At 41.2% G+C, this 72089-nt stretch overlaps 3 protein-coding genes and 1 pseudogene across 3 annotated transcripts in view; all 4 read left to right on the top strand.

Moving 5' to 3' along the window:
* LOC134298604 (proto-oncogene Mas-like) overlaps positions 1–2376 on the top strand; it is a 3625-nt gene extending 1249 nt beyond the window's left edge. The window contains exon 3 of the mRNA XM_062979327.1: positions 1–2376. This exon is cut by the window's left edge and continues 655 nt beyond it. Coding sequence (XP_062835397.1) covers positions 1–257 — 257 coding nt within the window. The 3' untranslated portion in view covers positions 258–2376.
* A 35969-nt stretch (positions 2377–38345) lies between these two features.
* Positions 38346–42551, top strand: LOC103278491 (proto-oncogene Mas). The gene is made up of 2 exons (XM_016993490.2): positions 38346–38845; positions 41114–42551. The coding sequence occupies exon 2, from the start codon at positions 41138–41140 to the stop codon at positions 42095–42097; it is 960 nt and encodes a 319-aa protein (XP_016848979.2). The 5' UTR covers positions 38346–38845; positions 41114–41137; the 3' UTR covers positions 42098–42551.
* An 8031-nt stretch (positions 42552–50582) lies between these two features.
* Positions 50583–55016, top strand: LOC134298771 (mas-related G-protein coupled receptor member H-like; annotated as a pseudogene).
* A 134-nt stretch (positions 55017–55150) lies between these two features.
* On the top strand, positions 55151–58206 carry LOC134298633 (mas-related G-protein coupled receptor member H-like). Its single transcript, XM_062979415.1, has one exon. The coding sequence runs from the start codon at positions 55589–55591 to the stop codon at positions 56534–56536; it is 948 nt and encodes a 315-aa protein (XP_062835485.1). The 5' UTR covers positions 55151–55588; the 3' UTR covers positions 56537–58206.
* The last annotated feature ends 13883 nt before the right edge of the window (positions 58207–72089 follow it).

The following is a 72089-nucleotide window of genomic DNA, read 5'->3' as shown; positions in this document are numbered from 1 at the left end:
TAAGAGCGATTTTGTTCACGCTTGCTTTCTTCTTGCTCTTTGCTTTTCCATTTAATGTTATTCATATTCTTGTTATTTTTCAAAAAGTTCAACGCCATTTCTTTACATATGCCTACCTTTGTGCCTCTCTAAACAGCACCATTAATCCCATGATCTATTATTTGGTGGGAAGAGATAAAAGGGGGAGATCCAGCAAAAGAATAAATATAGTATTTGAGAAACTTTTCAAAGAGGAGGAAGACTATAGGAGAGAATAGGAAAACCTCAGCTAAGGCTTGGTTAAAGGTTTCTTTAACCTGAAGTTAGTGTTTTGAAAATGTATTAGAAATACTTTTTTATACTCACCAGTTAACTCCTGACTTATTGGAGTGATTATGTGCATTTTCATTCGTACCTATGTTCACTGTATAGCTCCATCTTTCAATTCGCATTCTCTTCTAACCAGGGAAGTAGAGGCACATAAATCGAGCCCACTTTGGTACCTGCACCACCAGCCACCAGATTTGTTCACGACTGTGTGTGTCACCATATGGATCCTTGCGTTCCCAACGTTTGCTACAAATTTCACCCTCTCAGTTCATATTCAGCTTTACAGTTTCAGGATATATGCACTTTTCTTAAATGCTGTATGTTTCATGCCCATCATGTGTGTATTGTACTATGACTACGTTTGTTAATGTCTGCTTAAGACCATTACAACAGATGCAGGAGAAACTGTTAAGAGCCATTTTCCTTACACTTGCCTTCTTCCTCCTGAATGTATATGTATATGCTGGCATAAGCATAACATTAAACACCATCATTAACCCTATGATCTATTATTTGCTGGGAACGAAAACGGGGGAGGGATTCAGTAAAAGTATAAATAAAGTGCTTGACATTTTTTCAAAGTGGATGAAAGCTGTTTAGATAACCAGGAAACCCCAACCATTACTCTAAGGGCCCATTGACAAGGAAGCAAGTCTTTTAAAATGATATAGAAACAATTATACCCATCTACATTAGAAAATCATGATTTTTCTGAAAATTCTATAGATATATTCATTATGTATGCCATGCACTCACTTGTTCATTCCTGAGTATAAATGTTTGCCCTTTGCTCCATGTATCTGATAAAGTAGACTCAGTGTGCATCTACACTATAAAATTACGGCAGTTTGACAGCACTTTAACTGCCATGTCTCAATGTTATGGAATCATGGCTAAGGACTTTATCAAACGACAACAGCTCCCATGTTCCAATAGTGAACAGTAGATGCATCCATAGTCTGCAAAAGCTTATACTACAAAAAAAAATCTTTATCTCATTAGATCTCAAAGTACCACAAAACCCCTTGGCATGTGGATTCTATAGCAAATTAATAAGTAATGTATAAAAGCAGTACTTCTTTTGAAAATGCAGTGGATTATATACTCTTGTTTCAAAATCTGGTAGAAGTTTATTTCTTTAGACTGTAACACTGTACATTCAGTTAACATGCACAAATGGCGGCAGTTGTCTTCAAAGCAAGAAAGTACTCAAAAAGATTATAGTGCGTGCTGAATGTAAAGACCATTTATGGAAAGGCTCACCTATGATATTGGCATAAATACAAGCAGAGATTTTATCTCAAGGTAATATTCGCTACCTGATTGCGAAAATGGGTTACAATTGGAGATGGCTGGCTTATGATCTTTTGTATCTTGAACAAAACAGCTGGAGATTTAAATCAAGATGGATGATTGTTAAGGCAATCAAATATCTCAGTTGGCTTGCTTAAGGACCTATTTAATCAAGATAAGAAAAATGCCGCTTAGAGAATGAAGCAAATTAACTTTATTAACTGCTGTGTAAAGATGATTAAAAAGTGTATATTAATGGTTTTGAAATCAAAGACAGATTAAGAAACTGTACAAGAGAACAGGATGAGATGGACTCAACACTGGGCATACTGTGCATATGGATGTATGGGGAAAATGTGATACAAAGATGTAAAATTTACTATGTGCAATAATATAAAACAAAATCTGTATAAGATGATCTATAGAAAGTTAGTAAATTCCCCAAAAGCTGGTAAAATGTCCTGCAGTGATTAAAAGTAAGGTTGGAAATGTCATGATGAGAAGATCCCTTTTTTATTTTTATTTTTTTCATTTGTGGGGAACTTGAAAGAAAGGGAAAAAGTTTCTGGTCTAAAATGTATATGTCAGTTCTAAAAAAATGTAAAGCTAGATTTTGTAATGTTAATAAAAATATTTCTGCTGGACATTATAGATTACTTTTTTGATACATGACAACAACACAGAGACTATAATTTGCTCAAACATGGACATAAACTGAAACACTGACAATGGCGGAATGAATTGTAAAACTTGCTGAATTGGCTGAAATGGCCACATTAATGTGGCTTCTAAGGGATATGCCAGTTGGAAACTTTATGAATGCCTGGAAACTATGATTTTTTTGATGAAATGAAAACAATATCTAATGATGTAATATCAAACTGCAGTTATGATTAGTAATTATAGTAGGATAATTAATTAGATGTCTATTAGCAGAATAATATTTTTTTCTTTGTCATTTCATTACAAGTATGATTGAAGGAGATTAGAGCCATATTGCATTTATCCTTGTCTTATTTTCTCTTTTTTCTTCCCTCTCTTATTTATTTTTGAATATATATATATATATATATATATATGCTTGTTTATCCTTTTCTTATTTTCTCTTTTTTCCCTCTCTTATTTATATATATATATATATATATATATATATATATATATATATATATATATAGTGTGTGTGTGTGTGTGTGTGTGTGTGTGTGTGTATCACTTTTTGAATATATATATCACCTTCTCTGGGATCCTTTATCTTCAGTTTTTCAAGGAAACCTGGATTTATGGCAAGGGCTTAAGGAAGCATCCTTCCTGGGACCCTTTCCTATTTTCCTTTCAAGGGAGGCTGGGTTTGAAGAATGGAGTTAAGGAAGCATCCTTTCTGGGACCTTTTCCTTAGACACAGCTTACATATGACACATCACAGCATTCTTCTATTCTGATTGGCCCAACAAGCAGGTCTCCCAGGGAAACCCCATGTGAGCATCCGTGTGGTGCTGAATAGGGGAGGAGGAGCCGTGATTGGCAGCCACGTGGTCTCATAACAGACAAAAAATGTGGCAACTGAGCCCTTATCATTACGGTCATTCAGCCAAGCCGAACAAGTCAGATTGGCCAAAGGGAACCGACCACTTTAATTCCATGCACAAACCTATTTGGCATAATCTAGAAAATCGAGGTTGAATAAAGATCATGCCACTTTGTATCACAAAGGAAATCCATATGCCTTCCAGCTGATAGAGAGCTAGAATTCAGTCCTAAGCCTCATAAGTCACAGACCATCCCAGACTGACCAAAAAACCTGTTGCAGGATACTGGTAATCCACGAACTGTAATCCACATGGGCAAGAATTAACAAGGTTTCACTGGAGAAGAGGTATAACAAGGCAAGAAATACTCAGGAATCACAAGGCCCAGTCTTGGCAAGGAAGTCACGAAGCAAGGCACAGAAACAAGGCAGACATGGAGCAAGGTACTGGAACATGGATTCTTCTCCCATGAATGGCAAAGTTGACACTGCACAGAGAACAAGGAGGAAGGCATCTTTAAAGAGTTCTCAAGGCTACAGCACAGTGAGAGTTAGGACGGGCAGAACTTCACATGAGAAACTTGCTCATTAGCGCGTCTGAGAGCCAAGCTTCTTCTCACACCCTCCCTTCTACTCCTATCCCTCGCGAAGGACTCTCTCCAGTCAAAATCAACACACTCCTCTGCAACAACATCTAGCAGACTCAGCCTTGACTGGTCATCGGAATGTTCCCCAATTAACGGATCCTCTGTAACCACAACTTCGGGCATCTGCAAAGTTATCGGGCTTTGGTTCAAGTCTTGAATGGGCCCGAAATCTGATTCAAACTCTGATTCACACTCCATCTCCCACTGAGGGACAGGCTCTGATGGCTGAGCTACAACAAAACCTTTCTTACGTAGAATGCACTGTTCCCCCAGAATGAAATCAGAAGTTATGTCACAAGTGACAGATTTTATTCTAAGGGAATTTCCTACTGAGAAGCAACCAAATTCTTAGGTTCTTTAGCACAGTGGCTCTCAACCTGTGGGTCCCCAGATGTTTTGGCCCTCAACTTCTAGAAATCCTAACAGCTACTAAACTGGCTGAGATTTCTGGAAGTTGAAGGCCAAAACATCTGGGGACCCACAGGGTGAGAACCACTGAGCTAGAAGCATTGGAAGAAAAGTCTAAATCTTTTTTTCTCCCAACTTCTTTTGGGATACTTCCAGGGAACAATTTCAGGGGGTGCCTCCTTCCAGGTGTGGGGACCGAGGTTTAATTAAACAGAAGTAAGGTAAGCCAAGACCAAATTGAAGTCAAAGGCCAGAAATTCAATACAGAGGTCAGAGCCAGGAATTCAAGACATAGACAGGGTCTACAGCAGGATTGCAGGAACCCAAGTCACAGTCCAGAGCCAAGGTCCAACATCAAGGCATGATTTATCTGCTATGAATAGCTTTTCTTCTCCAGGCCCTTTTTTCATGCGGTATCAGCAGCAACCTGTTTCAGCAAGCCATCCCAAGTAATCACAGAAACCTGTGATGCTTTCCTTGAGGAGAACAACATATTAACCCTTTCCAAGCTTGCAGGAATACTGAGAAGAGTTCTCCTTTGCTGGAGACCTGTTTCTAGGAGTGTAAAGAAGTGTGTTTTTATTTTGATTTATAGATGTCATGTTTAATTTTGTTTTAAAAGTCATGTTTAACTATGTTTAAAAGGGTAAGTATTAGTTACCAGTGCGTGGGGGATGGTAGCCAGCTCAGCATTCTGAGGCAGGTTGCCATAGTAATGAGGGCGGAGCCAACCGCCGTTTGGAGGAAAAGGAGGGAATGTTTTAAAAACAGTTTAGTCTGTGATCTGAGTCACAGGGAAGACACTGGTTCCAGGTTAGGGAAACCAGGGAAGGAAACCAGGGAAGCTCAGATCTCTGGTTGTGTCATATTAAGCAAGTTAAGTGACTTGTTTGGGTTTATTTGTAGAGTCTGAGTGGTAAGGGGAAGCAATCCCAGTTAGATCCAAAGTGATCAGTTGATAGCTTTGGTTGTAAGAGAAGAAAAAGGTTTAGACTGCTCAAGGAAAGGAGAAAGTATTTTGAAAGTGGATTCATCATAGGTTATATTTGCAACTGTTGAAGAAAGTGTAACTCTGAGAAGCACCATTGTAACCACTAAGCTCTGTGCCTGAATAAACTTTTTAGGGTTCTCCAACATCCAAGCCTCTGTCACATATATTCTAAACTAAGTTACGCTACCATCTAAAGAAGAAGAAAGGATACAAAGATTCCCCTCTGCCTGAGATCTCCACAATTTGGTGACAGCATTATAAAACATCTTTAATAACTGGTGGCAGCGGATATAAAATATAACAATAATAATATAATATATAATTTAAAAACATCCTCCATCTCCACATCTCCGCAATCAGTGTCAGAGGTGGGATTTCAAAGGGTTCTGCCTGCCTGACATCGTTACAAGGAGCAACTGGGCCAGGCCAGGCCAGACCAGACAAACTGCTGGCCATGTCAAGGGGGTGTAGTTGCTGAGGGCTGCATATGTTAAGTAAATGGTTTCCTGGTTACACACCAAACTAATATATACCCACAAGTACAATGATATGCACTGTAAAGGGTTAGTAAACAGGTATAAAATATAAACTTATATTGAATGAAATACAATAAGTACAATAAGTACAGAATTTACAATTGTAATGTTAATGCTCCATATATCAAAATGAATATACAGTAGCCATTGCCACCCCCAGTTCCTTCAAGCTTGAGCCAGTCACTTCAAGGATACCATCTATCCATCTCGCCCTTGGTTGGCCTCTCTTCCTTTGTCCTTCCATTTTCCCCAGCATCATGATCTTCTCCAAGCTTTCCTGTCTCCTCGTGATGTGACCAAAATACTTCAACTTTGCCTCTAATATCCTTCCCTCCAGTGTGCAGTCGGGCATTATTTCCTGGAGGATGGACTGGTTGGACCTTTTTGCGGTCCAAGGCACTCTCAGGATTTTCCTCCAGCACCAGAGTTCAAAGGCGTCTATCTTCCTTATGGTCCCCCCAAAATCCCTGTTTCTGTTTTCCGTGATATTATTGATCTGGAAACAGAGCAGGGACGAGAGTAAAGATCTGAAGACAACTGATGATTCTTAAGCCAAGTACAGTTTGTCTAATGACTGAGACCCCAAATATTTAAGCTCCCCCCTGAATGTCCATGGAATGTGCCCTGCCTCCCTTCACATTATTTCCCAGGGGAAATTATGCTGGTAAAAGCCATAGGAACAATTTGATCATCCCGTGTAATCTTTTCATGTTTTTTTAAAAAAAGGAGCACAACATCTTTGGCTGTTGTTTAGAAACAGCAACTGTGTAAAATGGTTTGAGATGCATGTTAAAAGTGCACCCTCCCCCCCCCCCCCAGATTCCTATACTAGTTGCAGTGGTGTTTGGGTAATTTCCGTTAAGACCACAGATCCAGATCCTGGCACATTTTGCTATACCAATCAAATTGAAAGGAAACATACTGGGTTGAAGGCAGAAGGAACAGCAGTTTATTCTTTTGGCCCCAAAAGGTGGTCAGAGATCTGGCCTAACCCAATACAAAATACAGAATAATTTTATATACTTTTGACAGCTTTTCAGGATACCCATGCCAGGCTCTGATTGACTGAAAAACTGGTGCAGTCAGGATCCAGGCTCCCATTGACTGGTGATTCCCTCTGATATCATTGCTGATTGGTGATTTCCCATCGTGGGGAAAATGAACAGCTGTCATTTGATGTTTTGAAGTCTGTGTCCATTTCTGATTCATACCTCCCAGGAATGATTTCTATCTGTTCTAAGCTCTCCTGTTATGTGGCATCACTACTGAATTTGGTAATGTGTATAAATAATATTAGGTTCTCCCTCTCTTATCCCCATCCATTCATTACCATTAGTAAGATGATGATGATGATGATGATAATAATAATAATAATAATAATAATAATAATAATAATAATAATAACAACTTTATTTTTATACCCCGCCCCATCTCCCCGAAGGGACTCGGGGCTGCTTACATGGGGCCTTGATAAAATAGCTTCAGTCTCATACATTACCACTATAACTAGGAATTGGAAATGAATAAACACAACTGGAATGCTTTCCTTTTCCAGTAGATTCATGAATTTATTAAATTTACACCAGCAATCTATATTACAACAAAAGAAGGAAACAAACAAGAAAGAAAAAATGATTATTTCACCAACACATATCTAATACATAATCTCACTAAAGTTAGTAATAGCCTTAATAACCACAGCTTAATTATATCATTAGAGTTTGTTTCCCTTGCAATATTATGCATTTTTGCAGTCTTCAGAAAGTCTTCATCTGGCATACCGATATCGTTAGGAGCCACATTAATTTGCTCATTTGGGTCGACTCAGCACATGAAATAATCCATTCTTCCATCATTGGTGTTTCAGTCCATTTCCAGCAAAGCATTTCAGCAAATCATAGTCTTGGAGGTATTGTCATTTACAATCCAAATCTTTAACAATAATGCTCAGTGGAAATATCTCTAGTGACATTACAATGTTCAATTTTAAATTTTTGAATGAACAAATAAATCTTAACCAGTAATTTTTCACCTTATTGCAAGTTCATCAGATTTGAAAAAGAAATTCTCCTTATCTTGTCATTCCCCACATTGCTCCAAAACATTATAAAATTATTTTACTGCCTTTTTGGGCTTAGTTACCAACTACATATTATTTTTTGCATGTTTGTTTATATATTTTTGCACAAAGTACATTTTATCTTTGGATCATGTTATTCTCTCCTGCTGTTATGGTTGAGCCTTCGGGCTCCGATAATAGAAGAAGGGGGTATAAGACTCCTCGAGAGTCAGACTCTTTCGAGGAGCGTGAACGAAAACGGCTCCGGGATTTGTTTACAGACCCGACAGATGAGGACTCATTTGAGGGTTTTTCTGAGGGTTTGGAGGAAGAGATGGCCAGCTCGGAGGAGGATGACATGGAATGGACTCGTGTGAGGGAGGATTTGGGTGTTGGGGAAACAGGCAATGAAAGCATGGGAGGTGAGTGGCGGGTTGCAGGATCAGACCCATGGACTGGCTGGAGGGATGGAGCAGGATCCACAGCTGGGGATGCTGTGGGGCGTAGTCAAAGGTGCTTTAGCTCTGATGAGGATGATGAGTTTGGGGCGCCTGGAATTGGGATGGCAGCTGACAGCGATGATGAGCTTGAACTGGGATAAATTGGGGTTTGGGATCAATGTCTAATTGCGTTGGGCAAGGTAATCTGGACGGACGCTTGGGCTTTTGTTGGGGAACTTCCTGAAGACGGGTGTGATTCGTTGCTGGATACGTAAGTTTACCAAGGACACTGGGCATCGACGGCGGGAGGAACTGTACGGGGTTTTTCTCTGTGCAACTTGTGTTTAATCTCAATAGCTTGGACCTCCGTCGTCTTTTTGATGGGCAATACCTACTCACACTGGATTGACGCTGGACTGACTGACTTCGATTCTGGATTATCCCTTCTGCTGCTTATCGGTGAGACCTTTGGATTCCTAGACGGCTACGTTTGGCTATTGACCTCTGGACCTGCTGACTGCCGTTTCCCTGACTGCTGAGCCTGGACCTGGATATCGTTGGCTGTTGAACCTTAAATTGAATCCTGACTACGACCACGTTTTCCTTCGCTGCAGGGAGGAATAAACAAGCCTGGTTTAGTCTCCTGCTGTTTCTGAGTAGCAGAGAGGAATCTGCTACCAGTCTGTTGTTTACATTCTGACTCCTGTTGATCCTCCTTTGTTTGCATTGTTTGCCAGGCTGAAGTTAGCACTTTTGATTTAATCCGGATTATACTTCTGTTTAACCCGGTTTTTTCCCTTTGAGTTGTATAAGCTCAATCTAAGTTGTTTTTTGTTACCTATCACACTGAAGTCAAGTGTTTGCCCTGTTTTTTGTCTCCTACGGGCATTTTTAGTTTTGTAATCTCAATAAACTGAGTTTTGCTTTACTCACTGGCGTTCTGTCTCTGACACCTGCATCCATACAGACATTATGCCCAAACCTTTTGGGCTCACTGTATCCTGTGCTCTTGTACGAGTTCACCATTGGTCTCTCGTTTCAGAAGGAATTTATATACTTTTAAATTACATATTCATTATCTTTACATAACTTTGAGTTGCATTCATAATTAAATATTTTGCAGTCAGTTATGCTGCATGTTTCTTTTCTTGATTATATTTATCCACAGGTTTCAGATGAGCAAATAGGAGCACCTGGTGGTGCAATGGGTTAAACCCTTGTGATGGCAGAAGTGCTGACCAACAAATCAGCAGTTTGAATCCTGGAAGAGCGAGTGAGCTCCCTCTGTCAGCTTCAGCTCCCCATGCAAGGACACGAGAGAAGCCTCCCACAGGATGGTAAAAAATTAAACATCCAGGTGTCCTCTGGGCAACATCCTTGCAGACAGCCAATTCTCTCACACCAGAAGCGACTTGCAGTTTCTGAAGTCTCTCATGACATTAAAAAAAAAGCAAATCAATTAAGATCTTCACTTTCCTCAAGATTTGATAACTCCCTTCATTAAAGGCATCATCTACAGTGCCATATAAAATCCAGAGTATCTTTTTTACAACTGTTTTATATGAATCTCCACTTTCAGATAATCTGGGATCAGATGCTGGGATACAGGGGCAGTGTAGAAGGGGGCTGAGTCTACGTCATCAGATGCTTGTAGTGAAGATAGATCAGGCTTGAGCAAACTTCAGCCTTCCAAATGTTTAAGACTTCAGCTCCCAGAAATCCCAGCCAGTTTACTTGCTGTTAGTAATTGTGGGTGTTGCAGTCCAAAATAACTAGAGGGCTGAAATTTGCCCATGCTTGAGATAGATGTACAGAAGTGTATACCCTTGAATAAGCAGGTGAGTATATAGTATCCAAAAAGTCTCCCTGACTTTTCAGATCAGTTAGGATTTTCTAGAACATATTAATACAAAATACTTTTTTGCTAATACATTTTCAAAGCACTACTGTATTGATGAATGGATCCTTACAACCAAGCCTCAGTTGAGATTTCCTGTTCCTCTCTACACTTCTCCTTCTCTTTGAAATCTTTCTCAAGTATTATATGTATTCTCTTGCTTGTTCGCCCCCTTTTACCTCTACCAGATAATGGATCATGGGGTTAATGCTGCTGTTTAGAGAAGCACATATGTAGGCATATAGATAGACATAGATATGAAGTTGTTGAAACATTTCAAGACTGTAAATAACATTAACTGGAAAAGCAAAGAGGAGGAAAAAGACACGAGGTAGCAAAATGGCTCTTAACAGTTCCCCCCGCTTATTTTGTTGTGATCTTAAGCAGACTTTAATTACCATGGCTATAGTAAACACACACATGATGGGCATGAAAATCACAACATTAAAGAAAAACTGGAGCAGTCCTAACCAGTTATACTTAACAGTGCAAACAAGGATGAAATCTGTAGCAGAGATTAAGAAACTGAGGATCCATATAATGATACATACAGCAGCGGGGAAATGTAGTTGCTGGTGACATGGATGCCCACGTGGGAAAAAGAGGCACACACAACGCTTAATGCTGATGGATGTCTGCAGCAACTGGCTAGTGGTGAATGTGAATAGAAAAATGGTATAACGCAGTAAATGTAAGTAATTCATAAAGGAGATTTTACTGAATACATTCAAAATTAGAAATACATTGTAAATTGCTTGGGCTGTGAGCAGAACAATATCAGCAATGGAGAGATTCAAAAGGTAGGTCGTGAATGGATTCTTCTTAATGTGGAAGTGAAGAAGCCTAATGAAAATACCATTCCCTACAAGTCCAGGAAGACAGATAAGATGACTTATGGTGGCTGTTATAAATACTCTTACAAAATAACTGTTCTTGTTTGTGAAACTTTTATGACTTAGTGATTCAGTAGCATTGTTTTCCATCTCAACATTCAAAGAAGGAAACTCACTGAAATTGGTCATCATAATAACTTCTTCTGGAACAGACACTCCTACAAGACAAGAAACAGAGGACAAATCACTTTCCAGCTCTACAAGAGAGTAACAAAAGATGCACCGAGATGCTGAAATCCTTTTAATCACATATGCTTCTTTCCTGAGTTGCATCAGTACATGGATTATACTAGGAAATAATAATCAGACTTTTGAGGTCCATCCAGGAAGACTGAGCTGCATTCCTAAGTCCCTCAGTGGGCACTGTATAGGTAAAATCATCAGAAAGGGAAAAGCAGCGACATTTGTGTCCTCTTCAAGATCATGAGTAGAATGGTGAAGACTCATATTTAAGCACTTGTTAATATAGTCAGGAATTTCTATCTCTTCTTCTTAGTGATACAATAGATCAGTTAAAAGTGTATGTGCAAAATTTAAGCTAGTCTATTTATAGTCTATGCCACTTTAAAGCAATAGTTCCCAACCTTTCGTCCTCCAGATGTTTTGGACTTCAACTTCCAGAAATCCCAGCTAGCTTTTCAGCCATTAAACATTGTGGGAGTTGGAGTCCTGGAGGACCAAAGGTTGGGAACCACTGCCATAAAGAGTATCAAGTCTGCATAATAAAGCTAATATTAACCACCTTATCACATTGATAAATTTCCCCATCGTAGGACACTTCAGCCTCTTTTCAAGCATGGAGAGGCATGGAGCTTATCATATGTTCCAGGGCTGAAAAGAGGCAGTAATATCCTGTAAGGAGAGAACTCTGCGCATGGGCCAACAATCACGTTCTGAGCACCTACCTCTTATCACATTTTATTCTCATGGTTCCAACTGAAAAATAGGTGGGATGGGAACCATCAAAGTTGTCTGCCTGTTTCATTACCCAACCATCACTAGTCTCTTATATCATATGGGGTATGGGGAGAACATTATTATCCCATTGAAAGAAATGGTTTTAACCTGGAGCAATGCCTTCTGTATCATATGGGGTTTGGGGCAGAACACTTTTATCCCATGGAAAGAAGTGGTTTTAAACTCGGCTATTTTCTCACAATGATAGGCATAACTTTGTTCATGTCGATGTCTTTTCATTCTGAGAGATATTGAAACAATATAATCCCTTCATTTCTACTTTTTATTGTTTCTTTTCCCAAAGACTATAGTAATATAGTTCATTTGTGAGCTAGCACTTTGACTGTGGGCTATCACTTTAGCACGGGGAGTCCAGATAACAAATGGGGCTAATGCAATTAATCCTGCTTCCAAAGAAATCTAGACTTTTGTAGGTATGAGCCCTGTGGGGACTGCCTGCTGGGATGGTCTCCCTTTCAACCCAAAATGCATATAAATAAAAATCCTCCTTACTGGAGTGGGTGGCTGGCCTGATATCTGTGGTGCTGCTAAATTACACCAGAGACAAAAATAATTCCATGTGCCATGTGAAAAACATGTATTCTTTTTAAAAATTGAGTGTACTTTGATCTTATCACACATTGGCATTCTATAGGAGCTATTCAATCCTCAGAAATTTCTAGAGCTGCAATATGCATTCACTATACAAGCTGACCATTGCATATTCACAAAAGAGACAACAATTCAGCATCATGAAAGCAGTTAATGCACAGAAGGTCCTACCTTTTCCCAATCACCTCTCTTTGCTTTCAAGACCAAATATTCAGGACTCAGATTTTTCTCCTTGTGAATCGTAGATATTTCAGTGATAATCAGTTCTCTTGCTTCAGAGGTACTTAATCATGCAGCAGTGAGAAAACAACTCAGATTAGTTGTTTTATATTCTGTAGCAAGGGTGGGGCACCATCTTGGTATAATGATGGCACTTCCAGGATATCAATTATCAGGAGCACCAGCATCCAAGATCTGGTTCCTGTTCCTTTCACTTGATCCATCACAAATCTCCTGAGTTCCTGAAAAGTTATTTCCACACTTTAAAACACAAGGGAAATCTGTGCTTCATGCTATTAAGTCTTTCAAGGATTAGCTCAGCTTTTGATTTGGTTTTTTTAAAAAAAAAAGCCAATAGCACAGACATATATGGGGAAATCCAAGATATTGTCATGGTGCACATTTCAGATTTAATAAGCAGGATTTCAAGAAAAGTGTCTTTCAAAACCAAATCACCCATCTTCAGGCGTGGAGCATAGCCCACCGGTTCCCATCACCCAATGTTGATCTAATTTTGGTTGGGACTCCATGCCTGAATAGAGGTGAAATTGGTGTAGGAGGAAGTGGTGGCAACACGGGGAACTTCCCATGTTGCAATAATAATAATAATAATAATAATAATAATAATAATAATAATAACAGGATAAACTCAGCTGCTATCAGGACCTCAAGATTGAACTTCAAAGACTCTGGCAGAAACCAGTGCAGGTGGTCCTGGTGGTGATGGGCACACTGGGTGCCGTGCCAAAAGATCTCAGCCGGCATTTGGAAACAATAGACATTGACAAAATTATGATCTGCCAACTGCAAAAGGCCACCCTGCTGGGATCTGCGCGCATCATCCGAAAATACATCACACAGTCCTAGACACTTGGGAAGTGTTCGACTTGTGGTTTTGTGAAACGAAATCCAGCATGTCTATCTTGTTTGCTGTGTCATACAACGTCGTTGTGTCAATAATAACCTTTATTTCTATTCCACCCTATCTCCCCAAAGGGACTCAGGGCGGATTCTAACAAACAATGATATGCATGAAATGCCTTCATAAAACAGATAGATATTGGCATAAAATCCCAAAAAGTCCCCACATATGAAAACAGCATTAAAAACCTAACCGCAAATTAAACCTAATATCAGTGAATTGAACATAACATTGATAAATTAAACCAATATAGTCAGAATCAAACAAGAATTATATAGTGACATAAAATCTAAATAAATGTTCACAGTAATTTACAAAAGCTAACTGAAATTCAACACAGTTGTGTGGGTTGGATTATGCAGCCTATGGTGGTAAATGGGTATGGATGCAGATGTTGCACAAGTTTTAATGGTACAAAGGTTCTCCTGGCCAATGCTGATACCTGGGGTTCCAGGGTCAGCAATGAGTCCAGGAGCACCCCCTCGACTGTACACCTGTGTCTTCAGAGGGAGTACGACCTTATCCAACACAGGCTTCAGCCTCACACCCTAATTTGCCTTCCGACTGACCAGAAGTAGCTCTGTCTTGTCTGGATTTAATTTCAACATATTAGCCCTCATCCAGTCCATCATTGATGACAATCACTGGTTTAGGGGCAGGACAGCATCCTTGGTATTAGGTGGAAAGGAGAAATAGAGTTGGGTGTCATCAACATAAATGTGACACCAAACTCCAGAATTCTGGATGATCTCTCCCAATGGTTCCATGTAAATATTGAACAGCATAGGGGCAGAATTGAACCCTAAGGGACTTCACAGGCCAAAGGCCAGGAGTACCCCAGTTCCACCTTCTGGCGCTGACCCTCCAGGAAGGACAGTAGCCACTGTAGAACAGTGCCCCCAAGTAACATCCCGGAGAGATGGCCCAGAAAGATACCATGGTCAATGGTATTGAAAGCTGCTGAGAGGTCCAGGAGAATTAGAAGGGACACACTCCCCCTCTCTAGCTTTCTTCGTGGATCATCCATCAAGGCAATCAATGCCGTCTCTGTCCCATAGCCAGATCACAAACCCGACTGAAATGGATCCAGAAAATCGCTGTCTTCCAAGAACCTTTGGAGTTGGTCAGAGATCCCTGGTTGAACAGGATTTAAGAGTCCCCTGACCACTCAAAACAACTCAATGCCTGGCAAATCCAGGAGTAAATATGATGAGGTCCATAGTGCACATTTAATATTTAATGTGTAGTCTTGTCTATCACAGAAATAAATGAAGTGATATTCTAATTATTATTTTTATCACATTTTCTCCCAGATTTGGGGCTTACATATTATAATAATAATTTTGTTAAAACCATACATAAAGTGAACATTTATGTAGTTTTAAATTACACTAAAATAAAAAGGTGAGATTTGGAGCAGCAAGGACTGATTGATGACAAGGGCACACATTGTGGTGTATCAGGTGGGGCTCCCAGCAAGGGGTGTGGGGAACCCAGTACCCTGCATCACCTGTCTTCCTCCTCACCTCATCCCATGGGGGAAGTGTCCCCACTCGGCTTCCTCCCATTGTTTCAATGCAATGCGGGAAGCCTTCCATGCTGCCACTGCTGCCTCCTACACTGATTTTATCTCTTTTCAGTTACAGGGCCCCACTAGAAGTAGATCAATGTCATGTGATGGGAGCTGGTGGGCTCCTTGCCTGAAGAGGGGTGAAATCTGCATAGGACAAGCCATTTTCCCCTCTGATGAGGTGGAATGACAATATCTTTACAATTTTTCCAGTAATTGTGTATATAATTGGCTATTTTTTAAAAAAAAGTCCTAATGCTGTATTAGGCTTCATAATGTGCAAATTTTTCTTGAAATTCTGCTTACTGAATCTTGAATGTGCACCATAACAATATCTTGGATTTCTCCATATACGCCTGTGCTATTGGCTTTTTTTAAAAAAATAATCATAATCTAAAGCTGAGCTAATCCTTGAAAGACTTAATAGCATAAAGTGCAGATTTCCCTTGTGTTTTAAAGTGTGGAAAGAACTTTTCAGGAACACAGGAGATTTGTGATGGATCAGGTGAAAGGAATAGGAACTAGATCTTGGATGCTGGTGCTCCTGATAATGCATATCCTGGAAGTGCCACCATTATAACAAGATGGTGCCCCACCCTTGCTACACAATATAAAGCAACTAATCTGAAGTTGTTTTCGCACTGCTGCATGATTAAGTTCTTCTTAAAGAAAATAACTGATTATCACTGAGAGATCTATGATTTAAAAGGAGAAAATCTGAGGCTTGAATATTTGGTCTTGAAAGCAAAGAGAGGTGATTGGGAAAAGGTAGGACCTTCTGTGCATTAAATTCTTTCATTATGCTAAATTGTTGTCTCTTTTTATTTACCACAATATTCAGTGGTCAGCTTGTATGGTGAGTGCATACTATAGCTCTAGAAATTTCTGAGGATTGAATAGCTCGTATAGAATGCCAATGTGTGATAAGATCAAAGTACACAGGAACCTTTAAACATTTTTGGCAATCACATGGCACGTGGATTTTATGTCTCTGGTGTAATTTAGGAGCACCACAGATATCAGTCCAGCCAACCATTCCAGTAAGCAAGACTGTAATATGCATTTGGCAGGTGAACTGGAGAAAACGAAGAAAAGGCGAGATGGCTGTAGAGATGCCTTCTGGCATCACACATGATGATCACAGCAGGCAGTCCCAAAAGCCCATACATGCAGAACTATAGATTTCTTTTGGAAGCAGGGTCAATTGCATTAATCTCATATGTTATTTGAACACCCCAGGCTAATGTGATAGTCCATTGCCAAAATGTTATCTCACAAATGAACTATGGTAGTATAAGGTAAAGGTTTTCCCCTGACATGAAGTCTAGTTGTGTCCAACTCTGGGGATTGGTGCTCATCTCCATTTCTAAGCCGAAGAGACATCATTGTCCATAGATAATTCCAAGGTCATGTGGCCGGCATGACTGCAAGGAACACTGTTACCTTCCCTCCAGAGTGGTTTCTATTGATCTACTCACATTTGCATGTTTTCAAACCGCTAGGTTAACAGAAGCTGGGGCTAACAGCAAGAGCTAATCTGCTCCTCGGATTCAAACCGCTGACCTTTCAGTCAGCAAGTTCAGCATCTCAGTGGTTTAGGAAAAGAAACAATAAAAAGTAGAAATGAAGGGATCATATTGTTTCAGTATCTCTCAGACTGGAAAGGAAACAACAAAGTTGTGCCTGCCATTGTTAGAAAATAGTCCAAAACCACACAAATGTCATTTGGGGTATGTCACAATGTTTTAATCTGCATTAGTGAAAGTTGGGACTATCTCAGCAGCAGCAGCCCCCCTACCCCCATATAAATATTGATGTAGATAGCTGGACTGCCCCTAGTTTAATCCAGTCAACTGTCCATATGGGGCAGTGTTTTCATCCCCTTTCCTGAGCTTAAGTCTTGATTCTGTTTTAATAGTAACTATGGAGAACTGATACTCTTGAAGCAATGGTTCCCAACCTTTGGTCCTCCAGGACTTCTGCTCTCACAATCCCTAACAGCTGGTAAACTGGCTGGGATTTCTGGGAGTTGAAGTGCAAAACACCTGGAGGACCAAAGATTAGGAGCTACTGCTTTAAAGTAACATAGACTATAAATAGACTTTTTTATATTTGCACATGACTAAAGACTAGAGAGTGGAAATCCTAGCTATTTTCCTTGACAAGTGCATGAATATGACTCTCCACCATCCTACTCATGATCTTAAAGAGGGCACAAATGCTGTTTCTTTTCTCTTTCTGATGGTTTTACATATACAGTGACCACTCAGGGGCTTGGGAATGCAGCTCAATCTTCTCGAGCACAAATGATGGACCGCAAAAGGCTGGTTATTATTTCCTAGTATAATCCATATACTGATGTAACTAAGGAGAGCAACAATACATATGATGAAAAAGACTCCTGCATCTAGGTACATCTTTCATTACTCTGTTGTAGATCTAGAAAGTAATTTGTCCTTTGTTTCTTGTCTTGTAGGAGTATCTATTCCAGAAGAAGTTACTATGATAACCAATTTCAGCGAGTCACTGTTTCCTTCTTTGAATGTTGAGATGGAAAACAATGATACTGAATCACTAAGTCATAATAGTTTCCCAAACAACGAGAACAGCAATCTTTTAGGAACATTTATAGCAATCATGATAAGTCATCTTATCTGCCTTCTTGGACTTGTAGGGAATTGTATTTTCATTAGTGTTCTTGACTTCCACATCAAGAAGAATCCATTCACCACCTACCTTTTGAATCTCTCCATTGCTGATATTGTTCTGCTCACAGCCCAAGCAATTTATAGTGTATATGTAATTTTACGTATAATCGATAAAATCTCCTCTATTAGTTACTTACCTTTACTGCGTTATACCATCTTTCTATTCACATTCACCACTAGTCAGTTGCTGCAGACATCCATCAGCATTAACCGTTGTGTGTGCCTCTTTTTCCCACGTGAGCATCCATGTCACCGGCAACCACATTTGCCCACTGCTGTTTGTATCGTGATATGGATCCTCAGTTTCTTAATCTCTGCTAAACATATTATCCTTGTTCTCACTACTAAAAATATCAGGGTAGGGCCCCTCCAGTTTTTCTTTAATGCTGTGATTTGCACGCCCATCATGTGTGTGTCCACTATAGCCATGGTAATTAAAGTCTGCTTAAGATCACAACAAAATAAGCGGGGGAAACTGTTAAGAGCCATTTTGCTACCTCATGTCTTCTTCCTCCTCTTTGCTTTTCCAGTTAATGTTATTTTCAGTCTTGAAAATTTTAAAGAACCTCATAAATATTTCTTTCTTTATGCTTACGTATGTGTTTCTCTAAGCAGCAGCATTAACCCCATGATCCATTATCTGGTAGAGGTAAAATGGGGAGAACCAGCAAGAGAATACATATAGTACTTGAGAAACATTTCAAAGAGAAGGAGAACTGGAAATAAGAACAGAAAACCGAGGCCCCTTCCATACAGCTGTATAAAATCCACATTGATCTGGATTATATGGCAGTGTGTAATTTGATAATTCAGTTCAAAGCAGATATCTTGAATTGTCTGCCTCAATATTCTAAGTTATGTGGCTATGTGGAAGGGCCCTGAGGCTTGGTTGTAAGGATGCTTTCACCAACACAGTACTACTTTGAAAATGCATTATAATAAAATCTCTCTTATATATATATACTAGTAAATCCTGGCTTATCTTAAAAGTCTTGGAGACTTATTATGAATACTATTACTTACTTGCTCATTCAAGGCTATAAATCTCTGTGCATCTATTTCAGGCATGAGCAAACTTCAGACCTCCAGTTGTTTTGGCCTTCAACTCCCACTATTCCTAACAGTTGGTAAACTAGCCGGGATTTCTGGGAGATGAAGTCTAAAACATCCGGACAGCTAAAGTTTGTTTTGCTTATATGAAACATGGACAGATTTAATCGATATAGAAAACATGTAGCATAAAAGACTGCAAAATAAGTATGTTACTCCAAGTTTTGTAAAGGTGATGAATATGTAGTTAAAATTATAAAAATTTCTTCTGAAACTAGAGACAATGATGAATTTTTACAGGAGTACAGGATACTAAGCCCCACAAAAGCAGTAAAAGCATCTTATAATGTTTCAAAGCAATGTGGGGAAGGATAAGATAAGAAGAATTTCTTTTTCAAATCTGATGAACTTGCAATAAGGTGAAAAATTACTAGTCTAAGATTTATTTGTTCATTTCAAAAATTAAAACTAGACTTTGTAATGTTACTAGAAATATTTCTTCTAAACATTATTGTTAAAGATTTGGATTATAAATGGCAACACCATCAAAACTAAGCTTTGCTGAAACTTGGAAACAAACTGAAGCACCAATGATGGAAGAATGGATTGTTCTACTTGCTGAATTGACCCAAATGGACAAATTAATGTGGCTTCTAAGGATACCAGGATGAGAGTTGAAGACTTTCTGAAGGCTGCAAAGATGCATACTATTGCAAGGGAAATAAACTTTAATTATGTAATTAAACTGTGGTTATGGCTATTAACTTTAGTAAAATTATTGTGTTGGTGGAATAATAATTTTTTTCTTGTTTTTTTTCCCTTTCCTCTCATATTTCTTTGAAGGGATATTATTTTGTTGTAATACAGATTGCTTGTGTTAAATATAATAAACAAATTAATATATTGAAAAAAGAAAGCATGCCAGTTCTGTTTATTCCTTTCCTAATCCTAGTTATAGTGTCACTGTATAATACTGAAGCTATTTTATCATTTATACCTTCTAGAGAGGCCCTATATTCTAGGATCTGATCCCAGGTTTTCTGTTTATCACAGATTATTTGGCAGTGTGGACCCATATAATCAATTTAAAGCAAAAAACCTGGGATATAGGGCCTCTCTGGAAGAGCACATAGTTATGGTAAGGAATAGATGGGGATAAGGGAGAGGAACCTAATCTATATATATAAATGAGTGATGGAATCCTGGCACCGACCAAAACAACAAAACTAAACACCCCCCAACCTCCAAACTTGATAACACAATCCATCATCCACGCCTCGAGGTTGAAACAACAAAACATCATGTCACGAACCTCCATGGGGCCTAAAAAACACGAACACCCAAAACGCGCCATGTGCGCCTGTGCAAAAACGGACTCCTTGCGCTGACAGAACAACCCACACCCCTCCCCTCTACACTTTCTCCCGCACGGTATGGTACACAGCATGGGAGCTGAACATGAGGGGGACTGGGCCCTCCTGGCAATGTTTGAGGCAAGTAAGCAAGTACAGAGGCTGGGAAGGCATGGGCATGCAGGAGAAGGCAGAGAAGAGGCCCGGACCTCACTGCCGACGCCACTCCTGGGATCCCTCCCTGAGCCCCGGCCGCCTGGACGTGGCCTCCCCGCCCTTCGACCAGAAATCCCAACCTGCTTACCAGCCGTGAGGAACTGTGGGGGCTGAGGTGGGTGTGCAATTAATCAGGCAGCTTCTCCCCTCTCTTCAGTGAGGCCCACCCATCCCTTCCTTCCTCCTGCCAGCCTGGCCATCTCTTGCCTGGATAAACATGGGCCGTTTCTTCAGTGCCGCTTCCTGCCCTGTTAATCCTTCCTTCTGCCTCCTCCTTGTGTGTGTGTGTGGGGGGGGGGTTCCTGCTGCTCCCTTGTGCTTCTCACCTGAGCAAACTGAGCGGGGCCTCGGCCAGGCAGGCTCAGGAGGCAGAGGCCTGGAGGCAGCAAGGAGGGAGACTCGGGACCCCTCCCTTTCTTTGGTGGAGGACAGAAGGAAGGAAAGAAGGAAACGGGCCGGCAGAGGCCCTGAGGCCAGCCAAGGGCTCCTTGCACCCCCTCCCCCCCTCCCCTTTTTCCCTCTTCAAAGGAGGGCCCTGCCTTCCCAGCCTCAGCTGCCTGGGCCTCTGTCTCTCTTCCATGGATTGGAAAGAGAGGCTGCCTGGCCATGGTCTCAGGCAACAAATATAATATCTTAAATTACTGTGGTGTAATAATGCAGAACAATATAATCTCTAAAATCAGGACACTAAATAAAGAGCAACACTCTGAAAATGGGAATTCCAGAAAGGAAACAAACAGGGCCAGCTAACACCTCCCAACAAAGGATTCCCCAGGCAGGAAGCAGCCAGGCTTGCAAGCAGCAAGGCCATTCAGTGCTGTTCAACCTGACCAAGCAAAATTTCCCCTAGATAGTAAACCCTCAGGTTTTCAAACCATGAGGTTACTCCGTCCCATTCAACCTGCCCAAGGAAGGATGCCCCTATGTAGAAAGCAGTCACTCTTTCAAACAGTGAGGCTCTTCAGTGCAATTCAAATTGGCTAAAAAACCATTTCCCTAGAACGCAAGTACCCACCCTTCCAAGCAGCAAGCCTATTCCATTCTATTCCAGCTCACCAAACAAGGATTCTCACGGGAAAACAGCCAGACTTTGAGGCTGCAAGGCTATTCACTGCTATTCCACCTGGTTAACAAATGATTCCCATCAGCCACAGCAATGCGTGGCCAGGCACAGCTAGTATTATATAAATATATTACCAAATCCAGTAGTGATGCCACATGACAAGAGAGCTTAAAATAGAAAAAAAACGAGGACTGTGCAAAAAAAATCATTTGTGCCATGTATGTTGTATTATTTTGTAAGATTGTACATATCAGGCAATATTAAGACACTCACGTATGACCTTTAGCTACAGTTCAGTAAGCCTTGTAAGTCTACCAAAGTAAGTTTCATTTTCAGCACAAGCAGCAAACTGTACCAGAGGTGCAAAGCCAAAGAGACCCTTCCTCGTTAAATTAAGATTGCTTGCCACCATTGGGATGGCAAGCGAGCTGGGAGAGAAATTGAGAATTTTGGAAATGTAGTTATAGGAAGGTAAGGAACCCTGCGGCAGAGAATTCCAAAGACCATGCCCTGAACTATATTTCCCAGAATTCTGCTTGTATCAGAACACCCCAGTGAGGTAGGAGACAGTAATTGCAGCAGCAGTCAGAGTTCCAACAAATTACTGAATCTGCAAAGAGGAGCGATAGTAAATCTGTTCTGGACTGGGAGGAAAATACCTAAGTTGTAGTTCTATGGTATGTGTTGTGTGTCATATAGAGGGGATAGCTCTTATAGTTTCATTTAATGTTGTTTGTAAAAACTTTAAAAATTCCCCAAAAATCAGTGGATGAATGAAATGTTCTGAAATTTGGAAGGGGGCAGGATAACTGTGGTAAAGGTGTTCTACAATTGTAGCAAGTTTCATACTGATAGATCTAACAATGAGGAAGAAAGGAGCCCCTAAAGTTTCCCCATTGGCACAATTACTTAATGAAAAAACAACAAAATTGTTATATCATTATAGTTATGATGCAGACCCCTTACTATATTTTAGAAACACTTTATAAACTGTTCACCACTACCTTAATTTAGTAATGAATATTGAAACTTTTTTAATTGATCGCACAGGCCTAATAGAACCAACAAATGACAGCTGTTTATTTTTCTAACCATGGGGAATCACTAACCAGCAATGATATCAGAGGGAATCACCAACCAATGGGAGCCTGGATCATAGCTGCACTAGTTTTTCAATCAATCAGAGCCTGGCATGGGTATCCTGAAAAGCTGTCAAAAGTGTATAAAATTGTTCTGTATTTTGTTTAGGGTTAGAACAGATCAGATTCTATTCTGACTTCCTTTTGGGCCCAAAAGAATAAACTGCTATTCCTTTTGCCTCCAACACAGTAAGTTCCCTTTCAATGTGCTTGGGGTAGCAAAGTGAGCCCAGATCCGGATCTGCGGTCTTAGCAGATACTGAAATCACGCAACACTTGATGCTCAACAGAAATTGAAAGGGAACTTACTGCGTTGGAGGCAGAGAGAATAGCATATACTGGGGGGTGCAGTTTTAGCATGCATTGCAAATTCTTTTGAATAGTTTCTGTTTTTAAACAACAGCCAAAGATGTCATGCTCCTTTTTAAAAAGGCAACAGAAGATTACACAGGGAGAGCAAATTGTTCCTATGGCTTTTTCCAGTCTAATTTGCCCTGGGAAATAATGTGGAGGGAGGCATGGCACATTCCATGGAAATTCAGGGGAGAGCAAAAATAACTGTGCCTGGATCATTAAAAGGGCCTAAATATTTGGGGTTCCAGTCATTTGAAGAACTGCATTAGGCTTCAGAATCATCAGCTGTCTTCAGATCTTTCCTCTCACTCCTGTTCCAGTTCCAGATCAATAATATTATGGAGAATAGAGACAGGGATTTTGGGGGACATGATTTATTCCAGGTGGATTGAGCCAATATATATTAAAATACCGCTAACATTGTAAAGTACATCATTAAAAGAAGAAAGAACAATATGCACAACAGGAAATTATCACCAGAATGCTAAAAAAATACAATTGGTCTTACATACAAGTAACAAAAGAAAAAATAAATAAAGAAGAGATCCATAACATAAACATGAGTAAAATGTGAAAGTGACAAGAAAGAGTAAATACGCTTTTACCCTTTCTTTTGGAGACCAAAGAAAGAAAGAAAGAGAGAGAGAGAGAGAGAGAGAGAGAGAGAGAAGGGAGGGAGGGAGGAAGGGAGGGAGGGAGGGAGGAAGGGAGGGAGGGAGGGAATAGGTAGACAGCTGGATCTGCAGATGCTACCACCAGGAACCATTTGTCTTCAGACTCTGGTCTGTTTCATGAAGATGGACTTCTGCCAAGTGATGACATGCCAAAAGCTGATAAGAATGTTTCTCTTAGGAATGTCACCAAACTAACCAAGAAAGCTTTAAAATGACTTATTAAAAGAAGAGCAATTATGATCTCTTTTAGATATTTTCCTAACCAGCAGTGAAGATCTGTTTGAATGGGTTGGAAGTGGTAAGATCCTTAGGTGGAAATAACCGTGTTCTGCTGGAGTTTCTTATAAAATCAAAAGCAGAAACTCAATGGAGGGAGAGACACATTCTAGAATTTAAGAAAGCTGATTTCAGTAAAAATAAAAGACTACTGAGCGAGATTCTGTGGTAAATAACATTAAAAGTGAAGGGGATCCATGAAGGATGGGAGTTACTTAAAAAGTGAGATACTTAAGACACACTTCTAAAGAATTCTGATGTAGGTACAGGAAAAGGGGCTTTATAAGAAATGGCAAAAGGGAGAATTCAACAAGGGGAATTTCAAACATTCACCACAACTAGGGATAATGTCAGAAAATTCTGTAAAATAAAAGAAATTCTGTAAAATACAGAATTTCCTTAAGCTTCCAAGAGTTTCGGAGAACAATTTAAGAGGACGTGATTATACCCCTCCCATGATATTTAATCATGCACTGAGTATGGCTGTAGTCCCTTTTCTGAAAAAGAAAATCACTCAACAAGCTCAAATGTTGTTTTTAAGCCCATTAGGGAATGAATTTAAGTGCATTTAAATATGCAGGAAATAGTTTCAGGGAATATCGAGAGCTGTTCTTGCTATTTCTGCACAAATCTAAGCAATTCCCAATCTTTTAGTTGTCCTGGGAAAATAAAAAGGATAGTTTTCCCTGAGAGCATTACATGGAAGTTGAACAAAGTGTAGATAATAAACTTTGTGTAAGGACTTAAAGGAATATAAGGAATTGTGTAAGGACTTAAAGGAGCAGGGATGGAGGAGAAGGCAACATGAAGCTGAGGCTGCATGTATACTGTAGTGTAGAGTCTCATTAGACAGTGTGCATCCACATAACACTCACAGACTGATGAAATTTGACACACAATATGTGTCTCCACTCCATGTTTAAAAAACACAGGGAAGGTCCAAATACTGCTCCTGAATTTGGCTTTCCCCCCATGTTGGGACAGTGATGACTAACATCTCAGATAATGAGGCGGATCCAGGATCATGTCCCCACAACCATTGTGTAGTGTCTCAGAGACCCCCGAGTCATGACCCCATCGCCATTACGGAGCAGACCGAAGAAGAGATGGGGTTTCTGCCATCTCCACTTGATTCCGTTCCTTTCCAGGTGCCCTCTGTTGACAGTTCTAGCCCACAGTTCACAAAGAAGGACCTTGGCTCTCAGCCCGGTTCTCCAGAGAATATTAGTTTTGACCGCAGATTGTTTTGGGAGGCTTCGCGCGCAGAAAAGCAGATTTCGAGAAGGAGCGCTCGTATAGCGAAGAAAGCAAGCGTTAATTAGGCTGGTTCCTTGAGAGTTTCAGGGAGGACTGCATTTGGCAAAGTTGTTGACTTTGGTCATTTTCCCTTGGGAAAGAGCTCAGACACCTGGCTGAGGAGGAGAGCAAAGTTCCATAAAAGTTCTGGGCACCAAATAGATTTTGCGGTGTTCAACGTGTCAGTTGAGGGATTCACATCGACTCTAGTTCTGCAGCGCGCTACTCTCGAGTAGACCGGCGTTGCCTCTCGTCTTCCTGTCAAGCCTGGACAGCGATTCAGCTTTATCACAACTAACTTTGCCTTGTCTTGCATCCTAGCCTCGGATTCAAGCCCTGGAACTCTTGACAGATCCTGCCTTAATCCCCACTCAAACAGCCTATAGGTTTGAGTGTGTTTCGGTTATTGGATTTTAACTTTGACCTCTAATACTGGACATCTACTTTCATATTACTGGACTATATTTGACCTTCCCTGAAAGGTCTACTGCTGGACTATATACTCTGCTTATTTTTAGTTGTCTCCTTTATTTCCTTAATAAAGATATTAGATTGTTTATTGGCCTTCGTGTCTGATTCCCAGTGCTCACGCTGCCCTGAGGTGTCACACATTGCATGCTCTCCCGGGCTCGGTTAGCCTGTGGAGGTGGGATGGCTGTCCCCTCCATGGCCCTTTAGCATCCAATTTCCACTTCCAAAAGAAATACTTTCCACCTACCAGAGTTACTTGCTTTTTTACTTTCTGATTTATAATTACTAAGCAAAGCAGCTTTGGAGAAGGGCAGGGGTCTCTTTCCTCCCAAGCTGCTCTGATCACTTAATGACAAAAAAAAGGAACTAAGAGCACAGCACTTCTGTAAGCGGAGATTTGATTTCTTTTTTGGGGGGATTGGTGTACTAGGATCAGAACCGGCCTGAGGTAATTCCAAGTAGTAGGTGAACCTACTACTTGGTGCCCCCCCCATTTTGACGCCTAACTCCCCCCACAAAACAGAGGCAAAGGCTGCGGCGGCTGCTGTGGCGGCTGCCGCGGCAGCGGTGCATGCTCTCACGCTGCCTGGAAGGCAGGCCCAGGAGAGTGTATGCCCTGCATGCCAACGCATGCTCTCCTGGGCCCGCCTTACGAGTGACGTGAGAGCGTGCACATCACCTGGAAGGCAGACCTAGGAGAGCGTGCATCGGCACACAGGCCAGGCAGGCATACGTTCTCCTGGGCATGCCTTCCGGGTAACATGCACGCTCTCATGTCACCTGGAAGGCAAGCCAAGGACAGTGTATGCCCGCCTACCCTGCGTGCCAATGCACGCTGTCCTGGGCCTGCCTTCCGGGCAATGTGCAGCCATAAAAAAATGTTAGATGGTGGCAGTGCCACAGCGGCAGCACCGTGTTTACACAGGGGCACCTTGAGACTGCCCCCTGTTGGTGTGCTCCAGCAGCAGGCGCTGACTTTGCCTCGCTGTTGGGCGGCCTCTGACTAGGATAGATGGAATGCTGCCCCATTCCCAGCCATACTGAAGCCAGTTTCAGAGCAGCCAATCTGTGGGCTCATGTCTTGCCTCCATGGTCTCTCAGCACACCTTGTCCCATCGTTTTCCAGCTCAGAACTAGTTTTTTCAAGGACAATTCTGAGTGCATATTATGCTCTTGTTGAAGAGCTCTCAATGGGCCAAAAATGCTACTTCATACCTTGATTTAAACAAACAAACAAACCTCCATTGGTTTTTATAGATCAGATCTCCTTGATTCTTTTTGTGCCCTTTTTGATCCAAATCAAAAACTAAAGAAAATATCTCTATCCAAATGCTCCAAGCATCCATGGAATCTAATTGTATCATTTTAATTAATATTATCAGTGACCCACGTAAGGTCCCATTTTGGGAGAAAGACATCAAATACAAGAAATCAATATGTTAAGTTATAATAATGCCATCCTTCTGTGCAATGTCTAGTAATACTTTTTTGTTGAGTGTTTGTGCTGTAGTGTTATGAGCAGAATGTAAAAGAAAAGTATGAGAAGCTGTTCAAGCATTGCAGTGAATATGGCATATAAGAAACAAAAGAAACAAAAAGAAAACCAAATACATGAAACAATCAATTCTCATTTTGGAAATTCTCATTTAAAGATCTTGCCTCTGCTCTGAGTCAAACATGCCCAGGAGATCTTTGTTCCCTCGCTGCTATTTGTGCAAAATAGAAAAGTTATATTTTGTACAAAACTCATGTTTCAGGAGAATACAAGTAAATTATATATTCCATGAAACTATGTGTACACACAAGGATATAATCACATGACTTGATTAGATAACATAAATTTTCATTTTGTACAAAGCAATTTGTAGAAATGTTTCCCTCAAAAAACAACCTTTAAAAAAAAAAACAACCCCGTTTTTATGAGAGTGATCTTCTGATACTACATATATTAATTTCAACTTTAGTATAGCTTTAACTGTATTGCACTTGTAATATGTATCTCACCTTGAACCCCAAATCAAATAGAAAACGTGGTACAGTAGAGTCTCACTTATCCAACACTCACTTATCCAACGTTCTGGATTATCCAACGCATTTTTGTAGACAATGTTTTCAACACATCATGATATTTTGGTACTAAATTTGTAAATACAGTAATTACTACATAGCATTACCATGAATTGAACTACTTTTTCTGTCAAATTTGTTGTCTAACATGATGTTTTGGTGCTTAATTTGTGAAATCATAACCTAGTTTGATGTTCAATAGGCTTTTCCTTAATACCTCCTTATTATCCAACATATTCGCTTATCCAACGTTCTGCCGGCCAGTTTATGTTGGATAAGTGAGACTCTACTGTAATAATAATTAGACTAGAAATATCACTTTCAGAAACTATTTAATGAACAGGAAAAAAAATTCTGTGCTAGATGAGAAATTCTTCTTATTAAATATTAAATGTGCACCATTACAATGTCTTGGAATTTCCTCCCATATGTGTCTCAACACTTGGGTTCAATTTTTAAAAAGCCAAAAAGAAATCTAAAGCTGAGCTAGGCCTTAAAAGACTTAATAGCCTAAAGTGCAGATTTTATAAAGAACATTTCCAGCACACAGGAGATTTGTGATGGGTCAGTTGAAAAGGAGCAGGACCAAGTTCTTGGATCTTGGTGTTCCTGATAATGGATATCCCAGAAGTGCCATCATCAGAACAAGCTGGTGCCCTACCCTTGCTTAGGAATATAAAGGACCTAATCTGAATTTTTTTTCTCATTCCAGATGCAGAAGTTTTCTGAAAGCAAAAAACTCATTGTCTTTGAAAAATTCACAGCCTAGAAAGCAAACATCTCAAGCCTTCCTACTGGCACTTGGAAGCAAACAGATGCTGTTGAGATAAGGTAGGATGTTTTGTGCATTAACTACTTTCAAGATGGTAAATTCTTCTTTTCTCTGTCCCCACTTCCATCTCCACTTTCATTCACATTGCTTTTTGCTTAATGATTTTGCCTGTGTATTTGGGTTAGCATTTTAATCAAAATGTACCAATTCTGCATCTTTCTTATTCTGTTCCAGTTCCTTTCTACTGCTTTTGGACACTGCCAAGTTAATCTGGTTCAGTCTTTGCCTCAAAATGGCCACTTCATTCAGCACTTTCTAATGAAATAGGTCATGGTGGGGTCACCATTTCTAGTGACTGATAATACATATGAATGGACATTTAATCGCACAGCAATGGGATTTAGTGAAACTGAACATGTGTAATTTCCTATCCCCACAGAAGTCCTACACATAATTCATCAACCTCCAGAAGGTCAAGAAATATTTGTATATCAGAAAATGTTAAAGAGAACCAAAATGGCTACCTGAGGTAATACAGTTCTGCAACCTTTTGAACTGATCTATTGCACCACCCAGGGAAGCTCTAAGTTCCTTTAACCAGTTGCTGGAACATGACTCTTCATGAGTCTACTGATGGCCTTGGTAGAGATGCAAATACAATGCCTTTCCCTCTATGATGAATCTACATATGTAGTGAACACTGCGTGACTTGGAAATGCATCTTCCTTAGCATCTACCTGGTCATCAAAAAGTTGGTTATTCTTTTCTGCAACTTTTTGAATCTGACTAGGAAGGCAGGGTAGGGTCCAGAAGCCCATTCCAACCTACATCTGTAGAGAATTCAAGATGGGGCATAGAAATACCTCATTCCATAATGTTCGAGAAAAAATCCGCATATTAGTGTGAGTAAGGAGAACAAGAACATATCTTATGAAAAGGACTCCAGACTGCAAGTACAATTTTCATTACTCTCTTGCTGAGCTGGAAAGTAATCTTTCTCTGTTTCTTCTCTTCTAGGTGTGTCTACTCCAAAAGAAGCTCCAATGATGACCAATCTCAAGGATAGATTATAATGTAATTTCGAATACAATGGAGTATTATGATTCACTAAATGATGAAAACAATAAAGGTGATCCCTTAGAATTATTTATAACACCCATCATAATTCTTCCGATATGTCTTCCTGGAATTATAGGGAATGGAATTGTCATTTGGCTTCTTGGTTTCAACATTAAGAAGAATCCTTTCACCACCTACATATTCAACCTCTCAATTGCTGACTTCTGTCTACTTACAGTGGAAGCTATTTATGAAATATGTTTGATTTCAGATTTACTTTATGAGATCTCCTTCATGGATTACCTAGATTTACTGTATGAGTCCATCTTTTTGTTCCCGTTCATGACCAGGCAGTTCCTATTGACAATCATGAGCATTGATCGGTGTGTGTGCCTCTTTTTCCCACTTTGGCATAGGTGCCACCGGCCAACACATTTGTCCACCGCTGTGTGTCTCATCATATGGCTCCTCACCTTCTTAATCTCTGCTACAGATACCATCCTCACTGCCATTCTTGAGTATGATTTCTTACGGAGAATCCATTTTTATTTAAATGCTGTGGTTTTCATGCCCATCATGTGTGCCTCCATGATAGCCATGTTAATTAAAGTGTGCATAAGATCACAACAAAAGAAGCTGAATAAGATGTTAAGAGCCATTTTGCTTACCCTGGTCTTCTTCTTTCTCTTTGATTTTCCAATTAATGTTATTTATAGTCTTGAATTATTTCAAAAAATGTACAACTATTTCTATTTTTATGCCTATTTTGCTGCCTCTCTAAACAGCACTATTAACCCCATGATCTATTATTTGGTAGGAAGAGATAAAACAGTGAGATCCAGCAGGAGAATAAATATAGCACTTGAGAAACTTTTTAGAGAGGAGGAACACTATAGGGAGGAGCAGGAAACCTTAACTGAGACTCAGGTATAAGTAACCTTTGGCCAACGATTTAAGCTTTTGAATATATAAGACAAAACTGTTTTTATTTTATTTATGTTCCTAATTATTTCGTCTACTTCTTGTGTGTTTAATATTTTAACCCCATTCCATTTGTTACGTATTGCTCGGATCATAAATTCCTTATCTTCTACCATTAAATTGTATATTTTTGCCACTGTTCCTTTACTTGTTTTTTCTCTTGCATTTAGCAATTTATCTACCTTCAGTTCTTCAGTGGACTGTGCACCCTCTTTTTTTACTTTTTCCCAGATCCCTCTTAATTTTAACCAATATTCTTTCCCCCCTTTTTCCAAAAGGTCTAGCCAGTTAATTATCCCTCCATCTTGTTTCCACATATCTTTTACCCTCCTTAATCCTTTTTCTTCTAAAGTATTTACCAACCTTTCAGGGAGTCCCATGCTCTTAATTGGGGTCTTTCCAGAAATTGTATTTGCCCATAGTTTTTGCCATTTTTGCCAACATTTAAACTCAATCTTTCTTGGACCTGTTAGTTTTTCTTTTATTTCTTTAATATCTCTAGTATATAGCCCATATTTTCCCCGCCCTTCATTTATTTCGTTGTCTACTTTTATCCATTTATCTTCTCCCTTTAAACTTATTTCTAATAAAGATCTTAGTTGGAAGGCCTCATAATAGTTTTGTAGATTTGGAAATCCCCATCCAAGTAATCTTCTTGGGGTATATTGAATCTTTTTCATTATTCTGTTTCTCTTTTTTCCATATATCCATTCTCTCAAGGTATTATCCCATTCTTTTATTTGTCTATAGTCTATTTTTATTGATAGGGTTTGGAACAGGTAAAGTAATTTGGGTATTATGCACATTTTTAGTGCTAATATTTTTCGTGGGATACTTAATTGTTTATCTCCCCAGGCTTTTAATTTTTCCTGGATTTTTTTTCCATATTGCCCCATAATTGGCTACTTTTAACTTAGTTATTTCTTTTGTAATGGTTATACCTAAATATTTTATTTTATTTCTTATTATTTTTATGTCTCCCATTTTTGTCTGCAGCTCCTTCTGCTCCTTTTTCCCCATATTGTATATCATCATTTCTGATTTGCTCATATTCACTTTCAATCCTGAATACCTTTCAAAATCTTTTAATATTATTTGTATTTCATGAATAGCTTCTGCTGGGTTTTCCATTATTAGTAAAATATCGTCCGCATAAAGATTTATCTTCACCTCTCCGTTCCTAATTTGATATCCCTTTATCCTGCCGTTGTTTCTTATTCTATCTGCTAGAGGTTCCATTGCTAATGCAAATAGGAGCGGAGACAGAGGACAACCTTGTTTTACACCTCTTTCTGTTTTGAAATATTTTGTTAAGCCTTCATTTACTCTTATTCTTGCTCTTGAATTACTATATAACTCTTTTACTATTTTAATAAATGAAATGTCAAATCCGTAATTACCCATTAGTTGTAACAGATATTTGTGGTTTAGTGAATCAAAGGCTTTATAAATGTCTAACTTTAATAGTGCAAACTTTCTTTTTTTGTTATGATTAAGGATGTTTAATACTTTTCTTATAGGGTGCGCAATATTCCTGCCTTTTATAAAACCATATTGATCTTCCTTTACTATTTTGGATATAATCTCTTCTATTCTATTTACTAATATTTTCGTGAATATTTTATAATCCTGATTTAGGAGGCTAATGGGTCTGTATGAATTGGGATCTTCTGGATCTTTCCCACTTTTTCTTACTCTTATTATCTCTGATTCTCTCCATGTGTCAGGGATTTTCCCTCCCTTCATTATGTTATTAAATAGAATCTTCAGTTCTGGAATTATTATTTCTTTCATTTCTTTGTAAAATTCTGCAGTGTATCCATCCCCTCCCAGAGATTTTCTATTTTTCAGTGTGTCGATAACCTGTTCTATTTCTTGATACGATATTTCTGTTCCTAGTTTCCTATTGTCTTCTCTATCTATTATTTTCTGTATTTTTTCGTCAAATTCTCCATGTATTTGTTTTTTATACAATTCCTGATAGAAGTCTACAAATGTCTCCCTTATTTCCTTGGTCGAGTTTACTTTTTTATTATCTTTATTTTTTAACTGAATGACTCTTCCTTTCTCTCTCATGTTCTTCAAATAATTAGCCAATTTTTTCGGTGTATTCGTATTTTGTCTTTGGAAATTATTTTTAATAAATATATCTTTTTTCCATAAATCCAAATTATCAATTTCTTCTAACTGTTTCTTTAAATTTTCCAACTTTGCTTTCACCTGCACTTGGTATTTATATTGTAGTAATTTTTGTGTTTCCTCTATTTCTCTAAACACCCTTTTCCTTTCTCTATCTTGCTGTTTCTTTACTGCCACTTCTTTTGCTATACAGTAACCCCTAATTACTGCTTTTGCTGTGTCCCAGACTATTTCTGTACTTGCTGAACCCCTATTCTCTTTGAAGTAATTTTTTATTTCTTCTGATAGTTCATTCTTAAGTTTTTCTGTCTTAATTATAAAATTTTTATATCTCCAAGTTTTTATTGCCTCCGTTTCATCAGGCTCCTCTATCCACTATAACTCCACTATAATAGGTGCATGGTCTGAAATCCAGATCGGTTGTGTTTCCATATTTAAAATTCTAGACCTATTAGTGTTTTTTATTAATATATAATCTATCCACAAAAAAGATTTATGACTTTGTGAGAAGTATGTTGGCTTTTGGTTTATGAGATTTGCTTCAAATATGTCCTCCATTTTCCATTTTTTTAAAGGGTCTTTGTTTTTTCTAAGGTCCATATTAAAATCCCCTCCAATTATTAGCTCCCCTTGATAAATTTCTTGTACTTTCCTAAACCACTTTCTAAAATATTTCTTTTGTCCTTTATTTGGGCCATATACATTTCCTATTGTATATTTCTTGCCATTTATTTTGCATATTAGTACTATGTACCTCCCTTCCTTATCTATTATTGTTTCTAATATTTCCAGTTTCAATGAGTTTTTCATTATAATCGCTACCCCTCTAGCTTTATTCGTACCTCTCGCTTCAGCTATCATGCTCCAACCTGGAATATTTATTAATTGTTTGTTATCTTTCTGATGTTTGTGGGTTTCCTGTAAACAAAGCACATTGCAATGCGATTTCTTTGCTAGTTGTATTATTCTTGACCGCTTGAGATCTGAAGCCAACCCGTTTGTATTTAAAGAACACATTTTTAACTTGTCACCCATTATCTATGTATATTTGTGGCTCCTCATCTGGAATGTTCCCTTCCCTTATTACTGTGGTTACCCCTCCCCCCTTCTCAAATGTTATTTTAAGGAAATGAATCTTTCCTTTCATTTGAGATTTCTTGCGGCACTGCGCCCCCTGTTCCCTCTCCTATTTGTTCTTTGTTATTACTATTCCAGGCCATACAGTTACTTCACTGTTTTTGCCCATTATATGCCTGCTTTCAACCCTCTACCCGCCATACATATTAGTTTTGTTGTACATAAGCTTAAACATAATGTCCATTCAATCCTGCATCCATCTTCCACAGAGATTCTAAGGTAGAGTCCCTACTTATTATGATGTTGTAGTCCTTGTTCATTTTAATGGTCTTGTTAATCCACTAATCTTCATCTTCCTCACCTTCCTCTGACTCACTTTCTTCTCCTTCTTTCTCTGTAGAGTCTTTTGTTTCTGGTGTCAGCGGAAGGCCCAATTTATCCAGCATTGAGTGAGCTTGTTCTGGTGTTCTTGCAGTATATTTTTCCTTGTCTTTGTAAACCAGAATAGCCATTGGTAACACCCAGGAAAACTTTATCCCGTGAGCGGTCAGTCTGTCTGCATACGTTTTTAAAAGAGATTTTATCTTCAGAGATTCCGGAGACAGGTCGTGTTTTGGAATTATTTTTTTCCCTTTATATGTTAAGTCTCTGTTTGCTTTAAGGAGTTTAAACACTTCATCTCGTTTACTTTCTGTGGTGAAGGCCATTATGATATCTCTTACGCCTCCCCTTTTTGCATGGTGAAAGGTTCTGTGAACTCTTTCAATTTGAGTTTGCACTATTTCCATGTTTAAACCTTGAAGCCATAATATTATTTCCACTTGTAAATTCTCTGCAGAGATTTCTTCTGGGAAACCGGACAGTCTCAAGTTTTTTCTTCTTTGTCTATCTGATAGCTCAGCCACTTTATATCTTAAAGCTGCAATTTCGTTCTGGTTTTGCTGCGTTCTTTTCTCAGTCTGTTTAAGTTTTTTTTAAATTAATTTATTATCTTGTTGTATGGTCTTCATTTGTTCCAGCAGCATGTCAACTTTTGGATTCAAGGTTTCCGATAGCTCTGTAATCATTTGTTGAATATTTTGTATTTCCCGTTTGGACGCCATTTTTGGCCGTCTTCCCGGTTTGATTCTTGCTTATCTTACTTAATAAAGTCTCTTTCCCCCAATTATTTTACTGTAGAGAAAGTTTGCAGGGGTCTCCCACGAATAATTATCCATTAACTGACTGCTAAATTAATACTTATCTCAGGCTCTGGACTTTATTTCATTTGTATCTCCGGAGAGTCAGGAACAGAGCTGCTTCCTCTTACCCAGGCATGCGCAGAGCCTCGGCACGGAGGCCAATAAACAATCTAATATCTTTATTAAAGAAATAAAGGAAGCAAACAAAAATAAGCAGAGTATATAGTCCAGCAATAGTCCTTGTAGGAAAGGTCAAATTTAGTCCAGAAATATAAAGTTAGATGTCCAGTATTAGAGTTCAAAGTTTTAAATCCAACAACCAAAACACACTCAAACTTCCAAGCAGTTTGAGTGGGGAATAAAGCCGGGTCTTTCAAGAGTTCCAGGTTCAATGTCCGAGGCTAGGATAACAAGGCAAGGCAAAGTTAGTCATGGTAGAACTGAATCGCAGTCCAGACTTGGCAGGGAGATGAGACGCAACGGCCGGTCTACTCAAGAGTAGTGTGCCACAGAAACTAGAGACGATGTGATTTCCTCAACTGACACGTTGACACCGCAAAGGTCAGTCTGCGTGCAGAACTTTTATGGGACTTCGAATCTCTCCTCAACCCAGGTGCCTGACCACTTTTTCCCAAGGGAAAGCGGACTGTAGACAACAATTTGCCAGATGCAAACCTCCCTGGAAACTCTCAAGGGAACTGGTTTAATTAGTGTTTGCTCTCTCCGCTAATCGCGCGCTTTTTCTCCTATTCTCCTTCTCAGAGCGGAATGTTTCCCAAAACAACTTCCTATCAAAAGGAGCGCTCTCCGGGGAACCAGGCTCTGTTTCAAGGGCTTTTGTAATTAGCTTTGGGCTCGAACTGTCAACAGGGAACATCTGGAAGGGAACAGAATCTTGCTGACTTGGCACAAACCCCATATCCTCGTCAGTCTGATCCATAATGGATACGGGGTCAAGACTCGAGGGTCCCTGAGACATCACATTGGGTGACCTTGAGCAAGTCACACAATCTTCACTAAGGAGAAATTAATCCAAATTACAGGATGTATAGTAGAAAAAGGATGAAAAATTAAAGAATTAGGAAATCAAATAAAACATCAAATTCACATCAAAATAATTATGTGAAAGTATGGAATGGAATTCAACAAGAATTACAAGGTCTAAATTAAAGTTTTAGCTACTAGGAAGAATTTGAACGATTAAATGATTATCCTACCAAAATGTTTTTCTTTAAAGGAATTCCAACTCTCCTTAATGAAACATTCTTTAAACACTGACAAAAGGATATATCTAAGTGGCAAGAAACAAAGTGTAAGGCTGTAAAATCATTAAGATGGTGATGGTGGTGGTCGTGGATGGTATAAACTCACTTGCTCATTTATGGGTATAAAGGTCTGTCCTAGCATCTGACTTCATTCCATGCATCCTATGTTATTGACTCAGCACTGCAGTTCCCACAATTTGTTTTTATTAATTTGACCCGGGGGGAGGGGGGGTGAAGTTCATATTCAACCTCAGGATTCAGTGGTCAGGAACACTATAAGTGAAGGGGATTCATGAAGGATGGGAGCTATTTAAACAGGGAAATATTGGAGACACAATTTCAAACAATTCTAATGAAGGTACAAAAAAAGGAACTGTACAAGAACTGTCAAAATGGAGAAATCAACAAAGAAGATTTTAAACAAATGTTCAACACGAGAAGGGATAATGTCAGAAAAGCTAAAATGCAGAATTTGCATAGGCTTCTTCAAGAGTAGGAAAACAATTTAAAGAGTGAGGCTTTTGTAATATGGCCCTATTAAAAATGGTCACTGCATTCTCCATGCAGAGAAGCTTAGGCAGCAAACCCTTATTAGAAATGGCCTTCTGCTCCACCTCAAGAGTCCATATCAATGTGTTCACCTCTGTTGTAGCTCACCCAGGGGCCAATGGGTTCACTGATGATTCAGAAGGGATTGTGGGATTTCATGGGGTTCAAAGTGGTGCAAATTCAAGCCCGGTTCAAAGTGTTGATGCAGGCAAGGTTCAAAGTGTTGAAAATTCAGGCCATAGAAATGAAACTGAGCTCCAAGGCCAGTCACAGGAGCCAGAAACAACATCATTAGATAAGGGGTCGAGTGAGGAAGAATTAATTGAAACAGAAAATTCTCAAGGGAAAGCAACTGATATTACAAAAATAAGCAAAACTCTTCATTTAAAGATTGGAGCAGAGAATCAGCTCCATAGGTTCGAGAGACTTTGTGGGAAAGAGATAGAGAAAATTGATTTCATGAGTGGTTATTAACAGGCAGTTGTTTATATTATAATTAGTTCAGGCAACTTTGGCTTTCAAGTGAGAAGCTAGGTCTGAGTTCTTGTGTCAAGTCAAATCCTGGTTTTGGATTCAAGTAACCTGGAAGTTTTCTGTATTCTTGTATGAATCTTGTTCAAGTCTTTCTAAGTATACCTTTTGTTTTTGGATTTATGTTGTACTTGTGGGTTTGGGCTATTCCTGGACTGTATTATTTTTTGGATTCTTATGAGACATTTGGATTCCTGTGTGGTTATTACCTATTGCTAAACCTTTTTTGAATTATCCCTCTCTTTTCTTTTTTCCTGCTTTTAAAAAATATTTTCTGTGTTTTTACAATGAACGGTTTGTTTATACTCTGGACCCTTGTGTGGTGCTGTGATCATAGGTGACTTCAGGCCTGGGGTGCAACAACCTCATTCATTCTTTAGGCTCTCCACATTGATGCTCAAGCTGAAGTTTTAAGAAGGTGAGAAATAAAGGCAGGTCATCAGGAGGGGGATCAATTATTTTCCTTTTTAAAAATATACATACAAATATATGGCAATTCACGGCTATTCCAGAGTGTACTGGTCTACAAAGGGTGGGTGAAAGGTACAGAACCTGATCCCACTGTGCCATATCTGGCCATTCCTTCTCCAAATATTGACCCTTTCTTTCATGATATTATTAAGTGAGCTCTTTTGCAGTTATGCCATTCTCCTTTTCACACTGCCCAGGTTTTCAAATGTCACACTTAGAAAAATACAAACTCAAGGGGAGAACTGCACATGTACTTTTTCATTGAAATATAGGTGCTCATGAACCTTGCTTGGATTACATCTAAGATAGGAAATTGTATGTGTTGCAGCTATTTATTTGAATGTTTTATCACAAGACACAGCTGGACATGCCAGATAAGGCCCAACCAAAAAAAGCCACCAGCATCAGTCAGAAGTAATCTGTAGATGCTGATCAAAGATGCTTACGCATAACAGTCAAGTGAACCCGAACGCTAAATCATGAAAACTGTAATCTATTATCATAACATCCTACTCAGAAGCATAATAAAAAAGAGCCACACTTAAGCTACTGGAGCAGCATCACAGACGGTCAACCAAGCTGAGATTGCTTTACAGCTGCTGCTATTTCTTCAGCCAGAAGCAAAAACATGCTGGTAATATTAGTTCTTGAGGTCATCTGGTTTTGATCTCATCAAAAGCAACATTTCTAGCAAGCCTCTGCAATGGAGATGCTTCAGGCCAGCAACACAGCCATGGGTTTTATGGCATTTGGACCAGGCTGGTAATACCAAAATACCAAGATCACCCTTGATATTCCTGGAAATTACAGCTGAAAAGGATGCTTCTTTTGCAAATCCAGCCATACAGCATGTGGCTTTCTCTCAGCAGTTGAAAGGTTAGTCTATTTTATTTGATTCATATAAAGTTAGTCTATTGAAGTTGGTGGGACTTAAGTAGGGATGCCATTAAATATCTGCCACAGAATCTGCTGTACCAGATTTACCCTGTCCTGAAGACAAGTTTGCATGAGAGTAACCCTTGTGAATTCTCAGTTTGGTGAACTGGCTGGGGAAACAGAAGGTAAGGACCTCTTCTTGCTTTCTGTTTAAAGAAAAACAGAGAAGCCGAGAAGATAGAAAAAGAGCTGCTCTTGCTAGGGATAAGGATTGGGCCATTGTGATTTCGAAAGGTACAGATTGGGCATCCCATATCAGAAATTTTGAAATCCAAAATCTTATTCTATATGTATATGCAAGCACAGGTTTTCCAAAATTCAAAACACAAATGGGTATAGGAAGGAGCAAAAGGGAAAATTCCCTACAGTGTATGAAAGATTAAAGATACAAAGTTTTGCAATATTTTTCCAAGAGAATAAAAAGTAATTTTAGTGATTTTCTTCCCACTGTAAGTGTGAAAACTGTGCAGTTGTTGAAACGTTTTCACAGTTCAAAACATACTGTACATGTAATAGTACTATGATATTTTTATGCCCACCCCAGTCCCCCAATCTAGTGTTAGAGATTAAGGTACATCTGGACCATCTGATCTTCTAGGCAGAATCCTATTAGGGCTTTGTGCTAGTATGAAAATGGATTGTTGGAGCAGTTGTACTTTCCATTAGGTTTCATAAAGAGACACCCAGTAGCATAGCTACAAGGAGTGTCTCCTGATGTACCCAGTACCCCCTTATGTGCACAGCTGCTGCTTAACAGCCATGGTCAAATCTGCCCCTAGCCCAAGTGGCCACTGATTGGAAATGGGATCTTTCATCCTCCATCTATGGAAGCCCAGACTCCACATAGATATGTTAGTGGATTACTGTGATTTTCTGGGCTGTATGGCCATGTTCCAGATGCATTCTCTCCTGAGGTTTCACCCACATCTATGGCAGGCATCCTCAGAGACCTCAACCTCTGATGGTGCCTGCCATAGATATGGGCAAAGGCTCAGGAGAGAATACTTCTGGAACATGGCCATACAGCCCGGAAAACTCACAGCAACCCAGTGATTCCGTCCATGAAAGCCTTTGACAGATATGTTAGAGTTACAATACACTAAGGGGTTGTATCTGAGTCCAAACTTTGTCTTTTACTGTTAAATATAATTCAACCCAGTGTATTTATCTGTATTTCAGAGACATTTTAATAGCACTATTAGACAATATTGCCTGCCAATGGTGGTTGTGCCAGTGATTTGCTTCACTTCTGCACTTTATGGGGATTTATATTGTATACAGCCACAGCTCCGGGCTGTGGCGCAGACGGGAGAGCAAGCCAACTGCAGTTAACTGCAACGAATCACTCTGACCAGGAGGTCATGAGTTCGAGGCTGCTCGGAGCCTATGTTTGTTTGTCTTTGTTCTATGTTGAAAGGCATTGAATGTTTGCCTATATGTGTAATGTGATCCGCCCTGAGTCCCCTTCGGGGTGAGAAGGGCGGAATATAAATGCTGTAAATAAATAAATAAATATCATATTATAGTATCTTTTAGATTTATAGGGGTTTTATTGCTGTTTTAATTTATTTATTTATTTACAACATTTTTACCCCGCCTTTCTCACCCGAGGGGACTCAAGGTGGCTTACAAAACCTGGCAAGATTCAATGCCAAACAATCAATAAAATTAACAACACATTTAAAATCATTAACAGTAATCGGTAAAAATACATTATACAAACATTAAAAAGCATTAAAACATATAAATTACTCAAATCCATTCTTCCAAGAACCTTGTACATAGACCTTAATTCATTAAGTATGCAGTTAGAAGCCTTTTTTGCCAAAAAAAAGAAGATGCATAGTCAGAAATCTCATTTTGCAAAATAAATACTAGTTTGCACCAAGCCACTTATTTCCCATTACTTCTCAATTTATTTCTTGGTCACACTGCCATCTAATTTTGAAAAATATATACAAAAGCAGGAACTTTTTTTGCAAATGAATAAATGCATAGTCTGAAATTTAAAAGAGTCAGGTTCCAATTAATATAATTGGATGAATGTTATTGTTATTAATTTTTATTTTTCTGTATTCTGTTGTATCTGTATATTGTTGCACTATTGAGTGCTTTCTGTGAACCATCCAGAGTCCCTTTGGGAAGATGGTGGTGGGGTATGAATAAAGCTTTATTAATATTATCATTATTTTGTGTCTTTTCTTGTAGGAACATGTTCCCCAGAATAAACCCATGATGACCAATTTCAGCCAACCACTGCTTTCTTCTTTTAATGCTTCAATGGACTATAATACAAGTGAGAATATAATGGCATATAATGATGATGGAGTCCCAGTTGATGGAAACTCTGATATAAATTACTTAGAAGTCGTAACAGGCACCATCTGTCTTCTTATCTCCCCTCCTGGCCTGCTAGGGAATGGGATTGTCATTTGGCTCCTGGGCTTCCGCGTTAAGAGGAATCCCTTTACGGTCTACATTTTCAACCTCTCTATTGCTGACTTTGGTGTGCTCACAACGCAAGCGACTTTTGGTATATTAATAATATTGCAGTATTTTCATCTTCTCCCATTTTTTTTCAACATATATATTTTTTTGCATGTCATGAATATATTCACATTCATAGCCAGTAATTTCCTCCTAATAGTAATCAGCGTTGACAGGTGTGTGTGTGTCTTCTTTCCACTTTGGCATCGATGCCACCGGCCACCCCTTTTATCCACTGCTGTTTGTGTCATGACATGGATCCTCACCTTGATCTTCACCACAGGTGCCATCCTCCTTGACCTATTGAAGTTTGTATTCCTCTTGAATACTGTGCTTTTGACACCCATTATGTGTGTTTCCACTCTAGCCATGTTAACCAAAGTCCGCTTGAGGTCACTACAGCAGAAGAGAGGAAAAATGTTAAGAGCCATTTTACTTACACTTCTCTTTTTCCTCCTCTTTGCTTTTCCAATTAACGGCATTCACAGTCTTTCCTTTTTAAAAGAACAATATCTTCATGTCTATGCATATGGGTATGTATGTTTCAGTTTAAATAGTGCCATTAACCCCTTGATCTATTATTTGGTAGGAAGAGGAAACAGAGGTAGATCCAGCAAGAGACTAAATAAAGTACTTGAGAAACTTTTCAAGGAGGAGGAAGATTGTAGAGAAAATCAGGAAACCTTAAATGAGACTCAGTTATAAGGATTCTTTGACAGGGAAGTTAGTCTTTCATAAACCCTAGGTAAACTTAGGCTATATCATAAAGTGAAACAATTCATTGGAAAAAAACAATAACACTGGGCAATGAAAAAGGCAGTAGGAAAAGGAATAAATCCTCATTAAAGGTAGATTGATTAAATGAAGGAAGCCACAGACCTGAATTTGCAAAACCTGAACTGATGACTTGTCCTTTCTGAAGTCTCTCATTCATTCAGTTGCCATAAGTTGAAGTCAACTTGATGACACATAAGGACAAAAACTGTGTGTGTGTGTGTGTGTGTGTGTGTCTCAATGACATTCAAAACTGCATATTAGAGATTATAAGTGATTTACAAAATGATACATTTACATAACAAAAAAATGTCCCTATGCTTTGTCAATTCTTGAAATACAACATGGCACCCAAAAGATTGAGAATACATTATAAAAAATATGATGTTTAATTATTGCATGTACTTTTTGTAATAGTTTGTTTTAAATACTCTTTTTATAAAATGTGTTGGGTAATATCCATTTTTCTGTTTTATTATATCCTGATGGGATCACTGAGAAGAACATTTAGTCACGAGGGGAGCAATGTAATAAGTTTAGTATTTATTTATTTTATTTATTTTTCAAACTTATATGCCGCCACTCCCCTAGGGCTCGGAGCGGCTTACAAGAACCGGCTAAAATCAACAATTTAAAAAACATTTTTAGTATGGTAGCAATCTTTACAATCTTTGTGATATGAGAGAAAGCAGTCACTACATTTTGGGGCAATTAATATTTTGAAAAATCAGCTCTACTCTGCCTTACAAGAATGCAGTATCTAAGCATTTTCTACTTAGTCAGCATCTGTTTAAAAACCTCCTGAGAAGAAGACTCCACCATACTTTGAGGCAACGTAATCCACTATCAAACAAGAAGTTGTTCTTTATGTTTAGGGAAAATCTCTTTCCCAGCCATTTGAATCCATTGTTCTTTATCCTTGAGCTGATCCAAGTGTCAAATGCAAAATCAGCCACACGAAAATTTTGACCACCGCCCCCGAACACTGCAGTTGTAGGAATGAGTCCTGACTATCCAGTGCTTACCCTTCTTCATTATAGCCAGTTTTATATTACCTCTCACATTCTTGCTGTTCCGGGCCCCTTCTACATTACCATATGAAATCCAGATTATCATCTTTGAACTGGATTGCATGGCAGTGTAGACTCATATAATCCAGTCCAAAGCAGATAATATGGATTATCTGCTTTGATAATCTGGATTATATGACAGTGTAGAATGGGCCTCAATGTCCAGAAGGTGTGACTTGGCTCATGTCCACTACTTGATGTCTGGAGTTGTGTTGCTGGGGAGATGGAGAAATGTGTTTAATCCAGTTGAGACTCAGAAATGTGTTTAATCCAGTTGAGACTCAGATTCATTGTAGCTGGATAGACTTGGAAATCTGTTTTATAAAGACAAAAATATACCACATGAGAGATATTTTCTCTAGCCTCATATAAAGCAGGTGAGAGATGGGAACAGAAATATAGAGTTAAACAGTAAAAATAAAAACACAATAGAAAAGATTACAGACGTGTATCTAGGGTCTTACATGACTACACCTCCCTCATGATATTGAATAGTTAATTCTCCATTTAGTATGGTTGCTGGAAACAAAAGTCACCCAACAAGCCCAAATGATGTTTTAAAGCCCATTTGGGAATGAATTTCAGCACATTTAAGTATGCAGGAAATAGTTTCATGGAGCAGTAAGAGCTGTTCCCTCCATTTATGTGCAAATCCGAGTAATTCCCAACCTTTTAATTGGCCTGGGACAATGAAGAGGATACTTTTCTCTGAAAGCATTTCATGGAAATAGGACAAAGTGAGCTGATCACAAGTCCAGACAGTGAACTTTGTGTATAGTCCTCAAAAATGTAATAGAGCAGTGATGGAGGAGAAAGCAACATGAGACTGAGATTGCATCTACAGTGTTCCCTCACTTATCATGAGGGTTACGTTCCAGGACCACACATAATAAGTGAAAATCCGTGAAGTAAGGACACTATATTTATTTTAATATTTATACATTATTTTAGTAGTTATACACTATTTTAAGTCTTTATCAACCAATCATGTATTGATAAATCCCCTCCTCTTCCTCCCGTTGCTCCTTTTCTCTCCCTTTGGCTTCTCCTTCCTCCCTTCCTTAGGCTGTAAATTGATTTATAATATTCTTTTAGAGTTTATTAAAAATTGCAAAACAGCAAATCCACGAAAAGTGAACTGCAAAGTAGTGGTGGAACACTGTACACTGCAGTGTAGAGTTGCATTAGCCAGTGTGTGTCCAAACAACACATGGAGGTTGGTGTGACTTAACCAGGGTACGCTGCTGCACCTCTGGTTAAGAAAACACAGGGATAGCTTCAAACCAGCTCCTGGATTTGACTCTTCCCACATGTTAGGGCAATGGGAACAACCATCCAGGCTCATGTCCCCCCAGCCAGTGCATGCTTCCTAGAGTCAGACAGCCTGAGAAGGTGGGATGCCAGTCCCTTGCTGTTCCCCAGCACCTCAATTCCTTCTCCAAAAGAAATCAAATCACCACTTACTAGAGATCCATGCTCTCTACTTCTTGTTTTGTCATCACTGAATGAGCAAAACAGCTTTGGAGGATGATAGGGGTCTCAAAAACCTCATAGAGCAGGAATGTAGGAGAAGGCCACCTGAGACTGCATGGGCAACTTCATATTTTGATTTTTAAAAGCATAAAAGTGTTTGTGGATGAAATTGCCTTGATTGACTGGCCACATGGTCCAAATGCTCAATCACCATTAAAGCAGTTACGTTATTTTCAGCTGAAGAACAGAAAATAGAATGTCAGTGGACAACACAAAAAGCTTTAAAGATGGGTTTAAACCTAATCTTTAAAAAGGTGGTATAAAAACAGAGAACTGGGAAGTCCTGGCCCTAGAGCATTCTAACCAGAGGTCAACTGTTACCAACAGTTGATTTTGAAGAGAAATAAATATCCATGGTATCTAATTGTATTGTCTTAATTAATATTATCTGTGAGCCACCTTAGGTCCCATTTTAAAAGAAAGACAGAGAATACATTAATAAGATATAATAATAGCATCATTCTTTGTTGGTAATACAGTAGAATCTCACTTATCCAACACTCGCTTATCCAACATTCTGGATTATCCAATGCATTTTTGTAGTCAATGTTTTCAATACATCATGATATTTTGGTGCTAAATTCGTAAATACAGTAATTACTACATAGCATTACTGCGTATTGAACTACTTTTTCTGTCAAATGTGTTGTATAACATGATGTTTTGGTGCTTAATTTGTAAAATCATAACCTAATTTGATGTTTAATAGGCTTTTTCTTTATCCCTCCTTATTATCCAACATATTCGCTTATCCAACATTCTGCTTGCCCGTTTATGTTGGATAAGTGAGACTCTACTGTACCAACATTTCTTTTTGATAATATGTTATTGTTGAGTGTTTTTGCAGTGGTGATGTAATCAGAAAGTAAAAGAAGGGTACAAGAAGCTATTCAAGCATTGCACAGAATTTGGATGATAAAAACAAATAGGAATCCATAATAGACCCTTTAAATATGAGAGGGGGGAATCAAACCTAGATGGTTGAGTCCCGGTTACCTACAGGATTGCCTTCCCCCATACAATCTGCCCCGAACACTTAGGTCCTCTGGGTGGTGACTGTTTCAGCCTACCAAAACCCAACTGGCATCCATCACTCAGAGGACCTTTTCATCGGCTGCCCTAAGACTGTGGAATGACCGGGGGAAGAGCTTTGACATCTAGATCAGCTGCTGGAATTTAAGGTACAGTTGAAGACTCATATCTTTCGGCAGGCATACACATTCAATTTTAAGATGTGAATTTATTTTTAAAAAATCCTGCCAATTGAAAAATTGGCAGTTCAAGCCCGGGTTGGGGTGAGCACCTGCCATCAACTCCTGCTTCTGCTCACTTAGCAGATCAAAAAACAGAAATGTGAGTAGATAAATAAGTATTGCTTTAAGCGGGGAGGTAATAAAGACTCCCATAAGAACATGCCGGTAATTCCATCAGAAGGATGTTTACTTGGCATGATTCTGGTCATGCTCAGCCATGCCAATCTGGTGTTGGCATGACTAGGCTGTATGGCCACCCACCACACCATTGAGATACGGTTTTCCACTCATGTGTAGTCCCAAACTGCGGAATGAACCAGCATTTTAAATGAAGTTTCATTTCACATGTAGAAGCACCCTGGGAAGTAGAGGCAAGTTCTGTGACTATGAATCAGATAGAATATCTCATGAAAAAAATGTATTGATGAAAAAATGCTTCTTTTTATTATTTTTTTATTTGTTTGCTTATTTGCCGAAAGGGTCTGTATCATGTGGGATTCTCCATAACAAACCTGTGACATGTATAATATGGAGGCCGGTGGTTCCCAACCTTTGGTCCTCCAAGTATTTTGTACTTAGTTCCCACAATCCCTAACGGTTAGTAAACTGACTGGGATTTCTGGGAGTTGAAGCCCAAAACAGCTGAAAGACCAAAGGTTGGGAACCACTTATTTAGACAATGAGGGAGAAAATATTATTATCCCCTGATTTCCTTTCTAATTTTGTGTTATTTTATCATTGACAAAAGAATAATTCAGCCAAGGCCATGGCTGAATAGTTATGGTGCCTCTGGGCTTTTCCAGAGTGCGCTTGTTCACACAACTGCCATACTTCCTTCTCCAAATACCTGCCCTTTCTTTCATGGTGTGATTCCATTTGCTCTTTTGTAGCCATTCCCTTTCTTCACAGCCCAAGTTTTCCAACTTTGCATTTAGAAAATAGAAATACAAGGGGTGAACTGCTTGAGTAGATCACATCTAAAATAGGAAATTGTATGTGTTGCACTTACTGCTTTGAGTGCTGTGTCACAACACACAGCTGGACATGCCAGATAATACATCAGTTAGAAATTATCTTTATACTCTGATGTACATCAAAGATACTTATAACAGCCAAGTGATCCTGACAGTTAAACTACAAAGCTGTAATTTATCATCACAGCACCCCTCTCAGAAGCACAAGGAAAAGAAGTCTGGAGCAGCTTTAATCAAATTTCATCTACATCTACACTTTCCCTGAAAATTTGGAATAAACTGCTCTGGAGAAGTGTTTCTCAGCTCATTTGGTGACCATAGAAGCAGAGTCGGAAGAGACCACAAGGGCCATCTAGCCTCTTGGCAGGGGGTTGGACTGGATGGCCCATGAGGTCTCTTCCAACTCTACTAGTCTATGATTCTATGATTCTAATCTAGTCTAAGAAAACGCAATCAAAGCATTCTCAGCAGATGACCATCCAGCTTCAGTTTAATAACCTCCAGAGAAAAAGTATACCTCACAATCTCTGAGGATGCCTGCCATAGATGTGGGCGAAACGTCAAGAGAGAATACTTCTGGAACATGGCCATACAGCCCAGAAAACACACAACAACCCTGTGAGACCAACCATGAAAGCCTTCGACAACACATTGGATAAGGTGTGTATGACCATAAAGTCAACTGGGTTGGGTTAAGAGTGCACTGGGGCTGCCGCCACCACTGCCTTCTTCAACCAGAAGCCTTTCCTTTCAGATGTTTACTGGTCATATTGCTTCTGGAGGTCACATGCCTGGGTGTCTGCTACTGATCTCATCAAAACTGACATCTTTAGCAAACCTTTGTGAGCAATACACAGGTGGGTCTTTAGGGCAGGCTGGAACCTCTAAAAGACCAGAATCACAGCCAAGCTTCCTGGAAGATCCAGAGGAAATTCTCTTTCCCTTTGACTTAGCTTAATGGGTTGAAGTGATGCTTCTGCTGCAATTCCAGCCATACATCATGTGATTCTCCATAACAACTGAAAGGTGAGTCCACTTTGTTTAGCCCTTGTACAGTGAATCCCTTGAAGCTGATGGGGTTTTAGGAGGGGTGCCAATAAAGATCATCCACAGAATCTGCAGTACCGGATTCACTCTGTTCTAAAGACAAGTTTATATGACTGTAGCCTTGTGAATGCTCAATTTGGTGAACTGGGTGGGGAAACTCTTAAGGAAGGAACTGTTCTTACTTTTATTTAAGAAAAGGGGGTAGATTTTGAGAATTAAGGAGAAGAGCTCCTATTATCAGGAATAGAATTAAATCCTTGAGATTGAAATGTACAAGTTTAGCTTTCTTTAGAGTAAATTCTGAAATAAAAAATACTCCAAAATTTGAAATTGCCCACCTGAGCAGCTGAAAAAGTAATGCCTTTGACTTCTGATGGTTTAGCGTGCACAAACTTTGCTTCATGCACAAAATTATATACAAAAATTATGAATTAAGTTTAGGCAATGTATATAAAGTATATACAGAACATACCACCAAGGTATCTCATTATGTACATTTATGCAAATACAAGAATTCCAAAATCCATAAAATCTGAGATCCAAAGCACTTCTGGTCACAGGAGTTTCGGATAATGGATGCTGTGCCTGTAGAAGAATATACCTTTCCAGTGTGTTCCTGTGCTGTCCCCATGATTTCTAATCTGAACATTGGTTGCCTCCTGTGTTCAGAATTCCTCATCATAAACACTTCAGCAATGCAGCCATCACGGAGCTCCACAAGAAGAAGCTGTGCGACGTGATGATATCCAGCAGGCTCCATACTGGCTTCCTCAGCAAAGTCATTGGTAAACTTTGTTGTGGATGTAGTCATTTTCATCTCTTTCAATTTTTTTAAATTTTGAATGATTTATTTTTTTGAGATAAGTCCTTAAGTTTGCTGAATAAGGCTGCTAAATCATCTTTGTATTGGTCTTCCATATTAAGTGTTTGTAGTAAAGAATGGGACCGAGTCTTGATCTTCTCTATCTCCTCTTTAGAGCAAGAAATTAGTAAGAGTATAAGGTCATGTGAGCATTTGTTTAAAACTGCTACCCATTTTTTATTAAAAACAGGGTCCTGGGTGAATATCCCCAGATGTTTAAATATACGTAGCCCTCTAGGTATTCTGTTAACCTTAATATATTCAGCTAAGGTGGATGCATGCAAGCTTAAACGCATCTCTCTGCATTTAAGCTTCTCATATTCACTAAAGGAGTTTTACTTTTAGAGGTTGTCACACACCCCTCAAACTTGGATTTATGTACCAAACTATTACAAGGCAAATTGTTTTGTATTTTACCCTTCAAACTATATACATATGCATAGCTCTTTAAATACCTCAATACTGTTATCACCTGCTATACCTGTGGTTAACCTCAGCAGACTGAGAGCCAAAACCAAGGTCACCACAACATCTGTTATAGAACTCCAATATGCTGATGACAACGTAGTCTGTGCGCATTCAGAAGAAGACCTACAAGCCACTCTAAACACCTTCACAGAAGCATACGAGAAGCTCGGCCTCTCACTGAACATCGAGAAAACCAAAGTGCTCTTCCAACAGGCACCAGCTAATCCCTCTGCAAAGCCAGGAATACAGCTTAACGGTGTAACATTAGAAAACATTGACCATTTCCGCTACCTTGGCAGCCACCTCTCCACAAAAGTCAACATCGACACCGAAATACAACACTGCCTGAGCTCTGCGAGTGCAGCATTTTTCCATATGAAGCAGAGAGTGTTTGATGACTGGGACATCCGTAGAGATACCAAGGTCCTTGTTTACAAAGCCATTGTCCTCCCAACCCTGCTCTACGCCTGCAAAACGTGGACTGTGTACAGACGTCACACCAAACTCCTGGAGCATTTCCATCAGCGTTGCCTCAGGAAAATCCTGCAAATCTCTTGGGAAGACAAGCGGACAAATGTCAGCGTGCTTGAGGAAGCAAAGACCACCAGCATTGAAGCGATGTTCCTACACCATCAACTCCGCTGGACTGGCCACGTTGTCCGAATGCCCGATCACCGGCTCCCAAAGCAGTTACTCTACTCCGAACTCAAGAATAGGAAATGGAATGTTGGTGGGCAGGAAAAGAGATTTAAAGATGGGCTCAAAGCCAACTTTAAAAACTGGCCCTTGAGCACTCTAATTGGAGGTCAGCTGTGACCAGCAGTGCTGCGGAGTTCGAAGAGGCACGAACGGAGGGCTTAAGGGAGAAACGTGCCAAGAGGAAGGAGCGTCAAGCTAACCCCGACTGGGACCGCCTTCCACCTGGAAACCAATGTCCTCACTGCGGGAGAATATGCGGGTCAAGAATCGGTCTCTTCAGCCACATGATGGAAGACAATCGTCCTCGAGCTACGAGGGATCGCCTAAGTAAGTAAGCTATACCTGTTTCAGGCAGCTTGTATAGAGTAACATTAACATCATCATGATTCTACTATAAAGAAACAAACCTCTTTTGTTCTTCTGAAAGCATTGGAAAGGGAACCCAATCCCACCTGACTGTTTGTCGTAGAATCATTGAGTTGGAAGAGACCCCAAGGGCAATTGAGTACGACCCATTATTCTGTAGCCAGATGGATGGCCATCTATTGCTGGTACTTTGATTGTGCTTTTCCTGCATGACTGGAAGTTGGACTATATGGTCCATGTGGTCTTTTCCAATTGTATTATTCTATGATTCTAAGCCCAGAACACCTGGAGGATCACAGATCTGGCTTCAACGAACATAGACTGAAATAAACTCATTCACTAAGTAATTGAGCGGATACATTCTAATGTTCTACTCTTGAGCCCCGGAAAGGGGAAAAGGACTGCCATATCTTTCCCCATCTGCTCCTTCTACAAATATATAGTGACAGCATAGATGGCTATGTCTTTGTGTGATATATGATGTTATTTTATGTGATGTGTTTAATACTGTTTAATGTTTTATTAGGGGAGGGACAACTTTGGTATTTTACTGTTTTTTTTATTGAGGTCATTGAATTGTTGCCAACACTCTGGACTACTCTGAGTCCTCTTCAGGGGTGACAAGGGCAGTATATAAATACCATATATACTCGAAGATAAGCCAAGTTTTTTAGCCCTTTTTTAAGCTGAAAAAGCCTCCCTGGGCTTATAATGGGGTTAAGAGCAAGGCCAGGCAATAGAACCTGGAGGTCATTGCTTGCAATAGATTATATATTTCTCTCTTACCCTCCCTTATCAATGTGTTTTCCAAAGCCTCCCTCGCTCTTAACCAAGGGAATGTTTTGAAAAGGAAAAGACGCCCTTGCAAGTCAGGAAGAAGAAAATATATATGCATTAATCTTATAAAAGCATTTTCCTCTGAAATATTTGTTAATCTCTCCTACAGATATATAGGCATGAACCCTCTACATGCATTTGCAATCCCTATGTACTAATATAGCTGTATCTATCTATCTATATACATTAATTTAATTATGAATTTCCCCTCATATGTTTGCAGGTCTTTGCAAATCCTATATACATATAGATCCATGTACCTGTATATCTGTTTCCATATATATATATATATATATATACACACACACACACACACACACACACACACACACATACATTATTTAAGCTATTGATGCCTCAATTAATGTAATTTTATTGGTACTGCATCTATTTTTATTTTGAAATTTACCTGCTTCATTTCTCACCCACGGCTTATATTCGGGTCAATAAATTATCCCAGTTTTTGTGGAAAAATTAGGTGCCTCGGCTTATATTCAGATTGGTTTTTACTCGAGTATATATGGTACCACAAATAAATGAAAAAAAAATAGATGACTTGATGGTCACCATCATCATAATCCTGATTAGTACTTCCCAAGTAGTGCAGACTTTCTGCTATCCTTTGAATCAGTGATTAGAAGCAAAGCTGGACCTATAAAGCTGGACCAGAAAAGGGTCACTGTATGCAAGGAACTATGTTCAGAAAAATTGGTACAACCCAGGCAGCAAGAAAGTAGTGAAAATGACTCCAGCCTGTAGGTGCATTGTTCATTATACTGCCAAGGAGCTAGAACGAAATTCTTCCTCTGTCTCTTCTCTTATAGGAGCACCTACTCCAAACTAAACCCCCCTCTATGATTTTCATAAGCGTGAATATAAGGGAAGAAAAGGACTCCAGACTATAGTTTGATTGCTCATTATTCTGCTGCAGAGCTGGAAAGTAATTTTTCCTTTGTCTCTTCCCTCGTAGGAGTGTGTATTCCAGAATAAACCTTCAGGATGACAAAATTCAGCAAGTCACTCTTTTCTTCTGTGAATGCTTCCTTGGAATATAATGCAATAGAGAATATAATGGATCATAATGAGTCACAAAACAATAACACATTTCCAAATAACAGGGGAAATTATTTAGCTTTCATAAGCATCATCAAACTTCTCATCTGCCTTCCTGGACTTGTGGGGAATGGAATTGTCATTTGGCTTCTTGGCTTCCGTATTAAAAGGACTCCCTTCACCATATACATTTTGAACCTTTCCATTGCAGATTTTGCTATACTCAACAATGAAATGATTAGTGATATATTTTCTCTTTTTAGCTTGATTACTAGTATCTCTTTTCCAGATTACTTTGCTTTCTACTATGCCATCTTTATGTTGACATTCACTGCTAGTCAGTACCTCATGGCAATCATCAGCATTGACAGGTGTGTGTGTCTCTTCTTCCCACTCTGGCATCGATGCCACCGGCCAACACATTTATCCACTGCTTTGTGTGTCATTGTCTGGATCTCCAGCTTCTTAACTACTGCTATAAGTCACACTCTCATATTAAATGGATATGATCACATGCTGTATATACGGTTTTCTTGAATGCTGTGGTTTGCATGCCCATCATGTGTGTGTCCACTATAGCCATTTTTATTAAATTCTGCTTAAAACCACCACAAAAGAAGAAAGGAAAACTGTTAAGAACCAAAATTCTCCCTTTCTCTGGTTCACCCATGCCCATCTCCCTTCACATTCCCAGTTAAACCCTGCAGAGAATTTTAGTTAACCGTTATGTTTCTCAAAATGATATAGAACCAAATAGAAGGGCTTTACATCAGATTCACCCCTCACCTTCTCCACTCTGTTCTAGTTCTTATGTCCACTAATTTTGAAATCTGACAAGGCAAAGAGATGCTGGACTTGGAAACTTCATCCTGTTCAGATCTTTCCCCAAAATGGCCATTTCTTTCAGCACATGGTCATGCAATAGGAAAGGGGGGCAAGGGGGTAGCAATCCCTTCCAATGACTGATAAATAGATGGAACTGGCCATTTACGCACACAGCAGTGACATTTAGTCAAAGGCTACAATTTCCTCACCCACAGAAGTGTGACACACACTTCAAAGACCAATGGATCCGACCCATCCCTTGACTGGAACATATATAATTCAAAATAGTTTTACTTTCTTTTTATTCCATTTTTATCTGCATATAGGACCTAAGTTGATTGTGAACATTTCTGAAATTTCTATAGCTATTTTTTGAAGAGGCAGACATTTCAGAATGTGTTATAAAATTTCTTGCTTTATTTGTATTGATCATGCTTGAAACTTCTTTTATTCCATTCTTAGTTTCATCATATTTTTTAAAAAAACTGCATGAAGTCATTTTTTTAAATGTATCTCTTTCTAAACAACCTTGAATCCCAGACTGGAAATTCCAGACATAGAGTTACATAGATATTGATAGTTTATAACTAATTCCCTCTTATTTATCATTAGTTTATGTTTGTTCAGGTTGCTTTGTGGCAAAGCACTCAAAGATAATGAGACTTTATCTTCTGAAATATAAAAGCCAAAAAAAAAAAAAAAACCTTTATAGGCCTTAAGAAAGTCTGACAAAGGTACGAACAGTAAACCATAGGCATTGAAGTTGTATGATGTGCCATTTGTAAGGCGGGGGTATGAATTCAGTGAAGTTTTTAAAAGTCAGAGGAAGCGACAATCAATCTAAAACCTGCACTTTGTGTACCTTCATTATAGAGCATTATGTATTTCAATCTCTTCTGCTTGATTTTATTTCAAAATTCACCACAGAGGCTTAAGACCACTTAAACAAGGCCTACACAATCTATGGCCCTCCAGGTTCTTAGGGCCGGAGGAATCTCACAGATCAGGTCGCTCCCTCCTGACCTTTAAAAGGTAAAGGTTTTCCCCTGACGTTAAGTCCAGTTGTGACCGACTTTGGGGGTTGGTGCTCATCTCCATTTCTAAACCAAAGAGCCGGCGTTGTCTGTAGACACCTCCAAGGTCATGTGGCCGGCATGACTGCATGGAGCACCGTTACCTTCCCACCAGAGCGGTACCTATTGATCTACTCACATTGGCATGTTTTCGAACTGTCAGGTTGGCAGAAGCTGGGGCTAACAGCGGGCGCTCATTCCGCTACCAGGATTTGAACCTGGGACCTTTCGGTCTGCAAGTTCAGCAGCTCAGTGCTTTAACAAACTGTGCCACCACAGATAAAGACCTGCCTGTGGAACCAGGCATTTGGCCCATCATGGGAATATTTAAAGTTAAAGTGAAAGTTGAAAGTGCAATGACCAGGACTGTTTATGGACAACGGCTATGTCTTTGTGTGATATATGATGTTATTTTATGTGATGTGTTCAATAATGTTTAAAATTTTATTAGGGGAGGGTCAACTTTGATGTTTTATGCTGGGGTTTTTTATCACGGCCATTGAATTGTTACCAACACTGTGAACCACCCTGAGTCCCCTTCGAGATTGAGAATACCACAAATACCACAAAGAAATAAAATAAATAAATAGATGACTTGATGCTGCACCAGTGACGTTCCATCTTCATCATAAACCTGATTATTACTTCCTAAGTAGTGCAGACTTTCTGCTACCCTTTGAATCAGTGACTAGAAGCAGAGCTGGACCTAGAAAGCCCCCTCACCCACCAGAACAAGGGCACTGTATGCAAGGAACTATGTTCAGAAAAACTGGGATAACACAGGTAGCAAGAAAGTACTCTGTGGAAATAACTCCAGCCCAGGCATGTAGACGGGGGGGGGGGGGGGGGGGGCTTGAGGGGCTTCAGCCCCCCCTCCAAAATTCTCAGGGTGGTCCGAGAGAAGGCCTGACATTTATTATTTAAACTGTTATGTTTATTCATATCATGATCTGATCACCATGCTCAATATATCCCATATGCGTGGGGGTATTGGGATAACTATACAAAAGGTTTGTTAGGTTAGACCCTCTCCCGCTCAGACTGAGCCCCCCCCCCCCCCGAACCAAAATCCCAGCCCCTCCCGAAACAAAATCCTGGCTACGGGCCTGCTCCAGCCTGTGGGTGTATTGTTCAAGTCATTATTCTGCTGGGGGTTAGAAAGCGATTATCCCTCTGTCTCTTCTCTTATAGGAGCATCTACTCCAAACTAAACCCCCCTCTATGATTCTCATAAGCATGAATAAAAGGGAAGAAAAGGACTCCAGACTATAGTTTGATTGTTCATTATTCTGCAGAGCTGGAAAGTAATTTTTCCTTTTCTCTTCCCTTGAAGGAGTGTGTATTCCAGAATAAACCTTCAAGATGACAAAATTCAGCAAGTCACTCTTCGCTTCTGTGAATGCTTCCTTGGAATATAATGCAACCGAGAATATAATGGATTATAATGAGTCACAAAAGGATAACACGTTCCCAGATAATGGGGATAATTATTTAGATTACAAAAGCATCATCACTGTTCTCATCTGCCTTCCTGGACTTGTGGGGAATGGAATTGTCATTTGGCTTCTTGGCTTCCGTATTAAAAGGACTCCCTTCACCACATACATTTTGAACCTTTCCATTGCAGATTTTGCTGTGCTCAACAATGAAATGATTTGGGAAATACTTTATCTTATTAATTGGATTAATAGTATCTCTATTTCCAATTTCTTCTACTTTGCCATCTTTGCGTTCACATTCACTGCTAGTCAGTACCTCATGGCAATCATCAGCATTGACAGGTGTGTGTGTCTCTTCTTCCCACTCTGGCATCGATGCCACCGGCCAACACATTTATCCACTGCTTTGTGTGTCATTGTCTGGATCTCCAGCTTCTTAACTACTGCTATAAGTCACACTCTCATATTAAATGGATATGATCACATGCTGTATATACAGTTTTTCTTGAATGCTGTGGTTTGCATGCCCATCATGTGTGTGTCCACTATAGCCATTTTTATAAAATTCTGCTTAAGACCACCACAAAAGAAGAAAGGAAAACTGTTAAGAACCATTTGGCTTACTCTTCTCTTCTTTCTCCTCTTTGCTTTTCCATATAATGCCATTCACGTTTTTAACATAACCTGTGAAAATTGTTTTTTTTATGAATATAGTTACATCTGTGTCTCTGTAAACAGTGCTATTAACCCCATGATTTATTATTTGGTGGGAAGAGATAAAGGGGGGAGATCCAACAACAAAATCAATAAAGTGTTGGAGAAACTTTTCAAGGAAGAGGAAGACTATTGCAGAGGGAATCAGGAAATTTGAAATGAGAGCCAGTTATAAGCCCCCCCCCCCCCCGGGTCAGGGTCAGCCTTTTGTAAATTTGTTAAAAATACCTCTTTATACTTAGGTTTGTTAAAATATACAAACACCTTTGAATAGTATAAAAAAGGCATGGGCAAATTTTGGCCCTCCAGGTGTTTTGGACCCAAACTCCCATAATTTCTAGCAGCCAACCAGCTGTTAGAGTCCAAAACACCTGGAGGGCTGAAGGTTTCCCATGCCTCATCTAAAGGCATATGCATTATGGATGCTACATGTTCCTGCTGATTCACAGATAACCTATACATGCAACAGTCTTCTCTTTTTTTGCTTCTATTGGGATATAGAATAATAATTATTGTTTTCTTTCCTTTATACTATACTCAGAATCTATACTATACTTATATACTATACTTATACTATACTATTGTATCTTTTTCTTTCCCTTTGTATTTTTTCTCCTAATCTCCTATCTGTATCTCTAATTTTAGAATGCATATCATTTAGAATTAAATTGCAAACATCAAATATCAATAAACAAATAATCTGAATATGGAAAGCACACCAGTTCTATTGTTTTCTTGTGTGATCCTACTTAAAGTGACACTGCATGAGCTTGAACATATTTGTTTAAGTATCACAGGTATGGTGATGAATGAAGGGGGAGAGAGAAGAGGATCCAGTTTCATTTAACTACATTACCAAAGTCAGTAGAGATGCCACAGCCTCACATAGTCAGAGTTTCTGCCTTTAAAGCTAGATATTATCTTGATAGCCACTAAAATGACGTTCTGGCCTTGTGATGTGAAGATAGCAACTTATGAAGTGAAGAAAGGAAGAATGTGGCATGCATTGTTCTTCTTACATTTATTGGAGGAACAGCACGATTTCATCCCATATTGACCCGAGTTTTGTGCAACGGCATGAGCATATTTTCTTACAGTGGTTTTGAAGAACAGCAAGAACAGTGTGGTCTTGTGGAGACTTGAGGTGTGTTTGGAACGTCTCTTCCTATAAACTGTCATTCCAGCACAGAACTTTATAGAACATTTCTTCTCATCACTATATCTGAAGATATATCCATTCTTTCACTCAGGTATGTGGGGAAGGGGGCTCTATTTACACAAAGAGACTCATTGTCATATGTTACAGTCAATTGGACTTTCCATGGGATGGGTTGATACATCTGCATGAGATATTTGGGACTGGAACCATGGCCAATGGACATAAGAAAGGATTAATTTATGGTTTGATTCTGTCAGCCTTAGGCAGTTAAAGGTTTTAGCCCAAGGTCAGATTTTGGTGACCTCTGCTCTGGCCTCTTATACGAGAAAGTATATTTCTGGCAGAATGTATCTCAGCATTATTTTCTACATTTCAATGCTTATGCATAGACTTGCATTCTCACTCATGCATAAACCCTTTTCAATTATATAGGTACATACTTACATAACCACCCCTAGAAACAGTCGAAATGCACTGCTTCTCATCCCAACAAACTACTGAATGTTGCAATTCTTTCTTCACTCCCAATAAGCTTGTTATCTGTTGCTCCTGAGAGTAGAACACAAAGTAATAGATTCAAATTAATAGGAGATTCCTCCTAAGATTAGGAAGAACTTCCTGATGGTAAGAGCTGTTCTGCAGTGGGATATGCTGCCTGGGAGTGTTGTGGAGTTGACTTCATTGTGGGCTTTTAAGCAGAGGCTGAATGGACAGCCATTGAAAGAGCTTTGGGTTGTGTATTCCTGCTTGGCAGAATGGAGGTTGGACTGGATGGTCCTTGGGACTTCTTCCAGTTCTATGGACCATGTTGGTCAGAGGCATGGCTTGCAACTAAATATGTGCTTGCAAGTTGTTTCTGATGTATGGAAACTGATCCTCTCATGGGGTTTTCTTCCCATGCTTGTTCAGAAACTGTTTGTCCTTTGTTTTAAGGCTGAGGAGTCTGACTTGCCCAAGTGTCCCTTGCCAAGTGGTGATTCAAGCTCTAGTCTTTAGAGCAGGCATGGGCAATATAAGGCCCCCTGGGCCCCTATCTCAGGCCATCCTCATTTTCCCTGTCCTCTTGGCATAAAGATGTGGTGACCATTATGCAGAAACAATGGTGGAGGAAGGCATGCAGCAGCTGAGAGCCCCTGGAGCACTCTCGGCCACTGCGCGTCTAACCCTCCTCCCAGCATAAGAATGGTATGGGTGGCCCTGTACTTATGTCAGGAGAATGGCTTGAGGAAGGCACGCAGCGATTGAGAGCCCTCTGTCTTTCCCTCCTTTCAGCATAATGCTGAGGGACAGCTCAAAAATCGAGGAAGGAGTATTTGGGGAGGAAGATTGGGGCAATTGCTGACCTGGGCCCTGCCCCACACCCTTCTGGCCCCTCCCTCTCTCAGGCCCTCTTCCTCTCAGGTCCATCCCCCCAGCATGTGCCCCACCTCCCTTCCTCCTGGCCTGGCCCTCCTGACCAGCCACACAATACGGCCCCAAAGCAAAAAAAAGTTGTCTCTGCTTTGTTATCATCATTAACAATTCCTCAAAAGTGGTCGATTCTTTCTCATCTTTCTTCCTATACAAAGATCTTGAAGTGATCATATTAGAAATTAAAGTTGAGGTGCAGACATGTTAAAAATGCATATAGGCATTCAAGATACTTTACAGCATGATTTTAAAATAAGTTTGTTATTGTGTGTACTTTTAAAAAATGTTATGGTAAAAAACATCTTATTTGACAATGAAGTCTGGCGATATCAAAAGCTGGCCAACTCTTTAAAATGCCCCGCATTGATATGGAAATAAAACAAAAGAGATTTAAATATGAACAAATGACACTGGTCAGAAGAAATACATTCTACTTTAAATTCAAATTGATCTTTTTATTTTGCCCGTCAAGGCTTGCTTAAAAGGTGAAGCAGCACTGATCACCAGGGGTGTACAAAATATCCTTTTGGTAACCCAGATTCTGGCATTGAGGAGATTCATCTGCCGAATGCATAAAAACAAGACTGGTGGGAAACAGCCAAAGCTTTGGCCAAAAGGGATCAGAGTAGCCAGATCTTTTTGGCTAATGGGGGCTAATGGGGCCGAGCAGCACTCTACCTGAGGTGGAGGTGGCCTGTGGCCTTGCAAATCAGGCTCCTCCAATGTTTTCTTACCTGGCAGGCTCCTTCATCTTTTCCTCAAGACACTTCCCCCACCCTTGTGTCTGCTTGACGCAAATAAATGGGAACTCTATTTCCCAGCAGCACTTTGTGTGATGTGGGCATTGAAGGAGACTGTGTTCCCTCTCGGGGCATGAAGTTTTTAATTTTTATCTCTATGTGTTTCTCACTTTCTTTCTCAGCCAGTAAGAGGCCCGGTTGACTGTGTTCATTTTCCTTCCCCGTTGTGGTGTGCACTTGGGACTTCGATTCGCAGAATCTCCTCTTGTGAGTCTTTAAAAAAAAAATAAAAGTTATGGTAAAAAATATTAAAATTTCCCAAAAATCAGTAGATTGGCGAAACATTCTGAAACTTGGCCAGCTTGCATGTGGCCAACAAGTGAGGCAGGTTTCATACTGATATGCCTAAAATGACAAAGAAACAAGCCTCTAAATTTTCCCCATAGGTGTCAATGGACCAAATTTTTTGGCATGAATACAGAAAGCCCTTCCGAATTCAGGACGTTCCCTAAAAATGGAATGGGAGGATGTCAAAAACTGGGTACTGAAAACTGGATAGGGTTTTCTCAAATTGCACACCCCTACTGATCACGATTAGTCTTCATAGCATTATCTGTTTTCTTTTTTCTAGCAGGAACTGCATCAAAAGAAGATGAACCAAAGCAAAAACAGAACACAATGGCTGATTCCAACCTGTCCCTGAGGACTCTGCCCAATCCTGAAATGTGGTATAATGGATCAGAAAATGAGGCAGTGTTACCAAGTGTAGTGATATTTCTGACAACCATCATGGCTCTTTCTACCAGCCTTTTGGGATTTGTAGGGAACGGGGTTGTCTTCTGGCTTCTTGGCTTCTGCATTAAGAGAAATCCTTTCACTACCTATGTCTTGAACCTAGCCATAGCTGATTTTGGTGTGGTCACAGCTATTGTTGCTATAAATACAATTTGGCTTGCACAATTACTCACCTATGTAGACATGCATCAATTCTCAATAATATTCTTTAACACTCTCTTTCGATTCATGTTCAGCACTAGTCAGTGTCTACTGTCGCTCATCAGCATTGACAGGTGTGTCTGTGTCTTCTTTCCATTGTCTGGATCTTCAGCTTCTTAACTACTGCTATAAGTCTCACTCTCTTATTAAATGGGTATGATCACATGCTGTATATACAGTTTATCTTGAATGCTGTGGTTTGCCTGCCCATCAAGTGTGTGTCCACTTTAGCCATTTTTATTAAATTCTGCTTAAGACCACCACAAAAGAAGAAAGGAAAACTGTTAAGAACCATTTGGCTTACTCTTTTCTTCTTCCTCCTCTTTGCTTTTCCATTTAATGTCATTCATGTTATGGCTCTATTTAATCATCAATACCTCTTCTATACATATGGCTTCATAAGTGTCTCTGTAAACAGTGCCATTAACCCCATGATCTATTATTTAGTGAGAAGAGATAAAAGAGGGAGATCCAGCAAGCGAATCAATAAAGTGCTGGAGAAACTTTTCAAGGAAGAGGAAGACTGTTGTAGAGGGAATCAGGAAATCTGAAATAAGACCCAGTTATAACCCCCCCCCCCCCAAGGTCAGGGCAGTCTTGTCGCATCGGTTCAAACCAGCCCTCTGGTTTACTGGGGAGCTGGCGGTGATGAAGCGAACGAGGCAGAGGCTAGAGAGCCCTTGGCAGAGGATTCGAAGTGTATCCGACCGAACACGGGCTAAAGCCTCTCTTAAGGCATACTCCGTGGTAATGCACGCAGCCAGAAAGACTTCCTCGACTGCGCACATTGCGTCTGCAACTAATAGACCAAGAGAGTTGTTTCAGGTGGTCAGGGAGCTCCTCCATCCCCCTGAGGGGAAGGGGCCTTCTGATCACCTGACAACATGATGTGGCGAGTTTGCACATCATTTTGCCGTCAAAGTCGCTCGAATTTGCTCCGACTTGGATGCTGACATTAGTGCAGAACCAGGGGATGTAACCAAGGCACCTGTCTGTCAGATTTTATTGGATTCATTTCAACTTGTTCAGCCTGATGACGTTGACAAGGTTCTTGGAGCGGTGAGGGCGACCACTTGCATCCTAGATCCTTGCCCATCTTGGCTTATCAAACTCGCCGGTGGAAGGCTGGCTGATTGGTTTACGGGTATCATTAATGCCTCTTTACAGCAAGGGCATGTTCCATCTTGCCTTAAAAAGGCAATTGTGAGGCCCATTTTAAAGTAGGCGACTTTAGATTCATTATTATTGAACAACTACCGGCCAATCTCCAACCTCCCATTTTTGGGAGAGGTCCTGGAGAGAGTGGTTGCTTCTCAGCTCCAGGAATTCTTGGATGAGACCGATTATCTGGATTCGTCACAGTCTGGCTTCAGGCCTGGTCATGGGACTGAAACGGCTTTGGTCGCCTTGGTGGATGACCTCTGCAGAGAACTAGATAGGGGGAGTGCATCCCTTCTGGTTCTCCTGTTCATCTCAGCGGCTTTCAATACCATCGACCATGGTATAGTTCTAGGGCGGCTCTCGGGAATGGGTCTTGGGGGCATTGCTTTGCAGTGGCTCCGCTCCTTCCTGGGGGATCGTACCCAGATGGTGAAGCTGGGGGACACCTGCTCGGACCCCTGGCCTTTGACCTGTGGGGTCCCGCAAGCTTCCATTCTCTCCCCCATGCTTCCACCAAACTCCAAGGAAGCCGCTCAGACCCTAAACCGGTGCCTGGCAGCTGTGTCGAACTGGATGAGGACTAATCAGTTGAAGCTTAATCCAGACAAGACAGAGGCCCTCCTGGTCAGTCATGGGACCAATCGGGGTATTGGGTGGCAACCTGTGCTCGATGGGGTTGCACTCTCCTTGAAGGCACTGGTCCGCAGTCTGGGGGTCCTCCTGGATTCATCTCTGGCGCTTGATGCCCAGTTGTTGGCAGTGGCCGGGAGGTCCTTTGCACATTTAAAACTTGTGCACAACTGCGACCATACCTCGAGAAGTCTGACTTGGCCACGGTGGTCCATGCCTTAGTTACATCCAGACTGGATTACTGCAATGCTCTCTACGTGGGGCTGCCCCTGAAGACGGCCCGGAAACTCCAACTGGTTCAAAGATCGGCAACCAGATTTCTAACGGGAGCCGGCTATAGGGAGCACACAATGCCCCTATTAAAGCAGCTCCACTGGCTGCCGATAAACTGCCGGGCCCAATTCAAGGTGCAGGTTTTGTCCTATAAAGCCCTATACGGTTCGGTCCCTACCTATCTCCGTGATCGCATCTCCTCCTATGAGCCAGTGCGGACCTTGAGATCATCCGGGGAGGCTCTTCTCGCGCTCCCACCACCGTCTCAAGTTGTCACGACCCAGGCTGCAGAGCACCAATAACCATACACAGAGGCCAGAATCTATCTAATATCTTTATTAAGGAAATATGTAAAGTCAATAAAAGTAAATGTAGAATATAGTTCAGAAGACGACCTTTCAGGAAAGGTCAAATATAGTCCAGGAAAACAATGTCCAATATGAAATAGTAAGGTCCAAAGTTGTAATCCAGTAACCGAAACACTCACTTTGCCAAGCAAAGTGAGGGGAGATGACAAGGTCCTTTAGTCCATGAAACTTAGGCAAGGCAAGGAAATAGCTTGATTCTTGGTACACAAAGCTTGATTCAAGGCAACAAGAAACGTGGAGCAAGGACAGGATCCGTGGTAAATTCGTGGCGAGGTCCAAAAACAAGGCAAGGTCCGTGAAGCAAGGCAAGGTCCTGGGAAGCAATACAGGGCTGGAAACAGGAGCAAGAACTCGACCGCGGGAGTAGCGTAGTCCACACACAACCTACTCCCGTAGCTGACGAATTGACTCCGCAAGACTCCTTCGTGGGCAAAACACCTAAGTAGGGTCTCGGTTTCCCGCCAAGAGCAGATTCTCTGGGGAACCAGAAGCGAAAGCCATTCTCTGGGTCCAGATGCATGACTCCCTAAAGTTTCTCATGGGAAACAGGTTTAATCAACCATTTGTTTGGCCGCGATTCTCAGGCTTCTGCGATTAGCCTGTTGAGCTCCTCTCTGTTGTTGACAATAATCACGGCGAGAAAAAGGGGGAGATTTTGGCTCAGGGCTTGTTTGGCAAACTTCTGGAAGGCAAATCTCCTGCAGGTGTGTCACGACCCAGGCGGCAGAGGCACCAATAACCATACACAGAGGCCAGAATCTAACTAATATCTTTATTGAAGGAATATATAAAGTTAATAAAAACAAGTATAGAAAATAGCCCAGAATTAGACCCTTCAGGAAAGGTCAGAATTAGTCCAAAAAAGCAATGTCCAATAAGAAATATTAAGGTCCAAAGTTGTAATCCAATAACCGAAACACTCACTTTGCCAAGCAAAGTGAGGGGAGATGACAAGGTCCTTAGTCCATAAAACTTGAGCGTGGCTAGGAAATAACTTGATACTTGAAACAAGGCTTGAACGTGGAACAAGGTAACTAAGAACAAGAACAAGGTCCGTGGAATAACTTGGTAAAATCCGTGAAACAAGGCAAGGATTAGTCCTGGGAAACAAGGCAAAGTCCGTAGGTAAACAAAGGCTGGGAAGCAAGGCGAAGGCTGGATAGCAAGGCAAGGCTTGAGCTGAAGCGAGGCTTGAATCGGAGCGCGCTGTCCAGACACAACTCGCTCCGTAGGCTGACGAATTGACTCCGCGAAGTTGCTACGCGGGCAAAACACCTATATAGAGTCCAACTTTCTCACCAAAGCGGTTCTCTGGGAATCAGAAACGAAAGCTAAACTCTGAGACCAGATGTTAAACTCCTTAAAGATTCTCACGAGAACCAATGTTAATTGGCAACATTCTTAGCTGCTATCCTCGCACTCCTGCGCGAAGCTGAATCCAAACTTCTCTGTTGTTTACAAAACTCCCGGCGCAAGAACACGGGAGAAGTAGGCTCTGGGGTTGTTTGACATACTTCTGGGGCACAACTTTCTTGCAGGTGCAAGGTTTCCAGATCTGCCTGGGAAGGATCTGGCTGAGAGGAATCCAGTTCAGACTGGGAAGGTAAAAAACCCAAGTTTTCATCTTCATCAGGGATTACAATGTCCTGAGCAGGACTACAAGGCCCATGGTTCATCACACTATCCCCCTCCTCAGGGCCCCTCCCAAACTGGGGTCCTCTCCCCGAGGCGCGAGGTCGCGGTTTGGTGGGATAGGTCAGATGGAAGCGACGGGTTAGATCAGGAGCATGGACTGTGGAGGCGTCTTCCCAAGAGCGTTCCTCAGGCCCAAAACCCACCCAGTCAATGAGATATTGTAGGCGGCGGCGATGAAAGCGAGAATCCAAAATGTCCTCAACCTCGAACTCCTCCTCCCCATTCATCAAAACAGGAGGGGGGGCCGGTTGGTCTGTATCAGGACGCACACCATCCGCCGGAAGGAGCAGGGAACGGTGAAACACTGGGTGAATGCGCATTGAACGCGGAAGTTGGAGTTTGAAAGTCACGGGGTTTAATTGCGCCACCACTGGATAGGGGCCAATGAAGCGGGCATCTAACTTCCGGCATGGGCGGTGGGAGGGCAGAAAGCGAGTGGACAGAAAAACCCGATCTCCTACCTTGATTTCGGGGCCCGGCTGGCGGTGTTTGTCAGCGTGGCGTTTATAGTCCTCCTTGGCTTGGTCCAGTTGCTGGAGCAAAAGTTGTTGCACCGCTGTGAGTTCCTGCAGCCAATCCTCTGCTGCGGGAACTTCTGAAGTTTCAATGACAGGGGGAAAGAAACGTGGATGGAAACCGTAGTTTGCAAAGAACGGCGTTTCTTTTGTAGAAGCTTGAACTCCATTATTGTAGGCAAACTCAGACAGTGGTAACAGAGAAGCCCAATTGTCCTGTTGGTAGTTTACATAACAGCGAAGATACTGCTCCAAAGTGGCATTGGTGCGCTCCGTTTGCCCATCTGTTTGGGGATGATGAGCTGAAGATAAGCGAGAGTCTATGCCCAGTAGTTTTTGTAGTGCCTTCCAAAAACGAGAGGTGAATTGAGATCCACGGTCTGTGACTAAACTCTTGGGCAATCCATGTAGTCTGAAAACATGCTGAAGAAATTGATCCGCAGTTTCTTTGGCCGTGGGGAGGCCTTCGCAGGGAATGAAATGGGCTAACTTGGTGAATAGGTCCACCACCACTAATATCGTGGTGAATCCACAGGAAGGTGGTAGGTCAGTGATGAAATCCGCGGAAATTATTTCCCATGGGCGAGATGGGGTAGGAAGGGGGTGCAAAAGCCCTGAGGGCTTCTCCCTTCGTATCTTGGAGCGCTGGCATACTGGGCAGGTGTTGACATATTTTTCCACATCCTTGCGGATCTTGGGCCACCAAAAATCTCTTAGGATCAAATGCATGGTTTTAAATAGTCCGAAGTGTCCTGCTGGTTTGCAGTCATGACACAGACGAAGCGCTTTTTCCCTGCCCGGTCCGGGTGGGATATAAACATGATTTCTATAGCAGAGCAGCCCATCTTTAAGCGAAAAGGGAAAATGCAGACCTTGGCGAAGTTGGTCCTGCGCCCAGGCATCTGCTTGCTGACTAGCCCTGATTTCTTGAGCACAGATGGGTCCTGGAGTAGGGGAAGTTGAACCAATGGGACTGGATTTGGTGTTCCCCACTGTGAGCGTGGCAAAGTTCTCAGGTTGTAGCAGTTGGGATTCAAAGGTCTCCTTGCGTCCTGCAGCGTATTCCGGTTTACGTGACAGGGCGTCTGCTTGCTTGGTTTGAGCTGGGGTCACATAATGGATCTGGAAGTTGAAACGTTCAAAGAATAAAGCCCAACGTTGCTGCCTCTGATTTAGTTTGCGGGCAGTTCTTAGATGTTCTAGATTACGATGATCAGTGTGGACTTCAATGGGGAATTTGGCCCCTTCTAGCCAATGTCTCCAAGTTTCAAAGGCTGCCTTTATGGCCAGTAGTTCTTTTTCCCAAATGGTGTAATTCCTCTCTGGTGTGGTTAGTTGACGAGAATAAAAGGCACAGGGGTGGAGGTGATCTCCCACCGGTTGTAAGAGTACAGCCCCAATTGCCACATCAGAGGCGTCCGCTTGCACCACAAAAGGGGTTCCAGGATTTGGGTGCTGTAGAATTGGCTGGGAGGTGAATAGTTTCTTCAGTTGCTGGAACCCTTTCTCTGCTTGATCAGTCCAGCGGAAAGGCTGCTTTCCACGGATGCAGCTAGTGATGGGGTCGGACCAGCGGGCAAAATCTGGAATGAACTTGCGGTAGTAGTTCGCGAACCCCAAGAAACGCTGCACCTCTTTCTTGTTAGTTGGCGCCCGCCATTCCAATACTGCTGAAACTTTGGCTGGATCCATGGAAAGCCCTAGAGGCGAGATGCGGTAGCCAAGGAAATCTACCTCTTGTAGATCAAAAGCGCATTTTTCTAGCTTGGCATAAAGTCCATGATCCCGCAGTCGTTGCAACACCATTTTGACGTGGTTCTCATGTTCTGATTGTGATCTGGAAAACACCAAAAAATCGTCCAGGTAGATTATCAAGAATCTGTCTAGATAGTCCTGAAAAATATCGTTGACAAAATGCTGGAACGTTGCGGGAGCTCCGCATAAACCGAAATTCATAACTCGGGACTCGAATAATCCGAATTTAGTCTGGAAGGCGGTCTTCCACTCGTCCCCTTCTCTGATGCGAACTAGATTATAAGCCCCCCGAAGATCCAGCTTGGTGTAGACCTTGGCTCCTCGAAGTCGGTCCAGTAGATCCGAGATTAAGGGCAGGGGATAGCTGTTCCGCTTGGTGATATTGTTCAATGCTCTGTAGTCCACCACCAAGCGTAATTCCCCTGACTTCTTCTTCACAAACATCACTGGGGAGGCGGCTGGGGATTGAGAGGGTCTGATGAACCCCTTGCGAAGGTTTGTCTCTAAGAATTCCCTGAGAGCTTCTTGCTCTGGTTCAGTCAGGGAGTAGAGATGCCCTCGCGGGATCGGGGCCCCCTCCACCAAGTCAATGGCACAGTCATAAGGTCTATGTGGGGGTAATTTTTCGGCTTCTTTCTCATTGAATACATCCCAATACTCGGAGTACTTCTTTGGCAAGGTGATGATGGGCTCGGAGTCTGTGGCATGGCATACCTTGGCTACGAGGCAATGGTTTTGGCAGTACGGTGAAGCAAACTGCAGTTCTCTGTTGGACCAGGAGATGTTAGGGTCGTGGAGTGTCAGCCATGGAATTCCCAAAATCACAGGGAAATGGGGAACCTCGGTAACAAAGAAGGAAATCTCTTCCATATGTTCCCTTATCCACATCCTGGTGGGTTCCGACCACTGGCTTACGGGGCCCGTCTTGAGGGGACGGCCGTCTATGGCTTGCACCACACGGGCATTCTTGAAATCATGATATTGTAATCCCAGAGAGTCGGCATACTCTCTATCGATGAAATTGTTGGTAGCTCCAGAGTCTATCATGGCGTGGATCATGACGGGTCCCCTTTTTGCTGACCATAATGTGACCACGAGAAGGAACAGGACCCCGGTTGGCGGCTCTTGGATGGATTTTTTGACCGGGTTGGCGAGCCTCTCTACACCCGGTCGTTGGCTTCCCCCGCCGGCTGTGTGCCAGTCGGCTCAGACGCCTTCGACTCCGTGGAGGACGCCGCCGCAAGACGGGCGGCAGGCTTCCCTTTGGCTGGGCACTCTCTGGCGAAGTGGCCCCCGTTCCCGCAGTACCAGCAGAGGTTCAAGCGTTGACGACGGGCCTTCTCGGCGGCATCTAGTCTGGGACGCACATTGCCCAACTGCATCGGCACCTCCTCGCCTCCTCTGGGGTATGGGGTTGGCGGCGGGGGTCTCCACACCGGACGTGGCTGAACACTGGCGGGAGCGGGGGGTTTTGCCCCGGCTCTACCGCCCTGGCCTCGAACCCATTGTTTCCTGTTGGCAATCATGACTTCAGCCCGTAAACATTGATCAATGAGTGCCTCGAGGGTCTGGGGAGGATCCACCTTGGAGATTTCTTCCAGCATTTCAATGTTGAGACCCTCCCGAAATTGTCCTCTGAGGGCTACATCGTTCCAGCCGGTGTTGTGGGCCAGCACGCGGAACTCGGCTATGTACTGAGACATGGGTCTGTCTCCTTGAAGGAGGCGCCGGAGTTTGTGACCGGCTGCCTCCAAATTGTCCTCGATTCCCCAGGTCTCCTTAAGGTGATCCAAGAAGCGTTGTGCTGAACTTAGGTGGGGGGAGGCTTGATCAAACAGGGCCGTCGCCCAGCTAGCCGCTGGTCCGTCTAGAAGACTGTAGACCCACGCCACCTTGATGTCTTCTTGGGGAAACTCGGCATCACGGGCCTCTAGATAAGCTTGACATTGGCGGCGGAAAACATGAACCTTAGCAGCTTCTCCAGAAAACTTGGTAGGCAACGCCATGGCCGGGAGGCGAACTCCGCGCTCCCTCAACCCTTTTATTTCTCCATCCTGCGCGTTGAGTCTGTCACGGATGCGGTCCACTTCGTCCTTGCTGATGGTGTAGCTGAGCGGCTGTCCAGCCGGCGCGGCTCCGGTAGACATCCTGGCCTCGGTTAGTTGGTGCTTATGGGTGGCGGAGTCAAACTGTCACGACCCAGGCGGCAGAGGCACCAATAACCATACACAGAGGCCAGAATCTAACTAATATCTTTATTGAAGGAATATATAAAGTTAATAAAAACAAGTATAGAAAATAGCCCAGAATTAGACCCTTCAGGAAAGGTCAGAATTAGTCCAAAAAAGCAATGTCCAATAAGAAATATTAAGGTCCAAAGTTGTAATCCAATAACCGAAACACTCACTTTGCCAAGCAAAGTGAGGGGAGATGACAAGGTCCTTAGTCCATAAAACTTGAGCGTGGCTAGGAAATAACTTGATACTTGAAACAAGGCTTGAACGTGGAACAAGGTAACTAAGAACAAGAACAAGGTCCGTGGAATAACTTGGTAAAATCCGTGAAACAAGGCAAGGATTAGTCCTGGGAAACAAGGCAAAGTCCGTAGGTAAACAAAGGCTGGGAAGCAAGGCGAAGGCTGGATAGCAAGGCAAGGCTTGAGCTGAAGCGAGGCTTGAATCGGAGCGCGCTGTCCAGACACAACTCGCTCCGTAGGCTGACGAATTGACTCCGCGAAGTTGCTACGCGGGCAAAACACCTATATAGAGTCCAACTTTCTCACCAAAGCGGTTCTCTGGGAATCAGAAACGAAAGCTAAACTCTGAGACCAGATGTTAAACTCCTTAAAGATTCTCACGAGAACCAATGTTAATTGGCAACATTCTTAGCTGCTATCCTCGCACTCCTGCGCGAAGCTGAATCCAAACTTCTCTGTTGTTTACAAAACTCCCGGCGCAAGAACACGGGAGAAGTAGGCTCTGGGGTTGTTTGACATACTTCTGGGGCACAACTTTCTTGCAGGTGCAAGGTTTCCAGATCTGCCTGGGAAGGATCTGGCTGAGAGGAATCCAGTTCAGACTGGGAAGGTAAAAAACCCAAGTTTTCATCTTCATCAGGGATTACAATGTCCTGAGCAGGACTACAAGGCCCATGGTTCATCACAAGGTGCAAGGGTTCCAGTTCTGGCTGAGAAAGTTCCAATTCTGACTGAAACGGAGGAAAACCTAAGTTTTCCTCCTCATCTGTCTCAACAGTGTTAGGGACGGGACTACATGGCCCATGAGTCATCACACTATCCCCCTCCTCAAGACCCCTCTCAAAACTGGGTCCCCTCCCCGAGGTGCGGGGCCGCGGCTTAGCGGGGTAGGCCTGATGGAAGCGGCGGGCTAGATCGGGGGCATGGACTGTGGAAGCGTCTTCCCAAGAGCGTTCTTCGGGGCCAAACCCCACCCAGTCAATGAGATACTGGAGGCGGCGGCGATGAAAGCGAGAATCCAAAATGTCCTGATCCTCGAATTCCTCCTCCCCATCCACCAAAACGGGAGTGGGGGCCAGCCGGTCCGCATCAGGGCGGACACCATCCGCCGGAAGGAGCAGGGAGCGATGAAACACTGGATGGATGCGCATAGAGCGCGGAAGTTGGAGTTTGAAAGTCACGGGGTTAAGTTGCGCCACCACTGGATAGGGACCAATGAAACGGGCATCTAGTTTCCGGCAGGGATGGTGGGAGGGCAAAAAGCGGGTGGACAATAGAACCCGGTCTCCTACCTTGATTTCGGGGCCCGGCTGGCGATGACTGTCAGCGTGGCGTTTATAGTCCTCCTTGGCTTGATCTAGTTGCTGGAGCAAAAGTTGTTGCACCGCTGTGAGTTCTTGCAGCCAGTCCTCTGCTGCGGGCACTTCTGAGGTTTCAATAATAGAAGGAAAGAAACGTGGATGAAAGCCGTAGTTTGCAAAGAACGGGGATTCTTTAGTTGAAGCCTGGACACTATTGTTGTAGGCAAACTCCGACAGCGGCAACAGAGAAGCCCAATTGTCCTGCTGATAGTTTACATAACAGCGAAGGTATTGTTCCAAAGTGGCATTGGTGCGCTCAGTTTGCCCATCCGTTTGGGGATGGTGAGCCGAAGATAAACGAGAGTCTATGCCCAATAGGTTTTGTAGTGCTTTCCAGAAACGTGAGGTGAATTGAGATCCACGGTCTGTGACTAGACTCTTGGGCAATCCATGTAGTCTGAAAACATGCTGAAGGAATAAATCTGCAGTCTCTTTGGCCGTAGGGAGGCCATTGCAGGGAATGAAATGGGCTAACTTGGTAAAAAGGTCCACCACCACTAGGATCGTGGTGAATCCAAGGGAAGGTGGTAGGTCAGTGATAAAATCTGCAGAAATTATTTCCCATGGACGAGATGGAGTAGGAAGGGGATGCAGTAGCCCTGAGGGCTTCTCCCTTCTTGTCTTGGAGCGCTGGCATACCGGGCAGGTATTGACATATTTTTCCACATCCTTGCGGATCTTGGGCCACCAGAAGTCTCTTAGGATCAAATGCATGGTTTTAAATAGTCCGAAATGCCCTGCTGGCTTGCAGTCATGACACAGACGAAGTGCCTTTTCCCTGCCCGGTCCTGGAGGAATGTAGACATGATTTCTATAGCAAAGTAACCCATCCTTAAGTGAGAAGGGAAATTGTAATCCTTGGCGAAGTTGATCTTGAGCCCAGGCATCCGCCTGTTGACTGGCCCTGATTTCCTGAGCACAAAGGGGCCCTGGAGTAGAGGAAGTAGATTCAATTGGAGTGGATTTGGTATTTCCCACTGTGAGTGTGGCAAAGTTCTCGGGCTGCAGCAATTGGGATTCAAAGGTCTCTTTGCGCCCTGCAGCATATTCTGGTTTTCTTGATAGAGCATCTGCTTGTTTGGTCTGAGCTGGGGTTACATAATGGATCTGGAAGTCAAAACGCTCAAAGAATAAAGCCCAGCGTTGTTGCCTCTGATTTAATTTGCGGGCA

Source organism: Anolis carolinensis, chromosome 4, assembly GCF_035594765.1.
Source record: "Anolis carolinensis isolate JA03-04 chromosome 4, rAnoCar3.1.pri, whole genome shotgun sequence".
NCBI classification, from domain to species: domain Eukaryota; kingdom Metazoa; phylum Chordata; class Lepidosauria; order Squamata; family Dactyloidae; genus Anolis; species Anolis carolinensis.
The sequence above is the reverse complement of the archived record's forward strand: the minus strand, read 5'-3'. Positions and strand labels throughout refer to the sequence as shown.

What these genes read in the sequence shown, in the direction of transcription:
- LOC103278491 (XM_016993490.2), top strand. Translation starts at nt 41,138, where the DNA reads ATGATGACCAATTTCAGCCAACCACTGCTTTCTTCTTTTAATGCTTCA.
- LOC134298633 (XM_062979415.1), top strand. Translation starts at nt 55,589, where the DNA reads ATGACAAAATTCAGCAAGTCACTCTTCGCTTCTGTGAATGCTTCCTTG.